We start from the raw sequence: 69,542 nt of genomic DNA on the forward strand, positions 1-69,542 counted from the left end.
CTCATTCAGCAGTCTGAAAACTCTATTTATCTAGAATCTGCAAAGGGATATTTGGGAGTACATTTTGTCCTATTGTGAAAAAGAAAATATCTTCAGGTAAAAGCCAGAAAGAAGCTTTTTGTGAAACTGCTTTCTGATGTGTGCATTGATCTCATGGAGTGAAAACTTTCTTTTGATTCAGGAGTTTGGAAACACTGTTTCTGTCCGTTCTGTGAATAGACTTTTGAAAAGTCATTGAGGTCAATCATGAGAAAGTGAATATCCCAGGATAAAAACAAAAGGAAGCTATATGAGAAACCACTTTGTGATATATGCATTCATCTCACAGAATTAAAATTTGCTTTTCCTTCATTAGTTTGGAAACACTGTTTTTGCAGAATCTGTGAAGGCAAATTTAGGAGCATGTTGAGGCCTACGGTGGAAAAGAAAGTAAATTCAGATAAAAACGAGAAAGAAGCTGTCTGAGAAACTGCTTTGTAATGTGTGCATTCGTTTCACAGTGTTGAACTTTTCTTTTAATTCATCAGTTTGGAAACACTGTTTTTGTCCATTCTGCAAATGGATATTTGGCAGCTCAGTGAGGACAAAGGCGAAACAGCGAATATCCCATGATAAAAACTACAATGAAGTTAACTGAGAGACTGCCCTGTGATGTGTGCATTCATCTCTCATTGTTAAAGGTTTCTTTTGATTCAGCAGTTTGGAAATACTGTTTTTTTAGTATCTTTGAAAGGGTATGTGGGAGCGCATTGAGGCCTGTGGTGAAAACAAAATATCTTCAGATAAAAACTGGAAAGACACTTTCTGAGAAACTCCTTTTGATGTTTGCATTCATCTCAGAGAGTTAAAATTTTCTTTTCATTCAGCAGTTTGGAAACACTCTTTTTCTCCATCCTGCTATTGGACATTTCAGAGCTCAATGAGGCCGATGGCAAAAAAGTGAATATCCCAGGACAAAAACAAGAAGAAAGCTATCTGAGAAACCGCTTTGTCACATGTGCATCCATTTAGCAGAGTTAAGATTTTTTTTTTTTCATTCAGCTGTTTGGAAATAATGTTTTTCTAGAATCTGTGATGGGATTTTTGTGAGCTCATTAAGGCCTATGGTGAAAAAGGGAATATCACAGAACAAAAACTAGAAGGAAGCTATCTGAGAAACTACTTTGTGATGTGTAAAACTGTCGTTTCATTCAGCACTTTGGAAACACTGTTTTTGTAGAATCTGAGAAGTGATATTTGGGAGTGCATTGGGGCATGCGGTGAAAAAGAAAATATCTTCAGATAAAAACTAGAAAGAAACATTTTGAGAAACTGCTTTGCAATGTGTGCATTCATCTCACAGAGGTAAAACCTTCTTTGGATTCAGCAATTTCAAAACACATTTTTTGTACATACTGTGAATGGATATTTGGGAGCTCTTTGAGGCCAATGTTGAAAAAGTAAATATTCCTAGATAAAAATTAGCAGGAAGGTAACTGAGAAATAACTTTGTGATAGGTGCATTCATGTCACAGACTTAAAACTTACTTTTGAGTCAGCCTTTTGGAAAAAGAGTTTATGTCCATTCTGAGAATGGAAATTTGCATGCCCATTGAGTCTATTGCAAAAAACTGAATGTCCCAGGATAAAAAGTAGAATGAACCTATCTGGAAACTGCTTTGTGATGTATGCATTCACCTGGCAGTGTTAAAACATTCTTTTGATTTAGCAGTTTGGAAACACTGTTTTCATTCATTCTGTGAATGGACATTTGGTTGCTCATTGATGCCAAATTCAAAAAAGTGAATAACCCAAAACAGAAACAACAAAGAAGCTATCTGAGAACCCACTTTGTGATGTGTGTATTCATCTCACATAGTTAAACCTTTCTTTTCATTTAGAAGTTTGAAAACATTGTTTTTGTAGAATCTGTGAAGTGATAATTTGCAGTGCATTGAGGCCTGTGGTGACAAAGGAAATATCTTCAGAAAGAAGCTTTCTGAGAAACTGCTTTTTGATGTGTGCATTTATCTCACAGAGTTAAACCTTTCTTTTGATTCAGCAGTTTGGAAACTGAGGCCTATATTGAAAAGAGTATGTTTACATAAAAACTGGAAAGAAACTTTCTAAGCAACTACTTTGTGACGTATGAATGATGTATGAATTCGTCTCACAGAGTTAAACATTTCTTTTGATTTAGTAGTATTGAAACACTGTTTTTGCCAATTCTGCAAAAGCAGATTTTGGAGCTCATTGAGGGCAATGATGAAAAAGTGGATATAACAGCATAAAAACTAGAAGGAAGCCATGTGAGAAACAGCTTCGGGCTGCGTGCATTCATATCCCAGAGATAAAACTGTCTTTCATTAAGTAGTTTGAAAACACTGTTTTTGTAGAAACTGTGAAGAGATATTTAGGAGCACAATGAGGTCTATGGTAAAAAAGAAAATATCTTCAGATAATTATTAGAAAGTAGTTTTATGAGAAACTGCTTTATGATGTGTTCATTCATCTCACAGAGCTCAACCTTTCTTTTGATTCACCAGTTTGGAAACACTTTTTGTCCATTCTGAAAATAAACATTTGTGGTCTCACTGAGGCCAAAGATGAAAAAGGAAATATCCCAGAATAAAAACTAGAAGGAAGCAATCCTACAAACTGCTCTGTGATGTGTGCATTGATTACAGACAGTTAAACCTCTCTTTGGATTAAGCAGTCTGGAAACACTGTTTTTGTCCATTCTGCTAATGTACATTTGGGAGCTCGTTGAGGACAGTGGTGAAAAAGGAATAACCCCGGATGATAATTAGAAGGAAGCTATCTGAGAAACTGCTTTGTGATGGATGTGGGCATTCATCTCACAGAGTTAAACCTTTCTTTTCATTCAGCAGTTGGAAACACTGTTTTTGTCCATTCTGTGAATGGACATTTGGGAGCTCATGGAGGCCAAAGGTTAAGTAGCAAATGTTCCCTGATAAAACTGGAAGGAATCTATATGAGAAACTGCTTCAGTTATGTGCATACATCACACAGAATTAAACCTTATTGAGGAGTTTGGAAACACTGTTTTTCAGAATCTGCAAAGGGATATTTTGCAGTGCATTGAGGCCTGTGCTGAAAAAGGAAACACCTTCAGATAAAAACTAGAAAGAAGCTTTCTGAGAAACTGCATTTTTATGTGTGCATTTATCTCACAGTGTTAAACATTTCTTTTGATTCAGCATTTTGGAAACACTGTTTTTTTTTTACATTCTGTGAATGGACGTTTTAGGACTCATTGAGGCCAATAGTGAAAAAGTGAATATCCGTGGCTATTCACTAGAAGGAAGCTATCTGAGAAACTGCTTTGTGATGCGTGCATTCACCTCACAGAGTTAAACCTTTGTTTTGATTCTGCTGTTTGGTAACACTGTTTTTGTAGAAACTGCAAAGGAATATTTGGATGTGCATTGAAGTCTATGGTGAAAAAGAAAATATCTTCAGATAAAATCTAGAAAGAAGCTTTCTGAGAAACTGCTTTGTAATGTGTACATTTATCTCATGAAGTTAATATTTTCTTTTGATTCAATAGTTTGGAAACACTGTTTATTTCCATTCTGTGAATGGATGGAGCTCATTGAGTCAAATGGTGAAAATGGGAATATCCCAGGATAAAAACTACAAGGAACCTAATGGTGAAACCACTTTTTGATGTGTGCATTCATCTCGCAGATTTAAACCTTTATTTCATTCAGAAGTTAGGAAATACTGTTTTTGTAGAACCTGCAAAGGGATATTTGGGATCCTGCTGAGGCCTATTTTGAAAAAGAAAATAACTTCAGATGAAAACTAAAAAGAAGCATTGTGAAACTGCTTTGAGATGTGTGCATTCATCTGACAGAGTTAATCCATTCTTTTCATTCAGAAGTTTGGAAACAGTGTTTTGTAGAATGTGTGAGAGTATATTTTGAAGTGCATTGAGGCCTATGGTGGAAAAGGAAATATCTTAAGATAAGAACAAGACAGAAGCTTTCTGAGAAACTGCTTTTTGATATGTGCATTCATCTCACAGAGTTGAACATTTGTTTTGATTTAGCAATTTGGAAACACTGTTTTTGTCCATTCTATGAATGGAAATTTGGGAACTCATTGAAAACAATGGGGAAAGTGAATATCCCAGGGTAAATATAGAAGAAGAATATCTGAGAAACTGCTTTGTGATGGATGTGGGCATTCATCTCACAGAGTTAAACCTTTCTTTTCATTCAGCAGTTGGAAACACTGTTTTTGTCCATTCTGTGAATGGACATTTGGGAGCTCATGGAGGCCAAAGGTTAAGTAGCAAATGTTCCCTGATAAAACTGGAAGGAAATTATATGAGAAACTGCTTTGGTTATGTGCATAAATCACACATAATTAAACCTTATTTTATTTTGGCAATATGGAAACACTGTTTTTGTGGAATCTGCAAGGGGATATTTTGGAGCATATTAAGGCATATGGTGAAAAATAAAATATCTTCAGATAAAAAGTAGAAAAAAGCTTTCTGAGAAGCTTCTTTGTTATGTGTGCTTTCAACACACAGAGTTAAACCTTTCTTTTGATTCAGCAATTTGGAAACACTATTTTTATCTATTTGGAGAACAGACATTTAGGAACTCTTTGCAGCCAATGGCGAAAAAGTGAATATCCCAGGATAAAAACTAGAAGAAAGTTTTCTGAGAACCAGCTTTGTGATGTCAGCATTCATCTCACAAAGTTAAACCTTTCTTTTGATTCAGCAGTTTGGAAACACCGTTTTTATCTATTCAGAGAATGGACATTTCAGATCTCTTTGAGCCCCAAGGTGAAAAAGCGAATCTCCCATGATAAAAAATAGAAGGAATCTATCTGATAAACTGCCTTGTGATGTGTACATTCACCTCAAAGAGTTAAACTTTTCATTCAGCAGTTTGGAAAAACTGTTTTGGTAAAATCTGCAAAGGTGTACTTGGGAGTGCATTGGGGCCAAACTAGAAGTTTCCTTTTAGTTTTTATCTGATGATACTTTCTTTTTCACCAGAGGTCTCAATGTGCTCCCACCTATCCCTTCACAGAGACTACAAAAACAGTGATTCCAAACTGCTGAATGAAAATAAAGGTTTCAGTCTGTGGGATGAATGCACATATCACAAAGCCATTTCTCATATAGCTTCTTTCCAGTTTTCATCCTGGGATATTCACTTTTTCACCTTTGGCCTCAATGAGCTCCCAAATGTCCATTCACAGAATGGACAAAAACAGTGTTTCCAAACTGCGGAAAGAAAAGAAAGGTTTCAATATGTGGGATGAATGCACACATCACAAAGCAGCTTCTCAGATAGATTCCTTCTCATTTTTATCTGGGATTTTTGATTTTTCCCCGTTGGCCTCAATGAGCTCTCAAATGTTCATTTGCAGAATGGACAAAAACAGTTTCCAAACTGCTATATAAAAGGAAACTTTATCTCTGTGAAATGAATACACAAATCATTAAGAGGTTTGTCAGAGTGCACCCATCTAGTTTTTATCCTAGGATATTCCCTTTTTCACCATTGGCCTCAACAAGCTCCAAATGTCCATTCAGAGAATGGACAGTGTTTCCAAACCAAGGAATCAAAAGAAAGGTTTATCTTTGTGAGATGAATGCACCCTTCACAAAGCAGTTTCTCAGAAAACTTCTTTCTAGTTTTTATCTGAAGATATTTTATTTTTCACCATCGGCCTCAATGTGCTCCCAAATATCGCTTGCAGATTCTACAAAAACAGCGTTTCCAAACAGCTGAATGAAAAAAAAGTTTAACTCTGTGAGATGAATGCATACATCACAAAGTGGTTTCTCAGAGAGCTTCCTTGTAGTTTTCATCTGGGCATATTTCCTTTTTCACCATTGGCCTCAATGAGCTCCCAAATATCCATTCAGAGTATGGACAAACACAATGATTCCAAACTGCTGCATGAAAAGAAAGGTTTAACACTGTGAGATGAATGCACACATCACAAAGTAGTTTATCAAAAATCTTCTGTCTAGTTTTTATCTGAAGATATTTTCTTTTTCAGCATAGGCCTCAAGGAACTTGCTAATATTTCTTTCTCTTTCTTTGTTTCTTTCCTTCCTTCTTTCTTTCTTGTGTTCATGCTTTCTTTTTGCTCCCTTCCTGCCTTTCTCCCTTCCTCCCTCCCTCCCTTCCTTCCCTCATTTCCTCCTTCTTTTCTTTCTTCTTTCTTTCCTTATTTCCTTCCTTCCTTCTTTTTATTTCTTTGTTTTCTTTTCTTTCTTTCTCTTTACTACAATTAATATTATTTTAAAAATTTAAGACAGGGAGACAGGAAAATAAAGAACGCTTTAATCTGCAGGTAAATAGATTATGTCTGCTGTAGGCCAAAGAATGTCTTCCCAAAAATTTTCGTGTCCTAATTCCCAGAGTCTAACATACAAATATGTTAGGTTGCATGGCAATGTGAAATTAGACTTCAAGTGAAATTCTGGTTGTGGAAAAATGATAGAGAGATTGTCTTAAATGGGTGGGATCAATGAAATCACAAACTTCCTTATAAGTGAAAGAAGAAGGCAGAAGAAAGGCAACATTGGAGGTGGTGGCATGAGAAATTACTCAACATCACTGACTCTTAAGATACAAGAATGAAGACCCAGTGTGGTGGCTCACGCCTAATCCCAGCACTTTAGGAGGCTGGGGTGGGTTTATCACGAGGTCAGGAGATCAAGACCATCCTGGATAACATGGTGAATCCCCATCCCTACTAAAAACACAAAAAATTAACTCGGCTTAGTGGCAAGTGCCTGTAGTCCAAGCTACACAGGAAGCTGAGTCAGAAGAATCCCTTGAACCCGGGAGGCAGAGGTTGCAATGAGCTGAGATCATGCCACTGCACTCCATCCTGGGTGACAGTAGGAGACTCCATCTCAAAAAAAAAAAAAGAAATATAGAATATAAGAATGAGGTCATATTCCAAGGAGTAAAGGTGGCCTCTGGATGCTGAAAAAAATCAAGTAATAGATTCTGCCACATAGCCGTCAGACAGACTGCAGCCCTGCCCAAAACTTGATGTTAGCCCTGTGAGTTTCATTTAAGGCTTCTGAACTACAGAACTGTAGGATTAACGGTCACTTTGTTGTAAGATATGAAGTTTGTGGTAATTGGTTATAGCAGCAAGAGGAAGTTTATATTGTAATTGTATCATGAAAATGAGAACCATAATTTATAACTCCTTTTAATACTGCACTTGGATGTTTGAAATCACGTACATGAAAATGATCTCTATGTGCATGAGGGAGGATAGCAAATTGATGCCAAAATAATGCAAATGCAAATGTTACACTCATTTCTATGTAGGTTTCATTTAATCTTTGAAATTAAAATGAAATTAAAAGATTGTGATCTTTTGATGAAATTAGGCTAAAATGAACAATAACAAAATAAGAACTTACTTATATTCTTTATAAGGTCAATAAAGAAGTGATAGTGGAAAAAAACAAGATCAAATGAAGGTGATGACTTAGGAAGTTGGAAAGATAGCTGACACTACAAAATGGTATATAACCAGTGAACACTTAGACACACTGATTGATGAACTTCAGCTTTTGGCTTGGTGAGAGCATAAAATGAGAGCAGCTGAGGTTTGCAAATTTGTAATCTCCTTGTGGAAAAACAGGGGAAAACACATCTCAGCCTAATAAGATTTATCTACTAAAGAGTCTAGACTTGATCCATTTGTCCTTGTAATTCAAAAGCTAATTCAAATACTGATTCGATGTATTGTGTGAACAACCATTGCTGATTATCATCGCATATCTGGCATTCTCTTGTACCTGATATCTAAAATATTTGGTAATTCCTGGACTTTCTCTTTTCAAACCCAGTGCAGTTTAATTTGAATCTTGGAACAGTTGTGTTTGAGAAATTCTTCCCTCTAATGCATCTGTGAATGGGCATAGCATGGTTACATACATGCTGTCACTCCATAGAACATTTGCTAAATTAAAGCCAAAGTTTAAAGCAAGAGCTTTAAATTACTGGTTTTACTAATGTTTTCCTCCCCAATAGCCACAACAATATGGATACCCTCACACCTTTTAACATAAAGCTTGGTGTTGTCTATTTTTCAGTTGCTGTAATGTACATGATCTCAGTATTTTAAAAATAAGCTTCCAGCCCATATGGTGGTTCATGCTTGTAATACCAGCAGTTGAAGAGGCTGAAATGAGAGGATTCCTTGAGCACAGGAGTTCACAAGCGACCTGGGCAACATAGCAAGAACCAGTCTCTATCAAAAGTTAAAAAAAAGTGGGCATGGTTATGTGCACCTGTTGTCCTAGTTATTTGGGAGGCCAAGGTGGAAGGATTGCTTGAGCTTGGGAGGCTGAGGCTGCAGTGAGCAGAGATTGCACCACTGCACTCCAGCCTGGGCAACAAAGCAAGAACCTATCTCAAAAAATATATATAATAAAAATAAAAATCAGCTCTCATTGATTTCTATGTAAATATGCACAGGTGATGTCCATATAGACATAAATAATAATATTTCTGACCATGGGTCCCTATGATCTTCAAAATGTAAAATGCCTGTCTGTGTAATTGACTGGTTAGTCTCATTAATGAATATAGATTCAATTCTACTTTCTTGTTCTAGATAAATTATATAATCTAGCTTTTCATTTCACTTATTTACTGATAACAACAGGAAGAATGACAAGATATCTATTTTGGAAAATTACTCTGGTAGGAGAAAGATGAAACAATGATAGAATTGCACGGAAAACTAGAAAAAAGTATGTTCTTCTGATATTCTATCACATCACATACTAAAGGCCTCATAAAACTCAGATATTTTAGCTAAAAATGTTATTTTCATCATAGGAATGATCAAAGCATGAGACTACAATTGTATTAAAATGTGCTTGTATCACAAGCACAGGTGCTAAAAAGGAGGGGAAAACATCCTTACTGATATTTTCAACGTATGTTTTACTTTTCATCAACATGAACCTCAACTTGATATGATGCAGATTGAACGAAATCACCCATAACTCCATATGAAGAAGGCCTGTGATATTTTATGGGAAAATAAATAGAGAAAATGCTAACAGAAACCCTGTTAAGCATTAAGTTTTATGGAGCAAACACAAATCCAGTGGTGAAAGATACACACTCGAGTTCTGTTTGTTGTCTTGGAACAATACGGTTTAGAGGTGACTGGCGGGTGAGGAGAACATATGCGAGTTCACCAAAGAGAAAAGCTGAATGAGGCAATGCCTCTTCCTGACCATATCTCTTTCTCAGATAACTATAGAATTTATTGTCCAGTAAAGGGTATATTAAAAAATCATATTAAAAGTCATGCAGTGAAGTTGTCCAGGGAAATCAAGACTTAACAGTCTCACTCTGACAATAATGAACAGGGGGATTCCCTCAAGATAGACTAGGACATGACCCCACACTGGCAGGTAGTAGTACCAGAAAAGAACGCATGGAAAATCTTTACCTTATGCTTGAGGTAGGGACCAGGCTAAAGTGAAAGCCAGACCTAAAATTCTATCTAAAATAAATCCACAATCAAAGAAAATATGTGGTGTACAGGCATAGAATGTCTTTACTGGATCATTGAAATGGTAAGATAAATTCAACTTTTTACATTATTTTCTTTTCCTCCAGTTAGGGCTTGAGGTTTGTCTCTGGAGAGTGATTGTCAGTTGGAGCCCTGCCTTTCTGGGGTTCTGGTCAGGGGGTTGTGGATGCTTAACATGTGCCTTTCACAGGACACTTCCTTACCCCAGCAGTGGCCAGGTGTGCATCCCACGACCAGGCCTCCCTCTCACAGAACATCTGTTGAGACTAGGAGATGCCTGGTGACTGTTGCCTCACCTGTGTCCTGTGTATTTCTGACAAGAGCCACTCTCAGAGACCCTGGCCAGAGGAGAGTTAGGTTCCAGTGTAGGTCAACTCAGACACATGGAGGCCACAGAACCAAACATGGGAAATCACAGAAGTAGGTTTATTACTCACAGATCCAGAGAGAAGAGGGTAGCTGTGAAGAGGGTTTAGCTGTGTCCCCAGCCAAATCTCATCTTGAATTCCCACATGTTGTGGGAGGGAACAGGTGGGAGGTAATTGAATCATGAGGGCAGGTCTTTCCCATGCTGTTCTTCTGATAGTGAATAAGTCTCACAAGATCTGATGGATTTATAAAGAGGAGTTTCCTGCACAAGCTCTCTTGTCTTGTCTGCTGCCATGTGAGACGTGCCTTTCATCTTGTGCCATGATTGTGAGGCCTACCCAGCCATGTGGAACTGTGCATCTATTAAACCTCTTTCTTCTGGAAATTACCCAGTCTTGGGCATGTCTTTACTGGAGGTGTGAAAATGGACTAATACAGTAGCACACCTCATAGGGCTGAACAAAATGGGGAAGATGAGTGGGGAGCAGGAGAGAGAAAAGCGGTCTGTGGGACTGCAGCCTTTATTGGGCCCAGAACATTATCCAAACAAGTTTTCCACGGGGCACTAGTCGGCGGGGTGAGTGCCAGCAGGCACATTTCTTGACTCCCGCTGCAACCGAGCAGGTCACTGTGGCGTGTGGGGCCTGTCCATGTGCACTGTGAGGTCTGTGGGGTGAGTCAGGTAGATTGTATCCAACGGTTCCATAGCTGGTAGTCACCAGGAGGAGGCAACTGTGTAGGGTCAATATCTGGGCCAGCCACACTGAGGAACTGTGAGAGTTAGAACTGGAAATTGTCAAGGGAATCCGAACCCAGCTACCATATGAGAGAGTTCAACTTATGTTCAATGTGAATGCCATGGCAATATTAAAAGGTAAGAATTCGCTCCATACGTGCTTGAGGTAAATAGGAGAAACCTAGAATTTATGTAAACAGTGAGAAGATTGGATGCGTTTTCTGTCTCATATTTTAATACTAGCAGCATATTATATATGTCGATCCATCACGCATTCAGAAATACATGCTTATGAAAATTTTTTGCACCATCAGACAAAAGACAAGGGTAGAAGACATTTGTAACCCTATAAACACTAGTAAATTAAAAACAGAAGGACCTTTATGTCCTAACATATCTGTGTTGTGAAAGGCTGCCCTGTGAAATACGGGATTTCTTAAACATATTTTAAAAATCATAGGTGTCAATATTTTTTAGAAATCCATTTAAATTTTCTCTTGCTATTTTACAATGCCTATTTATTTATTTAGTGGCTCTGCTGACTTTGATGTATAACCTAAACTTCATATTTTCTTTAAAGGATGTTTTATACAACTTTATGTAAAATGTTTCAGTATCTTCACATTCTCTCCCTGTCCTCTTGTTTTGCTCTTATATGGTGTTCTTGAGTCTTTTCTGTGGCTTTTCAAACCTAGTAAGACTAAGACACTAAAGCAACTTTGCCGGTGGTTTGGTAATGCCTTCCAAAGCACATCCAAAGCTCGCGTGCATACAGGGGTCTCCTTTGAGCTCTGTGCTTTTGAGATCCCATATACCTAAATTCCAGTACTCCAAATCAGTACTGCTCAGTTTTAGTGACTAAGTTTAAAAATGTATTTTAATAGCAAGTTAGTTTAGTGCACTCTTGTTTCTTCTTGACTGCTTGTATACATGTATATTCCTTTAAATGAATCTTGTAATTTATTTAAAAATTTTAAATTATACTAATGAAACTGTATATGGTTGTGAATTCATAAGTGAATTTGGAAAGAATTTGTCTTTAAGATACTAAATCTTTTTTATCCAAGAATCATATGTGTCTTTATATTTATTCCACTCTATATTTATATCACTGACTAAATATATAGAAATATAGATACATACAGCTGTAGTTATAGATACAAATATAGATATAACATATTAAATCTATATCTATCACACATAACATATATACATGTTATATGTGTGTGTATATATACATATGATTATGTTATTAAAGAGCTCCCTTAAAATTTTTCTTTTTTCTCCCATATAATTTTAGATCGAGCTTCAATTTTCCTTGTATAAACAAGCGAATATTTATACTAGTTTTAATAGTGATGTTTAGATATTGTATCCTCTTTTAGCACTGAATATTTTCACAATTATTATAAATATTATCTAATATTTATAATGTACCTGCTAAAAATACTTAAAATTTTACCTTTGAATTATTTTATTGTTGAATTAAAATTCCTTAAATATGATAGTAAATTTCTATTTTATGCTTTCCCTATGCATATGCAAATTAATCTATCCACTTCTCTATCTCTATGTAGTGACATATGACAATCAGGCCTCTCTTCTTCTAATGGACATACACATGTTTGCATATAGAATATCAGACCCTTTATAGCATTTAAAATCTTTAAAGACATGAATATTGCCTTTTAACAAATATACTTTAGCATGTACTGAGAATCCCCTATTTATTTTTAATTTGGGCTAATCAATAAGATTATTAATATTATTGGATACCCAAATTTGGAAACACAGTTTCATCCCCAATGTTGATATTTTTTTTATTTTTTTTTTGCCAATTTCTTGTCTTACTGTTTCAAATATTGTTGGATGTTATTTTTATTTTATTTAGCATTTTAATATCAACATTTGTAATTGAGATCCTCTACATATTTTTTCTTCAATATCTGGTGGGTTTTATAATTACTGCTATATTGGATTTGTAGTAGACATTAACAAAAATTATTCCTGTATGTTTTATAGCTGTATGAGGGAAACTAATATATTTTACCACTAAATATATTTCCTTGATATATATCAAAATGGCTATTGAGAAGGGCTGGAAATTCAAACTTAGCTGCAAAGCTGTCTTGGGGAGATTTGCATCGGTAGAGGATCTGCCTTGATGCAGCCAGGCTTTCTCTGAGGTCTGCCCCCTTGTCTGGATCTAGGAAAAGTTAACTGAGAGTCTGAGGTCTCCAAAGGTCTGAAAGAAGCATTTTCTGTCTATTCTCTCTGAGGACTGCTCCCAGTGAGTTTCCACCTATGTAATAAGTCCACTGTTGCTAGCCTGGGTCGTTTTCTCACATAAACTTTTTCTTTCTTTTCCCTGTGATCCAAGACCCCATTCTTTCTGTAAACTTCATGTGGTAGATAATCTTCTGCACGCATCGTGTGTCTGGGTCTTCGTTCTAAGGGCTCCAGTGTACACACATTGCAGAAATCTGTTTACCTTTTCACTATTTCTCTGCCTCCTATTAGTGATTTTCAGGGAAACTTCAGAAGGCAAAAGGGACATTCTCCTTTAGCCCATTCTCAGACAAAATCCCCCAACATTTAATTGATTCCTAATAGCTTAAAATCACTTTGAAAAATCCATATATTTATAACGTTTTCTTCCCTCTATGATTTCTGGTCAGCTTGAGTTTTGTTTTTCATTCCGTTTACTTCATCCTCGAAAAGATCTATTTTACGTCTATTTATTCTCATTTATGGACATTGAGAAAAGAAAATAACTTTCATGTGAGAAATGCAAGTCCTTTTAAATAATCACGTCCAGAGAGATATTCAAATGAGACAGCAGTTCTGTCCTGCTCGTCTTTGAGCTGTGTGTTCGTCTAGGCTGCTTGCTGTTGCCACAGTAGCTATAAATTAACCAATAACGCCACACCAGACACTATAATCCACACCCAATAATAGTGTAACAGTGTATAGCCAGTCACTAATAAATGTTATTTCCATAAGCCAATGAGAATTTGTGACAAACCTCTTTGCATCATCCCACTTCTGGACCCTTTTTTGCCTTTAAGAAACTGCTTCTTGCAAAGCTCCAAAGGGAGTTCATATCCAAGGATACTTGGGTCTGTTTCTTCCAGGCAGCTGTCCTCATTGTGGCTCAAGTAAACTCTTTGAATTTCGTTTTGTGCTTCAGCCCCTTCCACTTAGATTAACAACATGGATTTGTGTCACCATGTACAGCAATTAAAATGTTTACACTTTTCCCCTCGAGGGCACTGATGTGTTTTCCTGAGCACTTGGAATAGCTACGTAGTGTTTCCTGTCTAGATTATGGTTTCTCAACCTTGTTGCTACTTACCTTTAGGACCAAAGGATTCTTTGTTGTGGGAGGCTGCCCTACCAATGCTAGGTGTTTCGTTTGACCTCTAAATTTCCCACCTCCACCAGTCTTGACATCCCCACAATAACCCTAGACATTGACAAATGTCTCCTGGGGACAACTCTCCACCAGTTGACAGGCAAAGTTCTGGAAATATTGGAATTGTCAATTGAGATTTTATGTTATCCAAAACAAATATTTTTCTTTGTTTTTAAACATCTACTTCCGTCTACTTATCTACTTATTTTTACTTTTATTTGTAACTTAATTCCATCAAGGAGAGAGAGTGCATTTTCTGTTATGCTAAATTTTTGAAGAATGTATTGATTTTTTATGACCTGATGTATGGATGATATGTGGATATTACATGTTTGTGTTATCAAATTTCAGGGCGATAATAAAATAAATACTTATAATATTTATATTGTCACAGTATATTTGTTATTTTCTTTCTTCACTACAGGAGTTTTTCAACCTATAGGCTATTTTTCAATTCTTGGTTATCCAGTTGATTTTGAAATGTTATGATTAAATATCTACTTCTCAAGCATTCATCTTTGCAAATGAAAAAAATCCCAAGCTCTTATAATGCACATCATATAAAGGGCAAATTAGTCAATATATGGTTCAGAAATAATTATGTAATATTTATAAGAAAATTAAAAATTTACATCCTTAACTCAGATAACAATAATCCAAATTAAAATTTGATTTCATTACATAATTTAAAATGACACCAGAATACTAATAAAAATGTAGATAAGTTTATATAATCTTTTTTAGCTGTAGGACTTTATTAGCATAAATTGAAATACAGGATCCAAAGTAAGATTGAGAACTATAGTCAAAGGTTAATATGCACACATTATAGGGGCATGATTAAACTAATTTAAAGCATAATAACATGGAGAAATATTGCAAAACATACATTTTACTGAATTAATTGTTAATATCTAATCATTATGTGAGAACAAAATTAAAGAGTAGCTACACAGGCACACACCCACACACAACTGCAATATTGTCAAATAAACGATATTCAGCTACACTAGAAATCACACCTGTGTTTTCTCCACAGAAGAGTAAAGATTAAAAATCACAATATTATTTATTGTACATATGGAGGTAAAGCTACTCAAAATATTACCCAAAAATGCATTTTTTTTTTGAGATGGAGTTTTGCTTTTATTGCCCAGGCTAGAGTGCAGGCACAATCTTGGCTCACTGCAACCTCAGCTTCCCAGGGTCAACTAATTCTCCTAGCTCAGCCTCCCAAGTAGCTGAGATTACAGGCATGCACCACCACACTCGGCTAATTTTTTGTATTTATTAGAGACAGGGTTTCACCATGTAGGTCAGGCAGGTCTCCAACTCCTGACTTCAGGTGATCTACCCACTTCAGCCTCCCAAAGTGTTGGGATTACAGGCGTGCGCCTGGCCAGCTTTTTGACATATTTCAAGATGGCTACTCGGAAGACTGGAGATAGCTTCTTCTACAAAAATAGCTGAAAAGCTGTGTTTGTTGGGGAGATTTGTATTTGTAGAGAAAATCTGCATTGATATAGACCGGCTTTCCCTGAGATACTCCCTTGCCTGGGTTTAGGAAAGATTAACTGAGTCTGGCACGTTTACATTTCTAAAAACCATTTCCTATCTATAGTTCCCAAGAGGAGGGCTGCTCCCTGTGAGGTTTCACCGATGTAACAAGACCAACTCTGCTGCCAGGCTCCTCTTTCTTCCTTGTCGTCACCTGTCTTCCTCAAAGCCTGATTTACCAACCTACAGCTCTGTGTTTTCTGTAACCTCAAGACAGCATAGGTGTGCTGACTACCTTGCCTTTCCTGGAGTTTTTATATATATAGTATATATTTGTATATCTGTTTATAATATACAAATATTTGTATAGATATATATATTATGTAAACTGCAAGTGCATACTTGTGCACATATCTGTAAACCTTTTTTTTCCTGTTAATTTGTACTTTATCAGTTTATTTTATAGACTCAAATAATTAAATCTTCCAGGGAAAAATTTAAACTTTCTTATAGAGAAAAGACAAATATATAGGTGACAAATAATATTTAGAGTGTAAGAAGCTTTTTAAAGGTATATTTGCAATTTGTGTCAAAACATTTAAGTATAGATTTGTTACTTTAAATATAAAATTTCAAATAATTTAAGCCAAATACATAGTATATGCAGAAAATTAGCAATATATCTATGTAGCACCTTACTGTACATTACTGTAACCAGCCGTCTAACATAAAGAACTAATTAAGGTAGCACCTACTTTTCAAATATCGCATTTTTTTCACAGACCTATTAAATAAGACAAATAACATTTAAACTTTATTTTTAAATTTGCAGAATAGTAGTTTTCAGCAGATGGTTTATTTTAGCAAATTCCATCTTCACATTGTGCTATGTTGTTATGAGTTCCAGCTCTTAACGGATATTTTACTGCTGAAACTGTCACGTGTGATATAATTGCTCATTATGTGCCTTAAAACACAAGCAATATAATTATTTTCAACTTGGAACAATTTAAAAACTCTAGAGTCGTCTTCTCTGGTTAATTATTTTAAACTTGTATTTTTCTCTTTAAGTTTTTAGTGAGTTGTCTTATCAAGGAGAAGAACTCAAGCTGATTATTCTTTTTTTTCTCTTCCATCCACCTCGCAGGTGTGTTAATAATTTCATTTCTCAGAAAATGTTCTTTCATATCCATCTTACAAGATGAGAGACCTTTCAACATCTTCCATTCGGATGTCATACGAGTAATGGAACATATTCCAGCTTCATGAATATGGTGATACAAATAGTTATCCGTCTAACCTCTTTCAGTGCCAAATGTTTACTTTACTCAGTGAATTACTCAGTTGACTGGTAATGTCTTCTGAAATCACTAATGAGAGGATCAGAGGTCTGGCTGTGGTCTGTACCTCATGTGACTCCCAGTGCAGACAATTGTTTCTATGGACCACAGACAGTTGAAAGGATTGAATTCCTGCCTAGAAGAGTTTCTGCTCTGCTCCTTATCCTTCTTGTGGAGATTTCAGATTATCTGAATTGCTTTTCTATCTTAAGATAAAACGCAACAATTCTCCCACCTGAGAGGAATGTAAACTGTAGTAAGTTAGCAGAACCAATCCGTAAAGTTTGTACATGGTTTGTTGTAAAATGCAGCGCTGGTGTCTCCATCACTAACATTTTCTCTCCCTCATTGCTCTTTCTTTGACTGCAATTGGATACCTCTAGGTAAATCTGTATTCCTGAGACAGATTGCCCTTTTGATGAGCTATAAGTACACTCAATGGTAGGCTGAAATACTAGCTTTTATATATGGCAAAACGGAATCATATCAGTGATTTTTTTAAAATAGGAAATTTAACTCTTGCTATGGTTTGAATGCTTGCCCCTTCCAATCTCATGTTAAAATTTGATCCCCAATGTTGCAGGTGGGGCTCACTGGGAGGTGTTCTTTCATGGGGGTTGGACCTTCATGAATGGATAATACCCTCCCTTAGGAATCTAAAGCTATCCTCCCTCCTCGGTGTCCTCAGGAATGAGTGTACCATTCTTTATTCACCTATAATTCCCCCACCCATCCTTTTTGAGATATTGATTACATGTATGTTACACTGCTGCATATTGTCTGACGTATCAGTGAGTTTCTGGCTTTCTTATTTTAGTTTACCATTTGTCCTTTAGTTTGTAAAGCTTCTATTTTGTTCTATAAATTTTCTGATGTTAGGGTAAGATACATTACTTATTCTATCTCATGGAATTTTTATTTCAAATATTTATTTTTCATCTATACATGTCACATTTTTCATTTTATAACTTCTATTTTTCTCCTATGTTCAATTTTCATTTAAGTACCTTGACATATATATGTAGTTATCTATATGTATTTAAAATATATTTACTTTAAGGACCTTGAAATTTCCTTCTTCTCTGTCATTTATAAATGACTTATTTTTATCCTGTTAATATATGTCTTAATTATATATATCTTATGGCTTCTTTGCATGTCAGAGTTTTTTTGGGGGGTATTTTGGTGTTATGCTATTGAATATCTAGATTTGATTGGCTACCTTTGAACAATGTTGTGGCAGGCAGTTCAGTAACTTCAGGATGAGTATTTGTCTGTTGTTGTTTTAAATCTTCTCTTTAAACTTTGTCGAGTTAGTCTAGAGCCATCTGTAATTTGGAGCTACATGAGCACTGTCACTAGGGCATGAACCTCCAGTGGTCTTTTCTGAATATCCTGGAGGTACAGAGGGGATTCCCTTCTCTGGCTGGTCAGAGCTAATGTGTCTTCCTGTCATGTGATGCCAGGGAAATGTTCTTCTTCCAACTCCCTGGTACAGTCCTTTGCTCAGCTCCTTAGAATTTCATCCTATGTACATTTGGCTTAGGGACTTGGGAGAATCCTTAGGCTGATTCTTGGTTCCTTTTTCTGTAAACGTTCTCTTCTACTACACATTCCAGCTGCTTAACCTTTTTTGATTTTTATCGGGTTCCTCAGTGCAATGACAATGTCTGCTCTCTCTGGGATTCCTCTCTACTGCTGTCTCGGAGAATCTGGGAATAAAGCAGGACTCATTCTGGCTCCTTCTCTTCTCTTGCAGAGCAGAGTCCTGTGCTGCCTGATGTTCAGTACTTCAAAAAAATGTTTCATATATTTTGTCCAGTTTACTATTCTTTAACTCTAAAAGTGTAACTCCAGTCCCAGTTGCAGCATCATGTTCTGTAACTCTACTCCTTGTTGCTTCATTCTGCCACTGTCTGGTATGATCTCCCCTTTCCCTTCTGTAATCAGGCCAAGAGCATAATATAATACTAGTTATAACTGCACAGGTTGCCTCCGTTGTGTAAAAAAATCACTGAGACTTAACTGTGTCCAACTTTAAAAATGCGAATATAAGTATAACTAAAGCTATATTTTGGTTAATATTTGCATTGCATGCTTTTCCATTATTTACTTTCATCATATGTGAAATATGAATATAAATTATATAAACTTTTAGAGAGTCCATTTAAAAAATCTTGTCTGGTTATGTTTTACCTGGTTTAATACAACGTGCATTCTTGAATTCAGGGTCTAATATAATTGGTACATCTGTCTATTTGCAAAAAAATAACTTGACAATATTTTAAAATTACTTTATCCAACTCACAACTTATATGCTTCTGCCGTTGTATGGAAGATACATTTTAAACTTTATGAGATAGCATTCTGTTATACAGTCAATATCCAATTAAATTTCTCTCTATGTTTGTTTCTTTCATTAAAAAATTGTTCTTCAAACTGCAAACTTTCATCAGGGATCATGGCTCTTCTACCTGAAGTATAATCTTAAGTATTTCTTTTCCTGTGGGTCTGCTTGGGAGAAATCCTTTATTGTATCTTTGCTTTTGATGGATATGTCCACCAAGTAGACAGTTCTAGGTTAGCACTTATTTTATTTCAGGACTTGAAAGATATCAATACCTCACTTGTTGGCTTTCGTTGTTTCATTTGAGAAAGTTGTTATCAGTCAACTCTTTCTCTTTGTAGTTAGCCCAATTTTTTTTATCAAGTGCTCTTTACATTTTTCTTTTACTTTCCAGAAATTGTCCCATTATGTTTCTTGATGTGTCCTCCGTGTGTGTTTTCATTTGCTTTGAAAAGCCTCCTGAACCTGTCGTTTAATATTATTGGTCAATTTTGATAAAACCTCTAACATTGCCACTTAAAATGCTGTTCAGACAAGCTGTTTTCTCCTTCTTAGATTTCAACGTGTTAGATTATTACTCTATCCTTCATATGTTTTAAATGACCTTTCTCTACAATTTTTCTGGTTGGTATTAGTGTATATTTTGTTATTTTATTCTATTTTATTTTATTATTATACCTTAAGTTTTAGGATACATGTGCACCATGTGCAGGTTTGTAACATAAGTGTTCATGTGCCATGTTGCTGTGCTGCACCCATTAACTCGTCATTTAGCATTAGGTATATCTCCTAATGCTATCCCTCCCCACTCACCCCACCCCACAACAGTCCCCGAAGTGTGATGTTCCCCTTCCTGTGTCCATGTGTTCTCATTGTTCAATACCCACCTATGAATGATAACATGTGGTGTTTGGTTTTTTGTCCTTGCGAGAGCTTACTGAGAATGATGATTTCCAGTTTCATCCATGTCCCTACATAGGACACGAACTCATCATATTTTGTAGCTGCATAGTACTCCATGGTGTATATGTGCCACATTTTCTTAATCCAGTCTATCGTTGTTGGACATTTGGGATGGTTCCAAGTCTTTGCTATTGTGAATACTGCCGCAATAAACATATGTGTGAATGTGTCCTTATTACAGCATGATTTATAGTCCTTTCTGTATATACCCAGTAATGGAATGGCTGGGTCACATGATATTTCTAGTTCTAGATACTTGAGGAATCGCCACACTGACTTCCACAATGGATGAACTAGTTTACCGTCCCACCAACAGTGTAAAAGTGTTCCTATTTCTCCACATCCTCTCCAGCACCTGCCGTTTCCTGACTTTTTAATGATCGCCATTCTAACTGGTGTGAGATGGTATCTCATTGTGGTTTTGATTTGCGTTTCTCTGATGGCCAGTGATGATGAGCATTTTTTCATGTGTTTTTTGGCTGCATAAATGTCTTCTTTTGAGAAGTTTCTGTTCGTGTCCTTCACCCACTTTTTGATGGGGTTGTTTGTTTTTTTCTTGTAAATTTGTTTGAGTTCATTGTAGATTCTGGATATTATCCCTTTGTCAGATGAGTAGGTTGCGAAAATTTTCTCCCATTATGTAGGTTGCCTGTTCACTCTGATGGTAGTTTCTTTTGCTGTGCAGAAGCTCTTTAATTTAATTAGATCCCCTTTGTCAATTTTGGCTTTTGTTCCCATTGCTTTTGGTGTTTTAGACATGAAGTCCTTGCCCAGGCCTATGTCCTGAATGGTATTGCCTTGGTTTTCTTCTAGGGTTTTTTATGATTTTAGGTCTAACATGTAAGTCTTTGATCCAACTTGAATTAATTTTTGTATAAGGTGTAAGGAAGGGATCCAGTTTCAGCTTTCTGCATATGGCTAGCCAGTTTTCCCAGCACCATTTATTAAATAGGGAATCCTTTCCCCATTGCTTGTTTTTGTCCGGTTTGTCAAAGATCAGACAGTTGTAGCTATGTGGCATTATTTCTGAGGGCTCTGTCCTGTTCCATTGATCTATGTCTGTGATTTGGTACCAGTAACATGCTGTTTGGGTTACTGTAGCCTTGTAGTATAGTTTGAAGTCAGGTAGCGTGATGCCTCCAGCTTTGTTCTTTTGGCTTAGGAATGACTTGGCGATACGGGCTCTTTTTTGGTTCCATATTTACTTTAAAGTCGTTTTTTCCAATTCTGTGAAGAAAGTCATTGGTAGCTTGATGGGGATGGCATTGAATCTATAAATTACCTTGGGCAGTATGGCCATTTTCACGATATTGATTCTTCCAACCCAAGAGCATGGAATGTTCTTCCATTTGTTTGTATCCTCTTTTATTTCATTGAGCAGTGGTTTGCAGTTCTCCTTGAAGATGTCCTTCATGTCCCTTGTAAATTGGGTTCCTAGGTATTTTATTCTCTTTGAAGCAATTGTGAATGGGAGTTCCCTCATGATTGGGCACTCTGTCTGTTATTGGTGTGCAAGAATGCTTGTGATTTTTGTACATTGATTTTGTATCCTGAGACTTTGCTGAAGTTGCTTATCAGCTTAAGGAGATTTTGGGCTGAGACAATGGGGTTTTCTAGATATACAACCATGTCATCTGCAAACGGGGACAATTTGACTTCCTCTTTTCCTAATTGAATACCCTTTGTTTCCTTCTCCTGCCTGATTGCCCTGGCCAGAACTTCCAACACTATGTTGAATAGGAGTGGTGAGAGAGGACATCCCTGTCGTGTGCCAGTTTTCAAAAGGAATGCTTCCAGTTTTTGACCATTCAATATGATATTGGCTGTGGGTTTGTCATAGATAGCTCTTATTATTCTGAGATACATCCCATCAATACCTAATTTATTGAGAATGTTTAGCATGAAGGGCTGTTGAATTTTGTCAAAGGCCTTTTCTTCATCTATTGAGATAATCATGTGGTTTTTGTCCTTGGTTAGGTTTATATGCTGGATTACGTTTATTGATTTGCATATGTTGAGCCAGCCTTGCATCTCAGGGATGAAGCCCACTTGATCATGGCGCATAAGCTTTTTGATGTGCTGCTGGATTCGGTTTGCCAGTATTTTATTGAGGATTTTTGCATCAATGTTCATGAAGGATATTGGTCTAAAATTCTCTTTTTTTGTTGTTTCTCTGCCTGGCTTTGGTATCAGGATGATGCTGTCCTCATAAAATTAGTTTGAGAGGAATCCTTTTTTTTCTATTGATTGGAATAGTTTCAGAAGGAATGGTACCAGTTCCTCCTTGTACCTCTGGTAGAATTCTGCTGTGAATCCATCTGGTCCTGGACTCTTTCTGGTTGGTAAGCTATTGATTATTGCCACAATTTCAGAGCCTGTTATTGGTCTATTCAGAGAGTCAACTTCTTCCTGGTTTAGTCTTGGGAGAGTGTATGTGTCAAGGAATTTATCCATTTCTTGTAGATTTTCTAGTTTATTTGCATTGAGTTGTTTGTAGTTTTCTGTGATGGTAGATTGTATTTCTGTGGGATCGGTGGTGATAACCCCTTTATTATTTTTGGTTGCATCTATTTGATTCTTCTCTCTTTTCTTCTTTATTAGTCTTGCTAGTGGTCTATCAATTTTGTTGATCTTTTCAAAAAACCAGCTGCTGGATTCATTAATTTTTTGAAGGGATTTTTGTGTCTCTATTTCCTTCAGTTCTGCTCTGATTTTAGTTATTTCTTGCCTTCTGCTAGCTTTTGAATGTGTTTGCTCTTGCTTTTCAAGTTCTTTTAATTGTGATGTTAGGGTGTCAATTTTGGATATTTCCTGCTTTCTCTTGTGGGCATTTAGTGCTATAAATTTCCCTCTACCCACTGCTTTGAGTGTGTCCCAGAGATTCTGGTATGTTTTTTCTTTGTTCCCGTTGGTTTCAAAGAACATCTTTATTTCTGCCTTCATTTTGTTATGTACCCAGTGGTCATTCTGGAGCAGGTTGTTCATTTTCCATGTAGTTGAGCGGTTTTCAGTGAGTTTCTTAATCCTGAGTTCTAGTTTGATTGCACTGTGGTCTGAGAGACAGTTTGTTATAATTTCTGTTCTTTTACATTTGCTGAGGAGAGCTTTACTTCCAACTGTGTGATCAAGTTTGGAATGGGTGTGGTGTGGTGCTGAAAAAAATGTATATTCTGTTGAATTGGGGTGGAGAGTTCCGTAGATGTCTATTAGGTGCGCTTGGTGCAGAGCTGAGTTCAATTCCTGGGTGTCCTTGCTAACTTTCTGTCTCGTTGATCTGTCTAATGTTGACAGTGGCGTGTTAAAATCTCCCATTATGATTGTGGGGGAGTCTAAGTCTCTTTGTAGGTCACTCAGGAGTTGCCTTATGAATCTGGGTGCTCCTGTATTGGGTGCATATATATTTAGGATAGTTAGCTCTTCTTGTTGAATTGATCCCTTTACCATTATGTAAAGGCCTTCTTTGTCTCTTTTGATCTTTGTTGGTTTAAAGTCTATTTTATCACAGACTAGGATTGCAACCCCTGCCTTTTTTTGTTTTCCATTTGCTTGGTAGACCTTCCTCCATCCCTTTATTTTGAGTCTATGTGTGTCTCTGCACGTGAGATGGGTTTCCTGAATGGAGCACACGGATGGGTCTTGTCTCCTTATCCAATTTGTCAGTCTGTGTCTTTTAATTGGAGCCTTTAGCCCATTTACATTTAAAGTTAATATTGTTATGTGTGAATTTGATCCTATCATTGTGATGTTAGCTGGTTATTTTGCTCATTAGTTGATGCAGTTTCTTCCTAGTCTCAATGGACTTTACAATTTGGCATGTTTTTGCAGTGGCTGGTACCAGTTGTTCCTTTCCATTTTTAGTGCTTCCTTCAGGAGCTCTTTTAGGGCAAGCAAATCTCTCAGCATTTGCTTGTCTGTAAAGGATTTTATTTCTCCTTCACTTATGAAGCTTAGTTTGGCTGGATATGAAATTCTGGGTTGAAAATTATTTTCTTTAAGAATGTTGACTATTGACCCCCACTCTCTTCTGGCTTGAAGAGTTTCTGCCAAGAGGTCAGCTGTTAGTGTGATGGGCTTCCCTTTGTGGGTAACCCGACCTTTCTCTCTGGCTGCCCTTAACATTTTTCCCTTCATTTCAACTTTGGTGAATTTGACAATTATGTGTCTTGGAGTTTCTCTTCTTGAGGAGTATCTTTGGGGCGTTCTCTGTGTTTCCTGAATCTGAATGTTGGCCTGCCTTGCTAGATTTGGGAAGTCCTCCTGGATAATAACTTGCAGAGTGTTTTCCAACTTAGTTCCATTCTCCCCGTCACTTTCAGATACACCAATCAGACGTAGGTTTGGTCTTTTCACAGAGTCCCATAATTCCTGGAGGCTTTGTTTCTTTTTATTCTTTTTTCTCTAAACTTCCCTTCTCCCTTCGTTTCATTCATTTCATCTTCCATCACTGATACCCTTTCTTCCATTTGATTGCATCGGCTCCTGCGGCTTCTGCCTTCTTCACGTAGTTCTCGAAACTTGGCTTTCATCTCCATCAGATCCCTTAAGCATTTCTCTGCATTGGTTATTCCAGTTATACATTTGTCTAATTGTTTTTCAAAGTTTTTTTTTTTATTTTTTTTATTTTTTTATTTTTTATTTATTTTTTTAATTTTTTTTTTTTTATTATACTCTAAGTTTTAGGGTACATGTGCACATTGTGCAGGTTAGTTACATATGTATACATGTGCCATGCTGGTGCGCTGCACCCACTAACGTGTCATCTAGCATTAGGTATATCTCCCAATGCTATCCCTCCCCCCTCCCCCGACCCCACCACAGTCCCCAGAGTGTGATATTCCCCTTCCTGTGTCCATGTGATCTCATTGTTCAATTCCCACCTATGAGTGAGAATATGCGGTGTTTGGTTTTTTGTTCTTGCGATAGTTTACTGAGAATGATGGTTTCCAATTTCATCCATGTCCCTACAAAGGACATGAACTCATCATTTTTTATGGCTGCATAGTATTCCATGGTGTATATGTGCCACATTTTCTTAATCCAGTCTATCATTGTTGGACATTTGGGTTGGTTCCAAGTCTTTGCTACTGTGAATAGTTTAACTTCTTTGCTATTGGTTTGAATTTCCTCCTGTAGCTCACAGTAGTTTGATCATCTGAAGCCTTCTTCTCTCAAATCGTCAAAGTTATTCTCTGACCAGTTTTGTTCCGTTGCTGGTGAGGAACTGCATTCCTTTGGAGAAGGAGAGGCACTCTGCTTTTTAGAGTTTCCAGTTTTTCTGTTCTGTTTTCTCCTCATCTTTGTGGTTTTATCAACTTTTGGTCTTTGATGATGGTGATGTACAGATGGGTTTTTACTGTGGGTGTCCTTTCTGTTTGTTAGTTTTCCTTCTAACAGAAGGACCCTCAGCTGCAGGTCTGTTGGAGTTTACTAGAGGTCCAAGCCAGACCCTGTTTGCCTGGGTATCAGCAGCGGTGGCTGCAGAACAGCGGATTTCCGTGAACCACAAATTCAGCTGTCTGATCATTCCTCTGGAAGTTTGGTCTCAGAGGACTACCCGGCCGAGTGAGGCGTCAGTCTGTCCCTACAGGGGGATGCCTCCCAGTTAGGCTGCTCAGGGTTCAGTGACCCACTTTAGGAGGCAGTCTGCCCAGTCTCAGATCTCCAGTTGCATGCTGGGAGAACCACTACTCTCTTCAAAGCTGTCAGACAGGGACATTTAAGTCTGCAGAGGTTACTGCTGACTTTTTGTGTGTCTATGCCCTGCCCCCAGAGGTGGAGCCTACAGAGGCAGGCAGGCCTCCTGGAGCTGTTGTGGGTTCCACCCGGTTCCAGATGCCTTGCTACTTTGTTTACCTAAGAAAGCCAGGGCAATGGCGTGCCCCACTCCCCCAGCCTCGCTGCCGCCTTGCAGTTTGATCTCAGAGTGCCCTGCTAGCAATCAGCAAGACTCCATTGGCATAAGACCCTCCGAGCCAGGTGCGATACACAATCTCCTGGTGTGCCGTTTTCCAAGCCTGTTGGAAAAGTGCAGTATTAGGGTGAGAGTGACCCGATTTTCCAGGTGCCATCTGTCACCCCGTTCTTTGACTAGGAAAGGGAACTTCCTGACCCCTTGTGCTTCCTGAGTGAGGCAATGCCTCACCCTGCTTCGGATCCCACATGGTGGGCTGCACCCACTGTCCTGCACCCAATGTTTGGCACTCCCTTAGTGAGATGAACCCGGTACCTCAGATGGAAATGCAGAAATCACCCATCTTCTGCATCGCTCATGCTGGGAGCTGTAGACCGGAGCTGTTCCTATTCGGTCTTCTTAGCTCCACCCCTCATTTCATTATTTCATCATTTCATCATTTCACTTCATTTCCTCATTTCATTGCACCATTTCATTTCATCACTTCATCATTTCATTTCCTCATTCCATTTCATCATTTCATTATTTCATTTCATCTCATCATTTCATTTCATCATTTCATTTCATTTCAGCATTTCATTTCATCATTTCACCATTTCATTTCATCTCATCATTTCATTTCATTTCATCATTTTATCATTTCATTTCATTTCATCATTTCGTCATTTCATTTCATCATTTCATTTCATTTCATGTCATCATTTCATCATTTCATTTCATTTCAGTGGTAAATGTATTTAAGTGCTAATGTGAAGCCCAGGAAACACCCTATTTCCCTTTGTAAAACACCTCCTTCAACAAAACTCAACCTCTCATGGCTGGCTAAGTCTACAGGGATACCAGCCTCTCTTCAACCACCCAATTTGATTCAGAACCTCAAACAGCACCTCAATTTCATAAAAACCTAAAACATAAACACAACACTTGGTTGTAAGTGAGCCAACAGTTTCTTGTCTCTTTCTCTGCTGAAGGCTTAAGGCCATGTCTCCCCAACTATGTTCAGTGGAAGAAAAGATCCCCTGGACAAATAAGTTTGAGAACTGTTGTTGCAGGACTTCTGAGAACCTTTAAAACACAAATCCTCATCCGCAGGGATCTTCAGGAGGGAGATGGCTGATGCAGCACAACTTTCTTTCACAGGAGCATCTTGCACAATACAGTATGAGATGCAGAAAGGCTGCACTGAGTCTTTTTAAGGGCCAGGGCCTTTGTGGCGGTGGGGTAGGAGCTCTACAGATAGAATCTAATGAGTAGGAACATTCAGGTTGCTTTTTTTTTCCTTACCGGTAAAACTGTGTGTGCATCATGAATGAAGCTGGTCTCCCTCATCCATATGAAAACTAAACCCAAATTAATTGGCTAAATTGGGACTCAACACCTCCAGGAGCCATGTGGAAGAAAGCCCCACCACACTTTAAAGTAGCTTACCTCATCATATTTGAGGAAAGCAAAACGCTTATGACCAGTATACTGCTAATACAAGTCAACAGATAAGGCTGTATGAAAAATTATTTTTCCCAATCGTAGCTAGCACAGTCCACATTTTGCATTACACCTTCCCTCCTTTTTTAAAATTTTAAACACAGGTCCTTTTCTCTCCTTTTTTTAATTTTTAATTTAATTATACAAGATGGAGTCTCAGTATGTTGCCCAGGCTGGTCTTCAACTCCTGAGATCAAACGATACATCCATCTCTGCCTCCCAAAGTGCTGAGATTACAGGCCTGAGACACTGTGCCCGGCCTTAAACACAAATCTTATTCATTCTTACAATTACCCTGAGGTTAGAAAAATGGAAGGGGAAGAAAAATGGCAAGCAGGTAGGCTGACTTCGGCTTCATTATTTGGAAGGACAGTTTGCTTGGTTAAAACACACTACTGCCTACAAAGGCCAAGACAACAGAAAAATACAGACATATAAATAGATTTTATATGTGACAGCAGTTTGAATGGAGACTTTTTCAATGCAAATGGCAAACAGCTGTCCTTGGGAATAAATGACAGCGAATTTTTTTTATCTCAACAGCTGTCCTGAGAGCATGTCTCTACATCTCTACCTGCATTCTGGAGTCAGGGAGAAAGCCAAAACGGACGACAAGACACTAGATCAGCCCTGTCCAACCCTTTGACTACAAGGATATTTCTGCCTATCTGTGGTGGTGGGTATCATGAAAATTATGCACAAACTTTTTTTTTTTAAGCTCATCAGCTATCATTAGCAGTAGTGTATTTTATCTGTGGCCCAGGAGCATTCTTCTTCCAATGTGGCCCTGAGAAGCCAAAAGACTGGACACCTGTGCACTAGATCAAATGGCTACTCCTTCTGGAAGCAATTGTAAAGAATTTCTGACATTATCTTGACATGAAAACCAATGGATAGTGGGACAGAATGCAAAATCTTCAAGAATTTTTCTTGTTGATTTTTTTTTTCTTGAGTCAAGGTGTTGCTCTGTGGCCCAGGCTGGAATACACTGGTGAGATCACAGCTCAGTGTAGGCTCAAGTGCTCCTCCCACCTCAGCCACCGTAGTAGCTAGGACTACAGATGCGCACAACCACTCCTGGCTAACATTTTATTTTTTATAGAGATGGGGTCTCATTATATTGTCCAGGTTGGTCTCAAACTCCTTGACTCAAGGGATCCAGGACAGGATAACAGGTGTGAGCCACCACACCTTGCTATGTGCATGAACTTTTAAGACAAATACAAGGCTCCACAAAAGTTAAGGTTTCCCACCTAATTTCCAGGGGATCTTTTGGTGCAAGGATGAGAAACCCTTAAAAGTACACAGACATCTCCAAAGATTCAAGACAGTTCATTCAGGCTGAGCCAGCCCACTGGGCAGACTGTCTTTCAAACAAGGCTCACCCATGACATACACCAGACGGCTCTCCAAGAATCTCTCCAGTTCTCAGGGTCCCTAAGGTACTGGACAGAGCTAGGAAAGCAAACCCATTTGCTTCTTCCTGCAGGAAACCCCTTGAGGTCAAGACCCCACAATCAGATGAGGATGGAGTGGCTCACCCTCAGTCAACAGGCCAGACTCAAGGTGGTATAATGTCTTAACCAAGGGTGTGGGACTCCAGGTCTGAATCCGAACTCAGTTCTCCTTTGATATCCACACTTTGTTAATTTTCCTTAACAGGGGTTCCTGGCAAGTCATTTCTCCCTCAGGCCTTCGGTTTCCTCACCTACAAGATGAGAAGGCTGCACCAGATGGAAATTCGGGGCGTAAGGGGATGTCCGCGCGCAGCCCACCCCGCCCACGGGCCCCTCGAGCTTCCATCACAGTTCCCAACACGCACCCGCCCCACAAATCCTGCCCAAGGTGAGGGCTGGTCCTGGGTCCTCCGGCTCCAACATCAGCGAGTGCAGGAGGGAGGAGAAGCCTCCAAGGGGGTGACACGGGCTCAAGGATGCAACTCGGCCAGGAATGAACTGGGGCCCCGAGGGAGATGTCCAGTCCGTTGCTGGAACCCAGCCCTGGTCCCCAACCCCCTAACCTGCAGGGTCCATATCTCCTGCTGGGTGACGTCCTTGGACACAGCACACTTGGTGCGCAGCCCATGCAGGCTGCCAACGGAGATGCCGATGAGCTTCTGGAGCTGCCCGCACTGCTGCAGCACCCGGCTGGCTGCGGCCCCTGCGCCTCCCTCTGCAATAGCTGTGTCACCCCCTCCACCGCTCTCCTTCTTCCCTCCCATCGGGGCCGAGCGCAGCGCCGCTCTATGCAGGCTGCAGCGGCCCAGGAACAGAGCCTGGGGCGCGGGTGTCTAGGCAAGGAACCCCTGAACCGGGAGAGCTGGACCAGGAGTGACCCTGGTCCTTAGCCAGGAGTCCGGTAGATCTGGCAGCCGAGTCTGCCGATCCCGCCCTCAGACCCGCGGCGGTTGGGGCAAAAAGCCACGGCGGTGGGGGCAAAAACCCGCGATGCCGGGGTGAAAAAGCCGCAGCGGTAAAAACCTGTGGCGGTGGGAATAAAAAGCTGCGTCGGCAAAAAGCCGCGGCGGCGGGGAAAAAGCCGCGGTGATGGGGGCAAAATCCCGCGGCGGCGGGGGCAAAAAGCCGCAAAAAGTTGCGGCGGCGGGCGCAAAAAGCCGCAACGGTGGGGTCAAAAAGCCGGGGCGGTGGGGGAAAAAGCCGGGGCGATGGGGGCAACATGCCACGGCGGCGGGGGCAACAAGCCATGGCGGCCGAGGCAAACAGCCGCGGCGACAAAAAGCTGCGGTGGCGGGGGCAAAAAGCCGCGGCGGCGGGGGCAAAAAGCTGCGGTGATGGGGGCGAAAAGCCATAAAAAGCCGCATCGTCGGGGTCAGAAAGCCGCGACAGCGGGGTCAAAAAGCCGCGGTGGCGGGGTAAGAAGCCACGGCGGCAAAAAGATGTGGCGGCGGGGGCAAAACGGTGCGGCGGCGGCATAAAGCCGCGGCGGCGGGGGCAAAAAGCCTCAAAAAGCCACGGTGTCTGGTGCCAAAAGCTGCAAAAAGCCACGGCAGAGTGGGTAAAAAGCCCCAAAAAGCCGCGGCAGAGGGGGCAAAAAGCAGGGACGGCAAAAAGCCACGACGGCGGGGGCAAAAATCGGCTGGGGTGATAAAAAGCTGTGGCGGAGGGGGCAGGAAGCCACGTAGGGGGCAAGGAGGCGCGGCGGCGAGGCCAAAAAGCCGCGGCGGCAAAAAGCCACAAAAAGCCGGGGAGGCGGGGCAAGAAGCCGCGGCGGGAAAAACCTGTGGCGGCGGCGGGGGCGTAAAGCAGTAAAAAGCCGCGGCGCCGGGGGCCAAAAGCCACAAAAAGCCATGGCGGTGGTGACAAAAAGCCGCGGCAGAAAAATTCGCGGTGGCGGGGGCAAAAAGCTGCGGCAGCAGGGGGAAAAAAGCCGCAAAAAGCCGCGGCGGTGAGGGTAAAAAGCTGTGGCTTCTGGGGCAAAAAGCCGCGGCGGCGGGGGGAGAAAGACGCAAAAAGCTGCGGGGACAAAAAGCCACGGCGGCGAGGGCAAAGAGCCCCAAAAAGCCTTGGCGGCAGGGGCTAAATTCCGCGAGGCCGGGGGCAGAAAGCCACGGCGGCGGGGGCAGAAAGCAACAAAAACCCGCAGCGGCGGGGTCAAAAATCCACGGCGGCAAAAAGCCGCGTTGGCGGGGGCAAAATAGTCGAAATCGGGTAGAATGCCAGCACAGCTTGGCATTCCTGGAGTGTGATGTGGAAGGAAAAGTGCAGAGGAAGACAAACAAAGATGTAAGTAGGCTTGACTCAGTGCAGCTAAGAACCCACATGTTATCTTGATGTTATCTATCAGCTAATTTTTTGTATTTTAGTAGAGAAGGGGTTTTACCACGTTGGCCAGGATGGTCTCGATCTCCTGACCTCATGATCCATGCACCTCAGCCTCCCAAAGTGGTGGGATTAGAGGCATGAGCCACAGGGTGCTCAAAAAATCTATTAATTAAAAAATGTGTATGTAGCCGTCTTTAATCTACCATGTCCATTAGCAGATAAATACTATAAGCAAAATAACAACAGTGAAAGAAACATAGACTTAGAGTAGATACTCTGATTTATTTAATAAAAATTTGAAAATAGACCAAATTACTCTATGATAAAATTTGTTACTATTGAGGATGAGGGTTAGTGTTTGGAAAGGGGCAGGAGAAGTATCTCTATTTTTAGTAATGTTCTATTTTCATACATGGTTATAAGCAAATACATGTGTTTCATTAATGAAGCTATCCATATTTAATCATTGTACTTTTCTGCATGTATGATATATGTCAATAAATGTCTTAAATTATATACAGCAAAAATAGAAAAAAACACAAGAAGACATACACAAATGTTAAACCTAGAGAGAAATTTGAATATAAGTAAGTCTTTGAATGACTGATAGAACAAACCGAAAAATAGGATGGAGAGGTTTGGAACAGCATGATTAGCAAAATTGACATATCTGTCTTTTAATATAGGTAGAAACATAGTTAGATAAAAAAAGGACTTGTCTCGGAGCATGATTTCTGAAAATAGTGGAATCGAGTTTGAATCTAGTAAGTACATATAAATAAATGTCTTAAAACTCCTCTTATGTTAGCTAATTAAGAAATATTATTGTAATAGACATTAGAAAATATTTTAATAAATTGAGTGCATTTCACACGCTAAGGAAATGATCTTACTTGCATTTGATAGTTCAACTAGATACATATATACCTATAGGTATTTTAAAATATTTCTAATAACCTTATATACTTTTAAAAAGCATTGATATATGTGTGCACTATCTGGTCTATAGAGTACACATACCAAACATGATTATAGCTCTTCTGCTATAAACTTCAAATGTCTAATTAATACAAAAATCTAGAATGAGAAGAGTTCTTTGCAATTTTTTTTTTTACCAAATAGAATATAGGAAAGATAGCTGCAAATATACCTGACACACTTAACTGTGAGTATGGTGGTAGCCTTTTTATTTTATTTTATTTTGAGAGAGGGTCTCACTTTGTCACCCAAGATGGAGTGCAGTCATGTGATCAGAGCTCACTGAAGCCTTCACATACTGTGTTCAAGCGATTCTCCCACCTCAGTCTCCTGAGTAGCAGGGACTGCAAGTGCATGACACCATACTAGCTAATTTTTGTAAAGATAGGGTTTCACCATGTTGCCCTGGCTGATCTCCATCTCCTGGACTCAAGAGATCTGGCCACCTTGGCCTCCCAAAGTGCTGGGATTATAGTTTTGGGGCACCGCGATCAGCCCAGCCTTCAAAAAGGCAGACTAGAGATCTTTATCTATGTATATCTATATGTATCTATAAAATAAACATATGTGTTCCTTATGTAAAAATATATATTATTAATATTATATAAAAATTTTTTTCGAGGTAGAAATATATAAAGAGGGTGCATGTAGAGCCTGGGTCATTGTGTAGTGAAGCTCAAGGCCTCTGAAGAAATGCCCCTTGCCTCTTGTGTCTGGGCTAGAATCTGAGAAGGGAAAGCAACAGATGCACTGGTTCCCAGGTTCTTGGCATCCTACAGAGAGAAACTTGTTTGAGCTAGGGTAGTGTTTAACACCCTTGTTCTTACACTTCTGTTTTATGTAGTAAGCAGAGACTAGCTTCATGAGAACAGACAGTGACAGTCAAGGCTGTCTGTTATTTTGTGCAGCATTAATTGAGAAATTCTAGCTCCTGAAGACCTCTGGGCCATTTGAGGGTAGGTGCAGGGGAGGAAAGGGAAGATTGCATCCCTCCTGCTGTGGAGAGAACCCGTGGGAAGCACAGACCTTGTCCTAACTGAAGGCACACCCCTTGCTAACCAGCTTCTCATCAGCCAACCCTGGATGAGTTTCCATGTCTATTTACTAAATAATCCTTATTGCTCTTCTTCATATGGGCAAAGTATGGTTTACAGGGAATATTGTTCCTTTGAGCACCCATCGTGGAAACCCCTTCCTGTCGTGGGAAAACAGTCTTCCATATGTGTCTTATTGGGAAACACATAGGCAGTTTCTGTTTTTACTGCATCTATTTCAGGGATATGGGAACTGAATAGTGCCCATCAAAGTCTCACCTGATGTTGGAAATTGATCTGAGAGCGCGGAAGGACAGAATTCTTTCTTTGTTCCTGGGCAGCGGTGGTTGAGGGATCATTTTGTGGCAGCTACAGTGGCAATGATGGAGGCAGAATGGAGGTCTCAGTACCAAGACAAGGAGAGACTTGGCCTCACAATGGCAGCATTGCAGGGGTGCGCTCTACAGAGCATTTGCTCACATGGTTTTGGGCATTGTCTCTAACTACATTGCTTCCCCAATAGGTTGACCCATTCTAACTAACTCCTTTTCTCTTTAAAAAGCAAACTTCATTTGTATGACTTGCAATTGTAAACGACACCAATTGGCCAGTTATCGTTCAAATTCTCTGTTACTTAATCCTGGCTTTTCCTGACGTATGCAACTTTCACCTAAAAAATTGGACACTTTGTTGCTTACTCATTGTCTTTACACATTTTAAAATGTTGCTTTGTGCCCCCAATCCCTGACTACATTTTCAATGTTTTGCAAGTGGAGTCCGTGTGTTCTTGATTTACATGAAGCTCAAAATAATGGGTATAGTAACTAGTACTTCATAATTAAGCAAAAAGCTCTTATTGAAAAATGACAGAACTATACATAGGGATGAGAACATGGAGAGATATTTCGTGAGATCACAAAGTTATGGTATGGCAGAAGTAGAACGCTGAGTAGAGACTCTGTGTTCCCAATCATTATTTCTGCCACCAGCTTTCTATTTTGATGTTAATAATGTTCTTATGTGGGAAACCCTACATATTTGCCAATGTTTAGTTCATTGACAAAGAAATAGAAAGAGCTTCAAGAACACTCTAATCTTTAAAAAAATAAAATACCTATAATTGGCCATACGAAAAAAATTGGTACTTGACATATACTGAGATCGTTTTATTTTGTGCTAGACAAATGAAGTCATAGAACAGAATGTGCTTTAAATATTATGAATAGTGCTTGCATGTGTGTGTGTCTATAGATGCATATTAGGCCGCTGAAAAGTTTTATTATTCTTTCCAGGAGAGAGACTGCCAACTTTTGAACCTAACTAGAACAAGTATATTGTTTCTTCATATTTTTATTAAGGCAAAGAGAGTCTAGTTAAAAATAATTCAAATTGTCGTGGAAATGCTATAAATTGCTGTGAAGTGAGTTGCTGGCTATGGCTTGTCAGAGCAAATATATTGTACAAACCTTAGGGGAGAATTAGTGCTTGTGCATTAAAATCAAATCATCTTGCAGCACACTGAGAAAAAGGTTAGATTTTTAAAATAATTTTAAAGTCATGAAAAGAGCAAATATGCTCCACAAAGAGCCTAGCAACCCTCAATGACCAATGCCCGTTTTATGTAGTTTGGTATCTGAATTAGAATCCCAGAATCTACAAATTCCTCTGCGTGTGGGTGCTGCATTTGAGGATTTTATAACACTGCCATCACCAAGCTCTCTTTTGATATTCACTTTAAGGAGATAATTTACGGGCAACCAGAGAGCATAAACCAAAGTAGATATCTATCTAGATAGCTAGATACATCTCCATATGATTGACAGGATACATTCTGGCCGAGTGTGAGTACAACCTATGGATGTGGTTGGAGAGAAAAGTGTTCCACCTGAATGGCAGATCAGGATTATTCCTTCTCATCTGCTGCAATGGCTCAATGTGTTAAGGAGAGGAGCGAGACAGCAAGAACCGCATTCATTCAGTCATACAGACCAAAAGGAGGAATGTCGCCCAGCCCTCTAAACTGACCCAGAACCCAGCTCATGTCTCAACTGCTACCTCTCCTACTTAGAAAGAAGTAACTCCACCAAAGCAGGGTTCTGGACAAATATATTTTTATTGATCATATACAAATAGATGAAGATGGACTTGGATGTTAAGAAAAATAATACTATACAAAATCGAGAGTAGACACAGTCGCCCCTAGACTTAAATTAAGGGTGTGTACATTAGATAATTTAATCCAATGTGTCAGGTAAAAACTTGAACAAACCTTTTGGCCTCTCCCTTAAAATTCAGGGAAGCATGTCCTCCAAAAAACAGAATCAAAATATAAATAAAAGACTGGCTTAAGATGAAAGGAAACCTTACAAATGAAAAGAAGCCAGATGAGAGGCACTTAACTGAGAATGAAAAGAAACTGAATGGACAAAATAATTATGAGAAGATGAACCTTCAAATCAGAAAGAGGGCAAACAGCTTATTTGATACTATGGGAACTCAAAAGAGAGTGAACACAAATGTGAAAATTCCAGGAGTAAAGAAAAGTAGCATAGCTAAATGAAGAGCATGAGAAAATGTATAAAATTTTGAGTAATAAGAACAGAAATCAAAAGTAACTATTGTATGTTATATTTTAGTAGAGCAACACTGAAGAAGAATGAAAGCAAGAAATAATATTAAATATGAACATATGGAGGACAGAATAATATTTTTAAAATTTTTAGTTTCTAAGCTTCTCTGAAATTTTGATTTTGTTTTCTTATGTAATACCAGAGTTATTAGGAAGGTATTATCTAATAACACTATTTTCAGTGAGATATTTTAAGTAGTTGTCCTAGAAAAATTTTATTTTTTAAAAATGTATATTTAAAAATACATTAAATGTGTATATACCTCATATGTTTCGATTTCTATTTTTCTTGAATTGCAAATGAAATTTGTATTTTTGTGTTCCTGGAACAAAATAAACTTGAATGGATTGTAATATGTTATTCATGCTGTAATTCAATGTATTTGAATACTTTAAAAATGTTACATTTATAGTTAACAGATACTGACCTATAAATTTTCTGTCTTATAATGATGCTGTGAGACAATCTAAGAAGAATTAAAATTTAAATTCATGTATTCCTACTTTTTTCTCTGTTCTCTAACTGTAATGTATTTTAATTACAGATGGAGGAACAGATAGATGTTAGATAAATAGATATATAATAGATAGATCATCCAAAATTCTTATTCTTATGGTTTTATGTAGTCAGTATTTACCTCTATTTTTCTACATGTTTATCCTTCCAATTTAGTTCATTACTTCCTGCACCTTTGATGTCATATATATAAACAGGAAACAACACATGGTGGCCGGGATGTAGAGAGGGCCACAGGAATTGTGAATAAAATCCACAGGCAAGGATGTGGCGATTCATTTTGCAATATTGGAGGGAATGCCAAACCCTATGTTTGCTGTGGAAAAGAGTATGGTAGTTCCTCAAAACATCAAAATGGTATTGCCTTATGATTCGGCAGCCCCACATCTCAAGATAGCAAAAGAATTCAAAGCAGAGTATTGAAAAAATATTTGCACATCCATGTTTGCATGCACCATTATTGGCAATAGCTAAAACGTAGAAGCAATTGAAGTGTTCAACAACAGATGAATGGATAAGCAAAACATGATACATACATACAATGGAAAATTATTCAGCCTTAATCATGAGGGAAATATACTGACATATATTGCAACTTGGATGAAACTTGAGGATATTATGCCAAGTGAAATAAGTTAGTCAGTGAAGGACAAATACAGTATAATTCCATTTGTATAAGAGACTTAAAAGGGACAGAATCACAGAGATACTAAAACGATGATTGCCAGAAGCTGGGGAGAGGAAGACATGGGGAAATACTGTTTAATGGGTATAGAGTTTCAGTTTCACAAGTTGAAACGAGTTATGGAGATGGGTGGTAGTGATGGCTGCACAATGTTATGACTCTAGTACCACTGAACTGTACACTTAAAATGGTTAACAGAGTACATTTTATGTTATGTGTATTTTACCACAATAAAAAAATAAACTACCTTAGGAACATTTTCCTGAAAGAGTCCACATAAAATTCATTTTAATGCATGTGTTTATGCATAGCTTTCTATTTTTCTCTTTTCTATTTATATTCCAAATTAGAATATAATGCTAATCAAGCATTGTGGCTGTGTTTCTTGCTTCCTCTAGTCTGCAGGTAGCGTACAAATGTAATAAACTACTCATGAATGTCACACCTATTTATTTTCTGCCTTATACCAAGCTTGTGGGATTCTCTTAAATACAACATTTTTATACTTACACCTATGCAATACCCATTAGCATCGCCTTCCTAAATCAGGGGGAATTGAGTCTCTGTAAGGTGCAGTAACTTACTAAGATACAAAACTTAGCATTAAAGTCTGTATACTTCAATATCCTGCCCTCTTCTCATTTGTCTTTACTGCCTTTTATGTATGTGTTAGATGTTCAATAAATTCTCTTTTTTAAACCGAATTTAAGCAGTGGAGCAGTGTTTTGTTGAACAATAAATATGATATTGGACACTCTTCCTCCCTTTCATTTATGATGCAGTTCATGAAAAAGAGAAATACTTTCATTGTGCTAGAAGCTTAAAATAATGAAAACGCCGCTTTCTACATTAAACAGAAACTGAAGGGAATCAAGGTGAATTGCATGAGACATAGAAAACAAGTGGGAAATAAATCTAGTATAATTTCCCCTTTGTGTACCTTTGTTATTTAGCATTTGAGAAAATGTTTCCCTCAAATATCTTCCCATATAAATTCATGTTTATAAAGTAGACATTTATGTCTCACCTTGTCAAGAAGGGCAATCTCTAACATAAACATTTCCCAAAAATGCTTCCTGCTAAAACGTAAGCTCAGTCTGGCTTGAATTTAAGCTCACTTCATAACAAAAAGTTGGTAGCTAATCTTTGCATGCTGTTCTCTGAACTTGAGTGAAAGCGGTCCATCAGGCATACAGGGAATGACGGAAAAGGTGACAACAGAAGATGAATGCTATGTCACTAACCTTCAAAGATGACCTGCCTTTTCTTTCAAATTCTTGATATCTTAAGACTTCATTAATTCATCTCTCTTTGCCCTTGGTGCAACATTGTGCTATACCAAAACTCATGTAAAACAATGATCTAATGTAATAAAAATGGCATTTTTCTTTCATGTAGATGCAAGCTATCTGGCATTTTTACAATCAACATACTTCCGTTGTCAATTTTTCATTCTGTATTGGAACTAATTGATAGGTATTTCTGAAGGGATGAAGGTGTTTCTGTGTTCATTGTGATCCAAACGTTTTTTAGACCTAGTGGTGTTGGTAAAACAACTTGTGCCAGCTGACCAAGGACCACTGTGGCAGAAAGCAGCAAACTTGCATAAGATGTCGCTGCCTCATCAGTTGGCTTTGAAAACTAGGGGCTTATTCTATAGACCTATGAATCAAAGACATTGATAGATGTAGTATAAGATTAAAATCATATTTTCCTTTTGACAGTCACATTATAAAGCATGATGTATTGCAATTAATCTCAATTAGCTGATGACAATTAAAATTAATAGTTTATTATTGCTGATAAACAATCATGACTCTCCTGTTCTCAAATGTGCAAGGAATTCTTGTAATTTTAATACAAATTTGCATATTATTACTAATTGATTTAATCTCATTGGATTTGGTTCATGGATCCAATTTATTAAAATATTGATAATGGGATAATGATTTGTCTCCTCATTTCATTTACACTAAAAGATACAATTCTTACAATGCTCTGCAAGCCCATCGTGATCTGCCGCATGTTAACCGCCAAAATTCTTTTATGTCTTCACCCTTGATCTTACCAGTGGTCCTGGCCACCTCACTGTCCTCTGGACATGCCAACATGCTGCTGTCTTATGACCAAGACTCTAGTTAATTTCTTGGCTTTGAAAGATAACCTTCCATATATGCATTGATCAGCTCATTCAACTTCCTCAAGTCTTTACTGAAACCTCACATTCTCGATGAGACCTATTCAGTATTTCAAACTGCCTCCCAGCTGCAACATTCCAAAACCCATTAGTCTTTTGTGTATTTTTGAAAGGATTTATTGAGATATAATTTACATACTGTAGAGTGCGCATATTAATGTCTACAAGTCAATGGCTTTTAGTATATACACAGATAAGTGGAGCCATCAGCACAATGAATTTTAGAGCATTTTCATCACTTCAAAAAGAAACCCCACCTTCTCTAGCTGTTACCCTCCTATGCACTCATCCCCTACTCAATCCTAAGCAACCACAAATCTGTATACTCTGGGGGTATACCTAGGAATACATTTCTGGGTCATATGACAATTCTATGTTTCATATATTTAGAAGCCATCAACCTATTTTCCAAAGTGGCCAGTTCTAGCCATAGAGTATTTAACTGTGGTTTTGATTTGTAGTTGCCTGATGAGTGATGTTGTTGAGTATGTTTTTATGGGATTATTGACCGTTCGTGTATCTTCTTGGGCTACACATCTATTCCTATCATTTATCAGTTTTGAGTTGGGATTTTTGTTACTGAATTAAAACAATTTTTCTATATTCAAGATACATATATATGCAGACATATAGATATGTGTTTCTCAAATATTTTCTCACAATTTTTGAGCTGCCTTTTGACTTGCTTGGTTGTCCTTTGAAACACCAATGTCTTTAATTTTTAAGAAATTTTAAATATCTAATTTTTATTTTGTTGCTCATGTTTTTGGGGTTACAGATATTTCTTTGCTAGATCCAAAATCCTGAAGATTTTTGCATATGCTTTATTCAAGCTCTTGCATGCATGTCTTTAATTCATTTGAGTTAATATTTTTGTATGCTTTGGGGTAAGGCTTCCAATTTACTATTTTGCAAGTGGCGATCCACGTGTACATTGTTGACCCAGTTTGTTCAAAGACTGTCTCTTCCTCATTGAATTGCACATGGCACCACTTTAAGAATCCATTGACTATAGATACATAGTTTTATATATGGACTCTCAATTCTCTTCCATCAATCTATATATTTTTCCTTCATCAGTATTTTGTTGTCTTGATTACTGATGCTTTGCCGTAAGGTTTGGAGCACGGGGGTGTGAGTTATCCTAATATGTTTTCTTTTATCAAGACTATTTTGGCTATTTTGAGTCCCTTACAATCCCATGTGTATTTTAGAATCAGCTTGTCCGTTTCTAGACAGAAGTCTGTTGGGATACTTGCAGGGATTACGTCAAATCTGTAGTTCAACTTGCAAAGTACTACAATATTAAATCTTCCAGTTCATGGGTGGAAGATGTTTGCTAATTATTTAGATATTCTTTAAACAATAATTTTTAATTTTCAGAGTAAAATCTTGTATCACATTTTCCAAATTAATTATTATTTATTTTTTTGATGCTATTTTAAATTGAAGTGTTTTCTTAATTTCATTTTGGGGTTTTCATTGTAGGTGTGTGCAATTGATTTTTTTGTACATTTATCTTGTATGCTGTAATATTGCTGAAATAATTTACGAGTTCTATCGTTCAGTGGATTCCTTAAAATTTTCTATATACAAGAATGTTATTTTCAAATAAAATTTTATTTCTTCCTATTCAATATGGGTGACTCTTTTTTTTTAGTTGCCGATTTGCCCTGCATAAAATCTTTAGTACAGTGTTAACTAGAAGAGGTCCAATTATATATCCTATTCTTATCTCTGACCATAGCGGGAAAGCATCCTTTACCATTAAGTTGCATGCTTGCTGTTGGCTTTTCGCAGGTGCCATGTATCTGGTGTAGAAAGTTCTCTCTTCCTGGTTCATTGAGTTTTTATTTTTATTTTTAATCATTAAAGCATTTGGATTTTGTTAAATGTCTTTTCGGAATCTATCGAGATGATCATGCAGTTCTCGTTTCTTATTCTATGGATAAGATGTATTACCTTAATGGATTTTGGGCTGTTAAACCAACCTGAGATTACTAGTATAAATTTCACCTTGTCATAGTGTATAATTCTTTTATATGTTGCTAGATCTGATTTTTTAGTATTTTTTAAGGAATTTTGCATTTATACTTATAGTAGTTTTATTTTTCTATGCTATTTGGACTAATTTTTGTATCAAGGTAACACTGGCCCCACAGAATAAATTGGGAAGGGAATATTTCTCTTTTTAAAAAAAGTCAGTCAAGAATTAATATCAATTAGTCAATACTAACAAATATGATTAATATTATAAATTATTAATTTCTCTAATTTTTATTTTCTTCCTTCTGCTGGCTTTAGGTTTATTTTGCTATACTTTCCAGTGCCTTAATGTGGAAGGTCATCTTATCTCCTCCTTTCCTTTGTCTTTTCATTTTCTAAATAGTGTCTTTTTAGCATCAGGTGAGCTCCCCAGGTTGGTAGTACTCCATGTTTATTGCTGTACAACAATGACAGGTAATATGTCCTGAAGACAATGGAAAATTAACATTCAAAATCCTCCTAGATTCCACCTTATGTGAAATGTCTCTTCCTTTGGTTGGTCCTAATTTCTACCCTTTCTCTATTATAAACTATGAGTACAATGGCATTCAATGAGTTCTGTGAGTCTTTTTAGTAAATTCTTGAAACTGAGGGTGTTCTGGGGAAACCCCTGAACTGGCAGTTGGTGACAAAAATGCGAATCATCTTATATGGCCTCTTCCTTTGAACTTTGCAGCTGGACCCAAACTCTGCACAATTTGGGCCAGAAGCCTCGTGTTGACTTTGCAGCCTAAATTATCTTGTAGTTTGTCTAACCCTCAATAAATTTGCTTTCATCAAATATTGTATTTGTTACCCCAAAATTACTATCATGTTTCTTTTCTCCAAATAACTAACATTGGGAGAAATAGCCAGCTGAATCTGTAACTCAACAGAAACATGTGATCCATATACCATATAAGTGGCCATTTCATTTTGCCTTCTTCCACCAAATCTTAGCAACCTCAACCATTGCCATGAGCCACTGTAGGCCTACCGTCTACAAACAAACAAGTATCATTTGAAAACACTTCATAATCCCATTTGATAAATTTCCCAGCAAAGAGATGCTTACTTTAACTCTATGCAAGTGGCTCATATTCGCAAAGTCTGGAGATATTATTCAGGTAGTGTGAGAAAATCTTCCCAGCGATTCCAGCACATTCTCCTTCCCATGATCTGCTTAGTTTGCAAACATATTCAGGCCATAGGTTAGAGATTTGTATTTCACAGTACAACAATGTTATGGAGGTCATTGAAACTTAGATTGAGCATTTCAGCACAGTCACGCATCACTGAATGACAGGGATACGTTCTAACATATGCATCCATAGGCAATTTCATCATTTTGCAAACGTCAGAGAAAATATTACAAACACCTAGTTTGTACAGCCTACCACGTTTAGGTTATATGGTATAACCTCTCTCTCCTAGGCTACAAACCTGTGTACTACACTACTATACTGAATACTGCAGGCAATAAGAACACAGTGGTAAGAGTTTATGTATGTAAACATACTTAAACATAGAAAAGTATGTAAAAATATGTATTATAATCTCATGGGACAACTTTTGTATATGTAATCCACCTTTGACTGAAATATTATTATGCATGACATGACTCTATGACAAAAATAATACATTTTAAAAAATGTACACATGTATCATATTATAAAAATAAAGATATTTATTCAGTGTAAGAATTTGTAATGATCACAGCTTATATTTAAGTACAGTTTCAAATGCCTAGTGCAATTACTGTTTATTTCTTTGTGTATTTTAAACATGTATATAATAAATATTTTTCAGGTTCAACAATATATATCAATCCTACAGGCTCTTATAAATATTAGTTAAAATCAATTGGTAAATTCATGTATATATATGCATACCTGTATCAGTGAGCGTGTGTGCATGTATGCTTGTGTAAATGTAATTGTATGTGTGTGTAAATGTAATTGGATGCGTCCTTATATTTACCCTTACCTACAAGATTTCCAAGATTCATTTATGATCTTTAGATGATGGGCATTTAAAGATGTACCAAATACAACTGTAATAGTGGAAAATATCAAGATGTTATTAAATTCATCTTGTGCACATAATTGTTGCTATAAATTTGTTTCTTGCAAAACTTGCAGTAATGCTCATGCACAAAATAATTTTCTAAATAAAAAATAAAAACGTTTTATCGGTCATTAATTCTTGAAATTATTTCTCCCCAATAATTAATGTGAATTAATTCTTAATTCTTAATTAAAGAATAATGTTGCCCTTCAGAGTTCGGAAATTTTTACATGTTGTACACATTTCACTAACCAGAACAACTTCTGAAATATTGGCATTAATTACTGTCACTCAGCAATTATTGATTTCAAAGGCATTAAATACCATTCATATTCTGAATCACAAGGGTACTTTGGCATCTTATTTAATCAAGCTCTTTGTATCATCATCTACACTTTAATTACTTAACAAACATTTCTCTGTGTGAGAAAGTTTGAGCAGGTTATTGTGCTTTTTTAAGATGCAACTTTTGCTTAATCTAGAGATAGGCAATGCTCCCTATAAGGGACAAGGAGAAAAATAAATGAGCAATAGAGATGTGACAGGCATGGAAAAAGACAGTACATTTATCAAACAAATAGGGCCATGGATGACGATAATGGGGATCAAATCTTGAGATACCGACTCAGTTTATAACCACACTGTATAATAGAGCAAATCATTTGTTAACTTTTTTACAAATGGAATTTAATTTAATTAAGATGAATACAGTGTTTTAAATAAGGCAGGTCTTCTTAAAATAAAATAATGGAATAAAGTGATAAAACCAAAGTAAAAATCGTAAACATTTTATAAATAATTTTTGTCATGTAACTTAATATTTTTGTTCATTTAAAATCACCCAAATCAAAATAATTTTATCTTAATTAACAAATAATCATCAGAAGTTTAACTAATTTTTACTTTATGAAACTAGGTTTAAAAATTATTAACTATATTTTTAATCACATATGCTTCTATATAAAATAGACATAGGATATATATTTACATGTTCACAATATTATATTGTAATTGCTCCTATGGATGTGGTTTTTCAATAGAATTAATAAGTACTTTTAAAAAGTTTCCATTTCAATGATGTATATGATTGATTTTTCTTAGACAAAGCATACATATATTGATAGGTAATAATATGAAAATCTTCTAAAGGCATTACAGGAATACGAAAATGTAATTAAATACTCACTAGTTTCTAATGTTTTATGTAAGCGGAACACTTTTAACTGAAAATTGCTTTTATATTAATACTGAAACGAGACTAAAAACTTTTTAACCAGTGGAGTAACTATTCAAATTGATAATCTGAACTATATAAGAGGAGAAACTTCAGGCACTCTAATATTTGAAATGCTACAAAATATTTATATAAGCTATTATTTCACAATTTCTGTTTGTAGAGTGCTATACAGTAATCAATATAAACGACATCCCAAATCTTTCTATAGCTTTGACCACATTTACATCCTAATTTTAATTATTAATACGTTGGAGCAGTGCATACAACTAGATTCTGATCTTCCTTTTTAATGAGTAAAAATATGCCCTTTGAGACAGCATTAAAGAAAGAGCACCTTGTATAAATTCAATGCCAAGAGACAAGATATTCTTGATTCTGAAGTCTTGTTCTTTCATACAGCAATGTAATTAATAAGAAGAAAAGCAGGACATAGATGTGGAGCCTATTTTAATAAAAAATTGTCTATAGATTTTGATGATAAAATTTAAAAATCTACTATATTTAGTTACAAAAAACTAGGTTGTGGGAACATATTTGGTCAATAAAACACCCCTACCAAGTGCTGACAAGAAAAAATGTTAGGTACCACCTTTCTTCTCTGCAGATGGCCTGAGATGGGTTAATTTGAAAGAACGCTTCCAAACCTGAGGTGACCCCTGAGAACAGCATAACCCACTGCTGTCTCCCACATTCAGTTTCTCAGTTTGTGCTCTTTTAATTTTGCGGGGAGGGAAGCCAGACCTTTAAACCAATCTTCAGCATGATGGCAGAGCCAAGGAGTGTGGACAGGTGGCACGGTGTCTGACTTTGTTCCAGCAGCCACTTGGGCTTTCTCTGGATCTTCTCTGCCCTAGGGATAGCACCACTATTGAAAACATATCTTTGTGACATTCTCTATGCCAGGAACTCCCAACACATTTTCCTTGAAACTGATGAAATGAACAAAAATAAACCAAGAGGTGTGCTGTTTGTTTCTTTTTCCTCCTTTCTGCAGCTCTTCTTGATCATCTAATATTTTTAAATACATTGTCGATCACCAAAAGGAGCATAAGGGGTATATTGATTTGTAGCAGATGTATTAATAGCCCAGCCCCTATTCCTTACCTGTAGCTGCTGGGAAGAAAACCATTCTTAACACTCTACAGAGTGTCATCTCCAGAATTTGCAGCTGTTTCTAGCTGAGGACTTTCTCTAGCAGCACGGGAGTTTGATACTGGGCATGAAGTGGGAAGAAAAGGTGAGGGTAACTAAGAAGAATCTCCCTGGATTCAGTGATGTAATTCTGAGGCATCTTCCACATAGCTTCCCATAGAATTAAGCCCAGATATCTAACGCAGGATCTTGCCTCTTAACACGTGTGGTATTGGCTTTTCTATCTTTCCTGTTTTATTTTGTTCTCTCTTCCTTGTCTTACTTTCACTGTGTCCTCACTCCTGCTTTAAGAATACCCAAACAAATACATTCATTTATTTTTTTAGAGTCTCAGAACACAGTTGTTTGTTGAATTTGTAATCTATGATAATCAGCTTGGATGCTATACTTACAGGAAGATAGTGAACTCACAATGTCTAATTAAGATAAAATTAAAAAGTATATTGATTCATGTCCAAAGATTTAAAAAACCTAAGCGGCAGTGTCACAATTTCGTTTTTAGTTTACATAGTTTCTTAAATGCCTACAATTGTTTTAAAAGAAACCTTGAATCTAGGAAAAATTGAGGCATATGGAATAAATTACTAACCCATTTCTCCTTGAAATCCATAAGATGATTGATGATTTTTCAAATATATTTCTGAATTGAAAAACTAGTTGCTAATTATTTTTATAAACATATCCTTATGCAATATTTTGTTTCCTGCAGTGAATTGAAGGTTTAAAGATTAAATTATTCTATCCAGAGAATAAAAAGCAATTATTTCACAAGGAGAACATGGGTACTTTGACACGACATCTTAAAGTCTAGATTTTAAAATAGGTCCCATACACTTTTGTGTCAATTAGAATACGTTTGTATCAGTCTGTCTACAGTTTTACACCTGTCTAAATGTACTTGAACTACAACAACTACCTTGAACAGTTTTGAAATTTATGATTCCTCTGAAACTGATTAAAAGAATTATGGTAGAGTGAAATTCTGATTGACATAATTTGGGAGAGAAATTATTCCTTGGGGATCAACCTCTGCCAAGATAGTTTATAATGACATTGAGGCTTCTTGATTTACACAATTTGTTATATAAAAATATACTAAGACGATGGCAGATAATACACAGACTTTAATTAAAATTGTACTACAATTAAAAGTCTAAATAAATTGGAAGTGTTCATGGTACATCTAAATGTATGTTTATATATTTTATTTGTGCATTTTTTTCCTAGGGTTTCTTTTGCTTTAGTTTGTAAAACGTTCTCATTTTTATGATAATGTAGCATATGCTAAATAAAGAAAAATCAGGAAATAGAAAATGAAGAAGAAAACATTAGCTATTGTCAACCAAATAAAAATTGTGCAATCTCTAAGCACATGAACTATGTAATATTTGTACAGCATAGTACAATGTTTATGCTTCACAGGGTGAGGTAGAGACTGCAAAACCTTGAACTTGGGACAAATAAGAGAGTAAGGAAATTTTCACAACTTATTAATATTATAGAAAATTCTGAACTTAACAGTTAAGATACAAATAGTGAAAAATGATGGTATTTAAGGAGATCTAGAAAATTTAATCTATACCTGTAATGTGTGAGAATTATTAGAATAATGCTTGTATTTCTGTATTGGCATCAATTTCTATTGAGACTGGAAACATAATAGAAGTGAACAAAAAAGAATTTAAATTGTGGATACTTGAGTTTTATACCTAGGAGTTTGAGAAATACATTTTGTTACTATCAAAGCAGTTGGCACAAGAGTGTACAAAATTCCCTAATTGTGTCTATGTGGAGAAGACATAGACAAACAGAGAATAGCAAAACAGAAAGAGCAAAAAAACACAAATAAATTTTACCTGTATTTTTAAGTAAAAGCCAATTAGAGTAGGAAAACATGAAATCTGTGTTTTGTCAAAATTTTTCTCTTTCTCATAATATAGTTGAATATATTACTGGAAAAAATTTGAAGCACTGGTATGTTCACAAATAAAATTAAAATATAAGGTCAAAACAATGGGAATGCAGGGAGCAGACAATATATAACTAAACACCGAAACTAATTTTGCCCTATGGACATGTAGCAAAATGAATGAGTGCAGATTCTTACTGTCATACATCACATAGGACAGTAAATAAATACATAGTTTTTCCCAAGATAGGGCATTACACAGGAGCTCTTCCCTAAAGCTATGACCAAAATTTATATCCTCAGTATAAAGAAGAATCAGGGGTAAATTAGTCCCATTTCACATTCCCTGGAAATGGCAAATAAAAATGACTTGAGATTGGATAGATTTAAAGAAACTCAATCGTTAATGATTTACAGCAACTAATTTAAAAATTGTTTAAATGTGCAGTCCAAACATACGTCCGAACAACTTTAGGCCAAGAATTAATATAATGTGGTCCCAGAATGGTGGTGCCTTTAGTAGAATCACAAAACAATTGAAATTCTCTTTGGCAAATTTTCTATTTACTAATCTGCAAAAGTGCACAAAAATAATTTTCAGAGAAAAATAAATATTTGTCATTCAAAGGCATCTAAGTATGCAAGGAAATGATATTCCACCATTTGAAAGGAAAGCAGAAAAAGAGTACATACAGATCCACAAAGGTTCATTAGTGGAAATATCACTGTTAGATTATAAAGCACATTTGCTTTCAAAAAATTTAAAAAAAATGAATATATTGTTAGGAGACTAAAAAATTCATGTAGCAAATTTGGAAAGTAGTTTGTATAAAAATATAGTTATTTTAAATTAAAAACTCAAAGATGAATTCATCAGATTAGACATGGCCAAGGTGAGATTTCATAAATATTTCAGAATGCATTACAGAAAATTTGAAAAAATGTAAAATGTGGACAGAATGATGAAGAGACATGGAAGATACAGTGAGAAAGTGTAGCATGCGTTTAGAGAGTGTTCTCATAGAAGAAGGGAACTGGGAAGGGACAATATGTGTTGGTATTTTGTTTGAAAGTTCCCTAGACTTTTGTAAGACACTAATCTGCATATTCAAAAATTCCATGCAATGTAAGCAAGCTACAATGGAGATAAACCTACACCTATGTATCTCCTAGAGAAATAGTAAACAAGGAAGGGAAAAATATTTCAATTAGCACTAGAAAAATAAAATTACTTTTAATCATATTGAAATCTGAAAAAATGAAAGGTAAAATAAACAATAATATTTGTTAAGAATAATAACGCCATTCTGAATTTCTAAACAAAGAAAAATATTCATTATCCTATGGCTAAATAACATATTTAGAGATAAAACACAAAACGCCACCAGCAGAATTCCACTAAAGAAACAACAGAGAAACTATGAAAATATGCTTCAGAAAGGTTGAAGTTCTGAAATCCAAGAATGAACAGAGAGTAATATATATTGCAAACATACAGATAGAACAAATAAGAAACTGGGTTTTGAAACAAAAATATATTTAAAATTAGATAAGCACTGCAATATGTATGATAAAAAGAAAATTATTAGGGCTGAAGTATTCAAAGAACACTTAATGTTCTGACAAGAGCAGAGAAGTGAGTATGACTTTGCAACTCTTTTTTCTTTTTCGAATGGAATGGAATGGAATGGAATGGAATGGAATGGAATGGAATGGAATAGAATGGAATGGAATGGAATTCAATGGAACTGAATCGAATGGAATTGAATGGAGAGGAATGGAATGGAATGGGAGATGAGATTGTGCCATTGTGCTACGGGATGGGTGACAGAGAGAGACACTCTTGAAAGAAAGGAATGGAATGTAAAGCAGTGGAATAGAACGGAATGGAAGGCAATGGAGTGGAGTGGAGTGGAGAAGAGTGGAGTGGAATGGAATTGGATGTAATGGAAAGTAGTGGAATGGAATGGAATGGAATGGAATCATCATTGAATGGAATAGAATGGAATTATCATCTAATGGAATCAAACGGAATCATCATCGAATGGAATCGAATGGAGTCATCATCAAATGGAATCGAATGGAGACATCATCGAATGGAATCAAAAGGCATCATCATCCAATGGACTTGAACGGAATCATCATCGAATGGACTCGAAAGGAATCATCATCAAATGGAATCAAATGGAATCATCATTGAATGGAGGCGAATGGAATCATCATCGAATGGAATCGAATGGAATCATCATCGAATGGAATCGAATGGAATCATCATCGAATGGAATAGAAAGGTATTATCATCGAATGGAATCAAACGGAATCATCATCGAATGGAAACGAATGGAGTCATCATCGAATGTAATCAAAATGCATCATCATCCAATGAACTTGAACGGAAGCATCATCGAATGGACTTAAAAGGAATCATCATCGAATGGAATCAAATGGAATCATCATTGAATGGAAGCGAATGGAATCATCATCAAATGGAATCAAATGGAATCATCATTGAATGGAAGTGAATGGAATCATCATCGAATGGAATCGAATGCAATCATCATTGAATGGAATCGAATGGAATCATCATCGAATGGAATCGAATGCAACCATCATCAAATGGAATTGAATGGAATCATCATTGAATGGAATCGAATGGAATCGTCAACAAATGTAATCGAATAGAATCATTGTATGGAATCTAAAGGAATCATCATCAAATGGAACTGAATGGGATCATCATTAAATGGAACGAATGGAGTAATCATTAAATGGAATCAAATGGACTCTTGATCGAATGGGATCGAATGGAATCATCATCGAATGGAATCAAATGGAATCATCTAATTGAATCGAATGGAAAGATCATCAAAAGGAATCGAAGGGAATCATCGAATGGGATCAAACAGAATCATAGAAGGGAATCAAAAAGAATCATCGAATGGATTCGGATGGAATCATCAGCGAATGGAATTGAATGGAATCATGGAATGGACTCGAATGGAATCATCATTAAATGGAAACCAATGGAATCATCGAATGAATACAAATGGAATCATCATTGAATGGAATCAAATGGAATCATCGAATGGCATGGAATGGAATCATCATCGAATGGAATCTAATGGAATCATCGAATGGACTCGAATGGAATAATCAAATAGGCTTGAGTGGAATCATCTTCGAATGGAATCGAAAGGAATCATCGAATGGACTCGAATGGAATCATCATCAAATGGAAGCAAATGGAATCACCATCAAATGGAATCGAATGGAATCATCATCAAGTGGAAGCGAATGGAATCATCATCAAATGGAATAGAATGAAATCATCATCGAATGGAATCATCATCGAATGGAATCATCATCGAATGGAATCACCAAATTGAATCGAATGGAATGATCATCGAAGGCAATCGAAGGGAAACATCAAATGGGATTGAACGGAGTCATTGAATGGAATCGAGAGGAATCATCGAATCAACTCAAATGGAATCATCATCGAATGGAATAGAATAGAATCATCGAATGGACACGAATGGAATCATCATCAAATGGGATTGAATGGAATCATCAAATGGACACGAATGGAATGAACATTGAATGGAAACAAAAGGAATCATCAAATGGCATCGAATGGAATCATCGAATAGAATCAAATGGAATAATCGAATTTACTCGAATGGAATCATTGAATGGACTCAAGAGTAATCATCATCGAATGGAATCGAATACAGTCATCAAATGGACTCGAACGGAATCCTCATCGATTGGAATCGAATGGAATCACTGAATGGAGTTGAAGGGAATCATCATGGAATGGAATCGAATGGAATCATCGAATGGAGTCAAATGTAATCATCAGCAAGTGGAATGGAATCGAATGGAATCATGGAATAGCATCAAATGGAATCATCATCGAATGGAGTCAAATGGAATCATCAAATGAACTCAAATGGAATCATCATAGAATGGGATCACATGGAATCTTTTAATGGACCCGAATGGAATCATCATCGAATGGAATCGAATGGAGTCATCATCGAATGCAATTGAATGGAATCGTCATCGAATGGAATCGAATGGAACCATCAACGAATGGAATTCAAAGGAATCATCATCGAATGGAACCAAATAGAATCATCAAATGGACTCGAAAGGAATCATCAAATGGATTCAAAAGGAATCGTCATGAAATATAATTGAATGGAATCATCAAACAGAATTGAATCAAATCTTCATCAAAAGAAATCAAATGGAATCATCAAATGGACTCGATTGGAATCAACATGGAATGGAATCAAAAGGAATCATGGAATGAACTCAAAGGGAATCATTGAATGGAATTTAAAGGAATCATCATCAAATGTAATCAACTGGAAACACTGAATGGAATCGAATGGAATCATCATAGAAAATAATCGAATAGAATAACCGAATGGAATCACATGCAATCAACATCAAATGGAATCAAATGGAATCATAGAATGACATCGAATGGAATCATCATCGAATGGAATCAAAGGGAATCATCATCAAATGGAATCAAAAGCAATCAATGAATGGACTTGAATAGAATCATCAAATGGATTTGAAGGGAATCCTCATCAAATGGAATAGAATGGAACCATCGAATGGACTCGAATGGAATCATCATCGAATGGAATCAAACGGAATCATCACATGGACTCCAATGGAATCATCATCAAATGGGATCATCATCAAATGGAATCAAATGGAATCATCGAATGGACACGGAAGGAATGAACAAATGGACTCAAATGGAAACATCAAATAGAATCGAATGGAATCATCGAAAGGAATCAAAAGGAATTATCGAATGGACTCGAATGGAATCATTGAATGGACATGAATGGAATTATCATCAAATGGAATCGAATGGAATCATCAAATGGACTCGAATGGAATCATTGAATGGACTCGAATGGAATCATCAAATGGACTCAAATGGATTCATCAAATGGAATCAAACTGAATCATCATTGAATGGAATCGAATGGAATCATCGAATGGAATTGAAGGCAATCATCATCGAATGGAATCGAATGGAATCATCATCAAATAGAATCGAATGGAATCATCAAATGGAATCGAATGGAATCATCATCAAATGGAATTGAGCGGAATCATCGAATGGAATCAAATGGAATCATTGTCGAATGGAATGGAATGGAATCATTGAATGGAATTGAATGGGATCACCAATGAACGGAATCAAATGGAAACATCTTCTAATGGAATCGAAAGGAATCATCAAATGGACTCGAATGGAATCATCATCAAATGGAATCGTGTGGAATCGTTGAATGAACTGGAAATGAATCATAATCAAATGGAATCAAAAGGAATCATCATCGAAAGGAATCACATTGAATCATCATAGAATGGAATCATACGGAAACATCACAGAACAGAATTGCATGGAATCAGCAATTCGACTCAAATGGAATCATCAAATGGACTCGAAGGGAAGTGTCGAATGGACTCGAACAGAATCATCATCAAACGGAATAGAATGGAATCATCAAAAGGACTTGAATGGAATCATCAAATGGACTCGAAGGGAATCATTATTGAATGGAATTGAATAGAGTCATCGGATGGACTCGAATGGAATCATCATTGAATGGAATTGATTGGAAACATCGAATACACTCGAATGGAATAATCATCTAATGGAATTGAATGGAATCATTGAATGGACACGAATGGAATCATCATCAAATGGAATCCATTGGAATCATCAAATGTAATCGAATGGAACTATCAAGTGGAATCGAATGGAATCATCTTTGAATGGAATTGAATGGAACCATAGAACTGAATCGAATGCAGTCATCATTGAATGGAACTGAAAGGAATCATTGAATGGAATCCAATGGAATCACCATTGAATGCACTCTCATGGAATCATCATTGAATAGAATCGAAAGGAATCATTGAATGGACTCGAATGGAATCATCATCGAATGGGAATGGAATCGAATGGAATCATCAAATGGAATCAAATGGAATCATCATCAAATGTAATCAAATGGAATCATTGAATGGAATCGAATGGAATCATAATTGAATGGATTCGAACAGAATCATCGAATGAAATAGAATGGAATCAACAACAAATGGAATTGAAAGGAATCTTAGAATGGCATCGAATGGAATCATTATCTAATGGAAAGGAATGGAATAAGCATCGAATGGAGTAGAATGGAATCATTGAATGGACACAAATGGAATCATGATTGAATGGAATCGAATGGAATCACCCAATGGACCCGAATGGAATCATCATTGAATGGAATAGAAGGGAATCATCATCGAATGGAATCAAATGGAATCATCCAATGGACACGAATGGAATCATCTTTGAATGGAATAGAATGGAATTATCATCGAATGGAATCGAATGGAATCATCTAATGAACCCGAATGGAATCATCATTGAATGGAATAGAATGGAATCATCAAGTGGAATTGAATAGAATCTTCATCATATGGAATCCAGTGCAATCATCGAATGGACTCGAATGTAATAATTGGAGAATGGAATCAAATGGAATCATCGAATGGACTCGAATGGAATCACCATCGAATGGAATCAAATGGATTCATCTAATGGACCCAAATGGAATCACCATCGAATGGAATCGAATGGACTCATTGAAGGGACTCAAATGGAATCATCATCGAATGGAATCAAATGGAATCATCGAATGGATTCGAATGGAATCATCATGGAATGGAATGGAATGGAATCATCAAATGGATTAGAATGGAATCATCATTGAATGAAATCAAATGGAATCATTGAATGGCATCAAATGGAATCATCATTGAATGGAATCAAATGGACTGATCTAATGGACTTGAATGGAATCGTCGTTGAATGGAATCAAATGGAAACATCGAATGGACATGAATGGTATCATCATCGAATGGATTCGAATGGATTCATCATCAAATGTATTCGAATAGAATCATCATCGAATGGAATCGAATGGAATCATCGAATGGAATAGAATGGATTCATCTTCGAATGGAATCAAATAGAATCATTGAATGCAACCAAATGGAATCATCATTGTATGGAAACGATTGGAATCATCATCGAATGGAATTGAATAGAATCATCATCGAATGGAATGGAATGGAATCATCGAATGGACATCAATGGAACAATGATCAAATGGAATCGAATGGAATCTTCAAATGGACTCAAATGGAATCATCATTGATTGCAGTCGAATGGAATCATCATCAAATGGAATTGAAAGGAATCATCATCGAATGGAATCGAATAGAATCATCAAATGAAATGGAATGGAATCATCATTGAATGGAATATAATGCAATTATCATCAAATGGAATCGAATGGAAACATCGAATGTAATTGAATGGAATCACCATTAAATGGAATCGAATGGAATCATCATCAAATAGAACTGAAAGGAATAATTGAACATACCCGAATGGAGTCATCATCGAATGGAATTAAATGGAATCATTTAATGGACACGAATGGAATCATCATCAAATGGAATTGAATGGAATCATCGAATGGACTCGAATGGAATCATCATCGAATATGATCGAAAGCAATCATCAAGTGGATTCAAATAGAATGATCAAATGGACTCGAATGGAATCATCATTGAATGAAATCAAAAGGAATCATCAAATGGACTCGAATGCAATCATCAATGAATGGAATCAAATGGAATCATCGAATGGAATCGAACTGAATCATCATCATATGTAATCGAATGGAATCATCGAATGGACTCGAATGGAATCATCATCGAATAGATTTGAATGGAATCATCGTATGGACTTGAAAGGAATCATCATCAAATGGAATCGAAAGGAATCATCGAATAGAATTGAATGTAATTATTATCAAACGAAATCGCATTGAATCATCGAACGGACTCGAATTGAATCATCATCTAATGGAATCGAATGGAGTCATCGACTGGACTCGAATGGAATCATCATTGAATGGAATGGAATGGAATCATCAAGTGGATTAGAATGGAATCATCATCGAATGAAATCAAATGGAATCATTGAATGGAATAGAAGGGAATCATCTTTGAATGGAATCAAATAGAATCATCCAATGAAATCAAATGGAATCATCTTTGAATGGAATCGAATGGAATCATTATGTAATGGAATTGAATAGAATCATCATCGAATGGAATGGAATGGAATCATGGAATTGACACGAATGGAATCTTCATTGATTGGAATTGAAAGGAATCATCGAACAGACTCAAATGGGATCATCATCAAATGGAATCCATTGGAATCATCAAATGGAATCGAAAGGAATTATCAAATGGAATCGAATGGAATCATCTTTGAATAAAATCAAATGGAATCATCAAATGGAATCTAATGCAATCATCCTCGAATGGAATCGAATGGAACCATAGAATGCAATCGAATGGAATCATCATTGAATGGACTCATATGGAATAATCATTGAATAAAATCTAAAGGAAATACCGAATGGAGTCAAATGGAATAATTGTCGAATGGAATCGAATGGAATTAACGAATGGAACCGAATGGAATGAGCATCGAATGCAATTGAATGGAATCATCATTGAAAGGTATCAATTTAAATCATCAAAGAATGGAATACAATGGAATCTTCATCGAATGGAACCAAATGGAACCATCAAATGGCCTCTAATGGAATCATCGAAGGGACTCGAATGGAACCATCATTGAATGGAATCAAAAGGAATCATCTTTGAATGGAATCAAATGGAATCATCGAATGGAATCAAATGCAATCATCATCGAATGGAATCGAAAGGATTCATTGAATGGAACCGAATGGAATCACCATTGAATGCACTTGCATGGAATCATCATCGAATAGAATCGAAAAGAATCATCAAATGGACTGGAATGGAATCATCATCAAATGGAATCGAAAGGAATCATCGAATAGAATCAAATGGAATCATCATCAAATGTAATAAAATGGAATTATAGAATGGAATCAAATGGAATCATCGAATGGAATTGAAAGGAATCATTGAATGGACTCGAATGGAATAATCATTGAATGGAATCGAATGGAAACATCATGGAATGGAATAGAATGGAATCATCGAATGTAATCATGCTCAAAAGGGATTGAATGGAATCATCAAATGGACTCGAATGGAATCATCATCGAATGAAATCATATGGAATCATCGAATGCAACTGAATGGAATCATTGAATGGACTCGAATGGAATTATCATTGAATGGAATTGAATGGAATCATTGAAGGCACTTGAAAGGAATCATTGAATGGACTCGAAAGGAATCATCATCAAGTGGAATCGAATGGAATCATTGAATGGACTCGAATCTTTGAAAGGACTCGAATGGAATCATCATTGAATCAAACCTAATGCAATCATCAAATGGCCTCGAATGGAGTCCTCATCGAATGAAACAGAAAGGAGTCACCAAATGGAATCGAATGCAATCATCAAATGGTCTCAAATTGAGTCATCATTGAATAGAATCGAATGGAATCATCAAATGGACTCGAATGGAATCATTGTCGAATGGAATTGAATGGAATCATCAAATGGACTCGAATGGAATCATCATCAAATGGAATCGAATGGAATCATTGAATGGAAACGAAATGAATCATCATCGAATGGAATCACATGAAATCATCGAATGGCATCAAACGGAATCATCATTGATAAGAATCAAATGGAATCACCTAATGGAAAAGAATGGAATCACAATCGAATGGAATCGAATGGGGTCATTGAATACAATCGAATGGAATCATCATTGAATGGAAGAGGATGAAATCATCATAGAATGGAATCGAAAGGAATTATTGAATGCACTTGAAAGAAAACATCAAATCGATTCGAAAGTAATCATCATCATGTGGAATTGAATGGAAGCATCGAATGGACTCGAATTGAATCCTTGAATGAACTCGAATGGAATCATCCTCGAATGGAATCTAATGGACTAATTCAATGGACTCGAATGGAGACATCATCTAATGGAATCGTATGGAATCATCGAATAGACACAAATCGAATCATCGAATGGACTCAAAAGGAATCATTATCAAGCGGAATCAAATGAAATCATCAAACGGACTCAAATGCAATCATCAAATGGCCTCGAATGGAATCATCATCGAATAGAATCGAATCAAGTCATCAAATGGACACGAATGGAATCATCATCGAATGGAATTGAATGGAATCATCGAATAGAATCGAATGGAATCATAATCAAATTGAATCAAAAGGAATAATCAAATGGACTTCAAAGGAATCATCAAATGGACTCAAATAGAATCATCATCGAAACGAATTGAATGGAATCATTAAATGGATCCTAATGGAATCAATATCAAATGGAATTGAATGGAATCATTGAATGAACTCAAATGGAATCATCATCAAATGGAATCGAAAGGAATCAGGGAATGGAATCGAAAGGAATCATCATCGAATGGAATGGCATGGAATCATCAAATGGCATCAAACGGAATCATAATCAGAAAGAATTGAACGGAATCATCCAATGGACACGAATGTAATCAATATCAAAAGGAATCAAATGGAGACGTTGAATGGAATCGAATGCAATCATCACGGAATGGAATTGAATGGAATCATCATCAAATGGAATCGATTGGAACTATTGAATGGAATTGAATGGAACCATCAAATTGAATCGAATGGAATCATGATCGAATGGAGCAAATGGAATCATCATCGAATGGAATTGAATGGAATCATCATTGAATGGAGTCGAATGGAATCATCATCGAATGGAATCGAATGGAATCACCATTGAATGGAATGTTATGGAATCATCGAATTGACTCGAATGGAATCAATGATTGGAATCGAATGGAATCATCATCGAATGAAATAAAGTGGAATAATCGAATGGACTCAAATAGAATGATCATCGAATGGAATCGAATGAAATAATGGAACACACTCAAATTTAATCATCGAATGGACCCAAAAGGAATCAACGTCAAGTGGAATCGAAAGGAAACATCGAATGGACTTGAATGGAATCATCGAATGGACTCGAATGGAATCATCATCGAATGGAATCGAATGGAATCATCAAATGAACATGAATGGAATCATCATCGAATGGAATCAAGTAGAATCATCGAACAGATTCGAGTGGAATCATCATTGAATGGAATCGAATGCAATCATCAATGAATGATGAATGAATGGAGTCATTGAATGGAGTCCGTTCGAATCATCATCGAATGGAACCGAATGCAGTCATCATCAAATGGAATCAGATGTAATTATCGCATGGACTCGAATGGAATCATCATCGAATGGAATCGAATGGAATCATTGAATGGACTCGAACGAAATCATCATCAAATGGAATCGAATGGAAACATCTAATAGACTCTAAAGGAATCATCATCGAATGAATTCGAATGGAATCACCGAATGGACACGAATGGAATCATCATCGTATAAAATCGAATGGAATCACCGAATGGGGTCGAATGGAATATCATCGAATGGAATCAAAAGCAATCATCGAATGGACTCAAATGGAGCTACTGAATGGAATCATTGAATGGACTCAAAAGGAATCATCATCAAATGGCCTCATATGGAATGATTGAATGGACTCGAATGGAATCATGGATTGGACTCAAATGGAATTATCCATTGGGCTCAAATGTAATCATTGAATGGACTCGAATGGAATCATTATTGAATTGAATCAAATGGAATCATCAAATGGAATCGCATGGAATCATCAAATGGAATTGATCAGAATCACCATCAAATGGAATCAAATGGAATCATAGAATGGAATCCAATGCAGTCATCATCGAATGGACTCGAATGGAAACATCATCAAATGGCATCAAATGGAAACATCATTGAATGGAATCTAATGGGATAAAGGTATGGACTCGAATGGAATCATCGAATGGAGTCAAATGGAATCATCATCGAATATAATGTAATGGAATCATCGAATAGCATCGAATGGAATCATTGTCAAATGCAGTCGAATGGAATCATCGAATGGACGCGAATGGAATCATCACGCAATGTAATCGAATGGAAACTTCGAATGGACCCGAATGGAATCATCACCAAATGCAATCAAATGGAATCATCATCGAATGGAATCGAATGAAATCATCATTGAATGGAATCGAATAGAATCATCCAATGGAATAGAATTGATGCATCATCGAATGAAATCAAATAGAATCATTGAATGAAAATGAATGGAATAATCATCGAGTGGAATCTATTGGAATCATGAATGAATGGAATGAATGGAATCATAGAATGGAATCCAAATTAATCATCATCAAATTGAATCCAGTGGAATCATTAAATGGACTCTAATGGAATCATCAAATGGATTTGAATGCAATCATCATCGAATGGAATAGAATGGTATCATCGAATGCAATCAAATGGGATCATCATCGAATTTTATCGAATGGATTCATCGAATGGACACGAATGCAATCATCATCGAATGGAATCGAATGGAATCATCTAATGGACGCGAATGGATCATCATTGACTGGAAATGATTGGAGTCATCATCGAATGGAATCGAATGGGATAATCATTCAATGGAATCGAATGGAATCATCTATTGGGATAGAATGGAATGATCATCAAATGAAATAGAATAGAGTTATAGAAAGAAATCGAATTGAATCTAATGGAATCTTTATCGTATGGAACTGAGTGGAATCATCATCAAATGAAACCAAATGGAGTCATCATCGAATGGAATCAAATGAATCATCATCGAGTGGAATCGAATGGAATAATCAATGAATGGAATGGAATGGAATCATCAAATGGAATCTAACGGAATTTTCATCACATGGAACCGAATGGAATCATCATCAAATGGAACCTAATGCAGTCATCATCAAATGGAATCGAAAGGAATCAGCATCAAATGGAAGTGAATAGAATCATCATCGAATGGTTTTGAATGGAATCAGCATTGAATGTAATCAAATGGAATCATCGAATGGAATCGAATGGAATGATCATCAAATGGAATTGATGGGAATCACCAAATGGAATCAAGCAGTACGATTGAATGGATTTCTATAGAATCATTCCATGGACACGAATGGAATCATCATCAAATGGAATCATCGAATGGAATCATCAAATAGAATTGAATGGAATCAACATTGAATGGAAGCGAATTGAATCATCGAATGGAATCCAATGGAATCATCCTCGAATGGAATCAAATAGAATCATTAAATGGAATCGAATGGAATCCTCATCGAATGTAATTGAATGGAGTCATAGAATGGTATCGAATGGACTCATCATCAAATGGAATCGAATGGAGTGATAGAATAGTATCAAGTGGAATCATCATCAAATGGAATCGAATGGAATCATCATAGAATGGAATCGAAAGCAAATATCGAATGGATTCAAACAGAACCATTGATTGGACACGCATGGAATCATTATCCAATGGAATGGAATGGAATCAACGAAGGGAAACAAATGGAATAATCATCGAATCAAATCCATTGGAATCATCTAATGGAATGAATAGAATACTCATTGAATGGAATCGAATGTAATAATCAAATGGACACGAATGGAATCCTCATTGAATGGAAGGGGATGGAATCATCGAATGGAGTCAAATTTAATCATCATCAAATGGAAACAAATGGAATCATTGCGGAACAGACTAGAATGGAATCATTGAATGGACTCGAATGGAATCATCGAATGGATTCAAATGCAATCATCATCAATGGAGTCGAATGGAATGAAAATCTTACAGAATCAAAAGGAATCATCATTGAGAGGAATTGAAGTGAATCATCGAATGGAATCAATTTGAATCATCAAATAAAATCGAATGGAATCATCATCGAATGGACTTGAATTGAATCATAATGGGATGGAATTGAATGGAATCATCAAATAGACTCAAATGGAATGATTGATTGGACTCAAATGGAATCATCATCGAATGGATATGAATGGAATCATCATTGAATGGATATGAATGGAATCATCATCGAATGTAATCAAATGGAATCATCAATGAACGGAAGCGAATGCAATCATCATCAAATGAAATCGGATGGAATCAATGAATGGCATCGAATGGAATCATCACCGAATGGAATCGAATGGAATCACCGAATTGACACGAATGGAATCATCATCGATTGGAATCGAATGGAATCATTGAATGGACTCGAATGGAATCATCATCGAATGGAATTAACTGGAATCAACATCGAATGGAATGAATGGAATCATCATGGAATGGAATCATCGAATGGAATCGGAAGAAATCATCATCGTATGGAACCAAATGGAATCATCATCAAATGGAACCAAATGAAGTCATCATCGAATGGAATCGAATGGAATCATAGAAAGGGATCAAACGGAATCATCGAAGGGAATGGAATGGAATCATCGAACGGATTCGTATGGAATCATCATAGAATGGAATTGAATGCAATCATGGAATGGACACGAATGGAATCATCATCAAATGGAATCGAATGCAATCATCGAATGGACACAAGTGCAATCATCCTTGAGTGGAACTGAATGGAATCATCGAATGGCATCCAATCTAATCATCATCGAATGAAATCTAATGGAATCATAGAATAGACTCTAATGGAATCATCGAGTGGACTTAAGTGGAATCATCATCAAATGGAATCGAATGGAATAATCATGGAATGGAATCAAAAGCAATCATCCTCGAATGGACTCGAATGAAATCATCGAATGTACTCTAATGGAATCATCAAATGGAATTGAATGGAATCTTCGAATGGCCCCAAATGGAATCATCATCGAATGGAATCAAATGTCATCATTGAACGGACTCCAGTGGGATCATGATCGAATGGAATCAAATGGAATCATCTAATGGAATTGAATGGAATCATAATTGAATGAAAACGAATGGAATCATTGAATGACGTCAAATGGAATCATCATCCAATGGAATCGAATGGAATCATCGAATACACTCGAATGCAATCATCAGCGAATGGAATTGAATGGAATCATTGAATGGGCTCGAATGGAATCATCATCGAATGGAATCAAATGGAATCATTGAATGGAATCATAATCGAATATAATCGAAAGCAATCAACAAATGGATTCGAATAGAATCATCGAATGGCTCTAATGGAATCATCATCGAATGGAATCAAATGGAATTATCTAATGGACCTGAATGGAATCGTCATCAAATGGAATCAAATGTAATCATCAAATGGACTCGAATGGAATCATCATCTGATGTAAACAAATGGAATCACTGAAAGGACTCGAATGGAATCATCATCGATTGGAATGAAAGGGAATCCGTAAATGAACTCGAATGGAATCATCATCGAATGGAATTGAATGGAATCATTGAATGGATTCAAAAGGAATCATCATCGAATGAAATTGATTGGAATCACTGAATGGACACGAATGGAATCATCGTTGAATGGAATCAAATGGAATCATCGAATTGACTCAAATGGAATCATCGTCGAATGGAGTTGAAAGCAATCATCGAATGGATTCAAATGGAATTATCAAATGGACTCGAATGGAATCATCGAATGCACTCCAATGGAATCATCATCGCACGGACTCTAACAGAATGATCGAACGGACTCTAATGGAATCATTGAATGGAAATGAATGGAATCATTGATAGGACTCAAATGGAATCATCGAATGGACATGAGTGTAATCATTATCCAAGGGAATCAAATGGAATCATCGAATGGAATTGCTCGGAATCATCATCGAATGGAATCGAAAGCAATCATCATCGAATGGAATCGAATGGAATCATCATCGAATAGAATAGAAAGAAATCATCGAATGGAAACAAATGGAATCATCATCGAATGGAATCGAATGGAATCATCGAATGGAATCAAATGGAATCATCATCTAATGGAATCTAAATGAATTAACATCAAATGTAGTGGAATGGAATCATTATTGAATGGAATCCGAAGGAATCATCATCGAATGGAACCGAACGGAATCGTCATCGAATGGAACCAAAAGGGGTCATTAACGAATGGAAATGCATGGAATCATCACCGAATGAAATCGAATGGAATCATCATCAAATGGAATCTAATGGAATAATCATCAAATGAATTGAATGGAATCATCGAATGGACTCAAATGGAATTTTCATCAAATGGAATGGAATGGAATCATTATCAAATAGAATCGAATGGGATCATCAGTTTAAATCAAATGGAATCATCGCCAAAACGAATAGAAATAAAACAAAGAATAGAATCCAATGGTATCATTGAATGGAATTGAAGGGAATCATCATTGAATGGACTCGAATGGAGTCATCATCTAATGGAAACGAATGGAATCATTTAATGGACTCGAATGTAATCATTGAATGCACTTGAACGGAATCATTGAATGGAATTGAATGGAATCATCACTGAATGAAATCAAATGGAATCATCGAATGGACTCGAATGGAAATATCATCGAATGGAGTCGAATGAAATCATGGAATGCACTCGAATGGAATAATCGAATGGACTCAAGTGGAATCAACATCGAGTGGAATCAAAAGGAAACGTCAAATGGACCTCAATGGAATCATTGAATGGACTCGAATGGAATCATCAAATGGAATTGAAAATAATCTTCGAATAGACTTGAATGGAATCATTGAATGTACTTGAATGGAATCATCATCGAATGGAATCAAATGGAATCATCGAACGGACCCGAATGGAATCACCATCGAATGGAATCTAATGGAATCATTGAATGGACCCGAATGGGATCACCATCGAATGGAATCGAATGGAATCATCGAATAGAATCCAATGGAATCATCATTGAATGGAATCGAATGGAATCGTCATTGAATGGAATCGAATGGAATCATCATCGAATGGAATATAATGGAATCATCATCAAATGGAAAAGAATGGAATCATCAACGAATGGAATCAAATGGAGAAATCGAATGAAATCCATTAGAATCATCATCAGATGGAACCGAATGCAGTCATCACCGAATGGAATCAAATGGAATTATCAAATGGATTAGAAGGGAATCATCATAGAATGGAATTGAATGGACTCACCGAATGGGCTCGAAAGGAATCATAATCAAATGGAATCGAATGGAATAATCGAATGGACACGAATGGAATCATTGTTGAATGGAATCGAATGGAATCGTCAAATGGCATTGAATGGAATCATCATCAAATGGAATTGAATGGAATCATCGAATGGACTCGAAAGGAATCATCAAATGACTTGAGTGGAATCATCATCGAATGGAATCGAATGGAGTCAACGAATGGACTCAAATGGAATCATCATCTAAAGGAATTGAATGAAATCATAATCGAATGGAATCTAATGGAATCACCATCGAATGGAGTCAAATGGAATCATCATTGAATACAATCGAAAGGAATCACCGAATTGAATCAAATGGAATGATCATTGAATGGAATTAAAGGGAATCATCAAATGGGATCGAACGGAGTCATTGAATGGAATCAAGTGGAATCATCGAATAATGGAATCATCATCGAATGGAATCGAATGGAATCATCAAATGGACTAGAATGTAATCATCATTGAATGGAATTGAATGGAATAATCGAATGGACACAATGCAATCATCATTGAATGGAATTGAATTGAATCATCATTGAAAGGAATCTAATGGAATCATCGAATGGAATCGAATGGAATCATCATCAAATATACTCAACCAGAAACATTGAATGTAATAGAATATAATCATCATTGAATGTAAAAGAATAGAAAAATCAAACGGAATTGACTTGAATCAACATTGCATGGAATTGATTGGAATCATAGAAAGGTATCAAATCTAATCATCATCGAATGGAATCAAGTGTAATCATCATCGAATGGAATCCAAAGCAATTACTGAATGGACTTGAATTGAATGATTGAATGGAGTTGAAAGGAATCATCATCAAATGGAATAGAATGGAATCATTGAATGGACTCGAATGGAATCATCTTCAAATTGAATCGAATGAAATCATCGAATGGACTCAAAGGGAATCATCATCGTATGGAATCGAATGTGATCATCTTCAAATGGAATCATCGAATGGACTCGAATGGAATGATCAAAGGGACTCGAATGGAATCATCAAACGAATAAAATGAAATCATCGAATGGACTCGAATGGAATTATCAAATGCACTCCAATGGAATCATCAAATGGACTCTAATGGAATCATCATCGAATGGAATTGAATGGAATCATCAAATGTACACGAAGGTAGTCATTGAATGGACTCGAATGGAATCATCAAATGCAATCGAATGGAATAATCATCAAATGTAATCGAATGGAATCATCCAATGGAATCAAATGGAATCATCAAATGGAATCGAACGGAATCATCTTCGAACAGAACCGAATGGAATCATTGAATGGAATCAAAGGCAATCATTGTTGAATGGAATCAAATGTAAATATCATCGAATAGAATTGATTGGAATCATCGAATGGAATTGAATGGAATCATCGTAAATGGAATCAAGTGGAATCATCGAATGGAATCTAATGGAATCATTGTCGAATGGAATGGAATGGAATCATTGAATGGAATTGAATGGAATCAGCAATGAAGGGAATCGAATGGAATCATTGTCAAATGGAATCAAGTGGAATCATCGAATGGAAACTAATGGAATCATTGTCGAATGGAATGGAATGGAATCATTGAATGGAACTGAACGGAATCACCAATGAATGGAATCCTCATCAAATGATTTCAAATGGATTCATCAAATGGACTCGAATGGAATCATCATCGAATGGAAACGTTTGGAATCATTGAATGAACTCGAAATGAATCATAATCGAATGGAATCGAAATGAATCATCATGGAATGGAATCACATGGAATCATCATGGAATGGAATCGTACAGAATCATCATCAAATGGAATTCAATGGAATCATCAATTGGACTCAAATGGAATCATCAAAAGGAATCGAATGGAAGCATCGAATGGACTCGAATGGAATCCTCATCGAATGGAATCGAATGGAATCATCGAAAGGACTTGAATAGAATCATAAAATGGACTAGAACAGAATCATTATAGAATGGACTCGAATAGAGTAATCGGATGGACTTGAATGGAATCATAATGGAGTGGAATCGATAGGAATGATCGAATGCACTTGAATGGAATCATCATTGAATGGAATTGAATGGGATCATCGAATGGAATAAAATGGAATCATCATTGAATGACATCAAATGGAATCGTCGAATGGAATCAAATAGAATCATCATCGAAAGGAATTGAATGAAAGCATCGAATGAAATCGAATGGAATCACCATCGATTGGAGTCGAATGGAATCATCATCGAATAGAATCTATTGAAATCATCAGTTAAGACAATCGAATGGAATCATCATCAAATGGAATCAAATGGAATCATCAAGTGGAATCGAATGGATTCATTGAATGGAATCCCATGGAATCATCATCAAATGGAACCGAATGGAATCATTGAATGGACTTGAATGGAATCATCATCGAATGGACTCTAATGGAATCTTCATCAAATTGAATCGAATGGTGTCATTGAATGGACTCAAGAGGAATCATCAAATGGACTTGAATGGAAACATCATCGAATGGAGTCCAATGGAATCATCGAATGGCAACGAATAGCATCATCAATAAATGGAATCTAAGGGAATAATCAAATGGACTCGAGTGGAATCATCATCATATGGAATCTTTGAATGGACTCTAATGGAATCTTCATCAAATGGAATCGAATTGAATCATCAAATGGACTCGAATGGAATCATTGTCAAAAGGAATTTAATGGAATCATGGAATGGACTTGAATGGAATCATCGAATGGCATCGAATGGAATCATCATCGAATGGAATGGAATGGAATCATCTAATGGACTCAAATGGAATCATCACCAAATGGTATCAAATGGAATCTACGAATTAACTCGATTGAAATCTTCATCGAATGCAATCGAATGGAATCATCCTCGAATGGAATTGAATGGAACCATCACTGAATGGAATCGAATGGAATCATCCAATGGAATAGAATTGCATCATCATCAAATGGAATCAAATAGAATCATTGAATGAAATCGAATGAAATCATCATCGAGTGTAATTGAATGGAATAATCAGACTTTGGAATCGAATGGAATCATCATCGAATGGAATATAATTGAATCATCATCGAATGGAATCGAGTAGAATCATCGAATGAAATTGAATGGAATAATAATCGAATGGAATCAAATGTAATCATCATCGAATGGAATCGAATGGAACCATCATTGACTGGAATTGAATGGAATGATCTAATGTAATAGAATTGAATCATCATCGAACAGAATCATTGAATGAAATTGCATGAAATCATCATCGAATGGACTCGAATGGAGTCATCGAATGGACTCGATTGGAATCATCCTCGAATGGAATCAAATGGAACCATCATTGAATGGAATCGAATGGAATCATTAAATGGAATCGAATAGAATCATCAAGTGGAATTGAGTGGAATCATTGAATGGAATCGAATGGAATAATTGTCGAATGGAATGGAATGGAGTCAATGAATGGAATTTAACGGAATCACCAATGAATTGAATGCGATGGAGTCATCATCAAATGGAATCGAATGGAATCATCGAATTGACTAAAATAGAATCATCATCGAATGGAATCGTGTGGAATCATCTAATGGAGAAGAATAGAATCATCATCGAATGGAATCGAATGGAATAATCGATTGGACATGAATGGAATCACCATCGAATGGAATCGAATCGAATCTTCGAATGGAATCGAATGAAATTATTGAATGTAATCGAATAGAATCATCATTGAATAGAATCGAATTGGATCATCATCGAATAGAATCTTCTGAAATCATCATCGAATGGAATCTAGTGGAGTCATCATCTAATGGAATTGAGTGGAATCAGCAAGGAATGGAATCGAATGGAGAAATCGAATGGAATCCGTTGGAATCTTCGTCGAATGGAACCGAATGCAGTCATCATAGAATGGAATTTAATGGAATCAATGAAGGGACTCGAATTGTGTCATCATTGAATGGAATTGGATGGAATCATCAAATGGACTCGAATGGAATCATCGAATGGACCCTAATGGAATCATCATTGAATGGAATCGAATGGAATCGAATTGAATCATCAAATGGACTCTAATGGAATCATCATCGACTGGAATGGAATGGAAACATCGAATGGACTCGAATGGAATCATTGAATTGACTCGAATGGAATCATCATCGAATGGAATCGCGTGGAATCCTCGAGTGGAATCAAATGGAATCATCAAATGGAATTGAACAGAATTATAAGAAACTTACTTGAACCAAAAAATAGAAAAACAAACAAACCAAAACCCCCTAAAACTGTGATGAGCAAAGTAGACATCAGAACAGGAAATATCACTGGGGATGAAGAATAACATTTCAAAATGACAAAGGGGAAAACACATCAAGAAGTCATGTAAATAAGAAATATTTATGCACACAACAGCATTACTTCAAAAT

At 36.8% G+C, this 69,542-nt stretch overlaps 4 annotated features.

Moving 5' to 3' along the window:
- Window positions 30,681-31,181: an enhancer, noted in NCBI's record as "H3K4me1 hESC enhancer chr7:61820563-61821063 (GRCh37/hg19 assembly coordinates)". NCBI's record gives its function as "activates a minimal SCP1, AML or CMV promoter by ChIP-STARR-seq in primed H9 embryonic stem cells {active_cell/tissue: H9 hESC(primed)}" and the evidence as "EXISTENCE:reporter gene assay evidence [ECO:0000049][PMID:30033119]".
- Window positions 35,107-35,660: an enhancer, noted in NCBI's record as "OCT4-NANOG hESC enhancer chr7:61816084-61816637 (GRCh37/hg19 assembly coordinates)". NCBI's record gives its function as "activates a minimal SCP1, AML or CMV promoter by ChIP-STARR-seq in naive H9 embryonic stem cells {active_cell/tissue: H9 hESC(naive)}" and the evidence as "EXISTENCE:reporter gene assay evidence [ECO:0000049][PMID:30033119]".
- Window positions 52,393-53,212: an enhancer, noted in NCBI's record as "OCT4-NANOG hESC enhancer chr7:61742447-61743266 (GRCh37/hg19 assembly coordinates)". NCBI's record gives its function as "activates a minimal SCP1, AML or CMV promoter by ChIP-STARR-seq in naive and primed H9 embryonic stem cells {active_cell/tissue: H9 hESC(naive and primed)}" and the evidence as "EXISTENCE:reporter gene assay evidence [ECO:0000049][PMID:30033119]".
- Window positions 53,213-54,032: an enhancer, noted in NCBI's record as "OCT4-NANOG hESC enhancer chr7:61743267-61744086 (GRCh37/hg19 assembly coordinates)". NCBI's record gives its function as "activates a minimal SCP1, AML or CMV promoter by ChIP-STARR-seq in naive H9 embryonic stem cells {active_cell/tissue: H9 hESC(naive)}" and the evidence as "EXISTENCE:reporter gene assay evidence [ECO:0000049][PMID:30033119]".

This window comes from Homo sapiens, chromosome 7 (genome assembly GCF_000001405.40).
Source record: "Homo sapiens chromosome 7, GRCh38.p14 Primary Assembly".
NCBI lineage: Eukaryota > Metazoa > Chordata > Mammalia > Primates > Hominidae > Homo > Homo sapiens.